Genomic DNA, 72,089 nt, shown 5'->3' with positions numbered 1-72,089 from the left:
GCCCAAAAAGGGAGTAATGGAAATTGGGCGGTAGTTTGCCGGACATGATGGATCAGCAGTGGATTTCTTGAGAAGAGGATGAGCAAGGGGGTGTTTAAGAGGGTGGAAAAAGAGCCAGAGGCAAAGGAGAGGATGCAGGAATCAGCAAGGGGCGGCGCAAGGGTGTCAATGTGGTCCTTAATGGTTTTAGAGGACCAGGGATGGACCTGTTTTGATGAAGTTTTCATAGATCGGACTTGTCTAGATATCTTATAAGGGTAGAAAAGAGGAAAGGAGGAGAAAGGGGTATGAGGGGTAGCTGAGGGAGGGTCAGCAGGCTGAGAAGGAGAGGGAGTAGGAGGGGGAGCGGAGGAGGGGATGGACAGGATGTCCTGGGTTTTAGAGATAAAGTGAGAGGCAAGGCATTGCAAAAATCCTGGGAGGAGAGAGGAGGGGTGGAGACTGCAGCAGGGTTGGCCAGCTCCTTGCAGATTTTGAAAAGTTTGGCCGAGTTGTTAGATGCCGCAGAGATGCAGGCTTGTATGTGGACTCTCTTCTTAGTGTGGACAGCAAGTTGGTATTGCCTTTGGAGCAGGCGGCAGGCCAGTTTGACAGAGGATGAGAAAGAAGCCCTCCAAGTCCTTTCCACCGCCCTACACTTCTGTTTAAGTGTAGCTACGTCACAGTCATACCAATAATTTCACTTGGCTTTGGACTTCAAACGGATCCTCATGATGGGGGCAAGAGTATTAAGAGTGGCAGAAATAGAGCAGTAGAGAAGAGAGAGAGGGCTGTGTCAGGGTGTAAGTCAGCCTGGGGTGGGGGGGGGGGAGAAGGTTGCAGCAAAGGCCTCGACTGACACACGCTTCATGGGCCGGATATCTGAGAAGGTGGGTGGCAATCTAGGAGTGGACTTGTCTTGGGGGGAGAAGATGGAGAGATGAGAGGAGAGGAGGCAGTGATCACTCCAGGAGAGAGGAGTGGTAAGGGGATAAAGAGGAGGCCAGATGAGATCAAGGCATCAAGTGTCTGGCCAGGCAAGTGAGTCGGGCGGAGGGAAGGATGGAGAGGGAGAGTGAATCGCAGAGGTCGTGAAAGAGTGAAGATGAGGGACAGGTAGAATCAAGATGAATATTGAGGTCACCAAGGAGGAGAAGTTGAGTGGTTGAGGCCAAGAGGGAAGAGGAGAGGTCAGCCCACTCAGAGAGAAAAGAGGTGATTTGACCAGGTGGCCGGTAGAGAGTAGCAACAGTAAGAGAGTGACTAGGAGAGAGATAGAGAGCCTGCAGACTAGGCATTCAAATGAGGAGTAAGCCTTTATGGGAATGAGAGAGGCAGGGATCCACTCAGGGAAGATAAGGGCTACACCCCCTCCAGGCCAATTCGATCTGGGAGCTGAGAGTATCTTGTAGCGTCAGGGAGGAGAGTGTCAAAACTTGTGATAGAGCTGGCTGTGAACCATGTCTCTGTGAGACCAAGGACATCAAGGCCGAGTTCTTCTAGGAGGTGACAGATGTTAGACGAGTGTTTAACGGCCGAGCGAGAATTTAGTGTGGCGATATGGAGAAGGTTGCCAGACTTAAAGACCTTCCGGGGAGGATTACAGATCGTAGGTACTCCCTGCGGAGGTGGGCACTGGCTTTGCACTGCAAAAATACACTTTACCAGTTCCATGAATCAGGGTTTGTGTCAGCAGTGCAAAGTCACTTTTTAGCAGTGCAAAGTCACTTTGAACCATGCACATAATTCCATGATTCGGACCCTTATAATTGATGTCTGTCAGTTTTACCTGAAAGATCTTGGGGCTACCAGTTTGACTTACACTATACATTTATAGATAAAAGCAATGGGTTAAGGTCACTGTTGAATATTTCAAAATATTCCCTCAAATACCAACATCTTAGATTGGCAAATACATAGGCCCTGATTCATAGAATTATTTGCGTGTAAAACAGGGATTTGAGTGCCATTTTCTACGCAAATCCCTGTTGACGAATAGGGATTTGCAGGTAGATTGGCATGCAAATCCTGATTTTAAACGCACATTATTCCATGAATCAGAGACGTAGTCTACATAAGTAACTCTATTCTCTATTCCAACAATGGTCTAGCCAGAATGTCTCCATCGATTGCTCCAATGCAGGCACAGAGACTAGCTATATTTTGTTAACAACAACTTTTTTCGGACTGATGCTATCATAATAAAAATTAAATTACATCAAACGTTAAAAACAAACCAGAAAAAGATGATCACAGTTTCAATAGCAATAACAGCAGGGCAATTCTGGGTAAAACTTTAAGATTAATAAGCAGTTACAGATCATGATTGTATAAAATACTAGCTGGGTTACCTGGCATTGACTGTGTCCTGATTGAGTGGTGTCTTCTGTGCCCTGGAGGATGTTGCTCTTGTCCTCTTGTCAGCAAGTCTTGCTTCAGTTTGCTCTGGTGTCTCATGTGCCCTGGAGGATGTTACTCTTGTCCTCATTTCAGCAAGTCCTGCTTCAGTTTGCTTTGGCATCTCATTTGCCCTGCAGAAAATTGCTCTTCTCCTCTGGTCAGCAAGTCATGCTGCTGTTTGTTGTTGTGTTTCCGAAGCTCCTGATCGTGATATTCGCTTTGCATCAGAAGGAGGTTTTCCAAGTGATGTTCGTTTGTTTGTGTGGCATGTTTCAATCACTTAATGTCTTCAGCACATTTGAGAAAATGTCCAAGAAAGATAGATTGATTGTGCTCTCTTCTCGTGAGTGAACTTAATTAAACTGTGACCTTGCCATTTCGCCATATTTGGAGTGGCGTGATTAAACATTTTTTATTTTAATTCCCTTTAAAAATGCTTTAATAAACACTTTTAAACTGTATACTGTAGTACATTTCAAAGGAATAACCAAAACATCAAACATTTTGCTTCAGACACATTTTCAAATGTGGCCTCTTTCTAGTACCTACTGTATTGAATCGGGGTGAGCATCAGTAAATTATGGTGTCGATGAAGTGAATATTTTGCATCCAAACATAGACTACAATCTTGTCCCAGAAAAATTAGGAATCCATGCAAAATTTGGTAGCAGTTGGTTCAACGGTATTGAACGGTATTGATTTGTATAGCCGGACAAACATACACACATACATACATTCAGCTTTATATAGATATAAAGAATTTTTAATTATTAGAACCACCAGTAAAGTAAGGCATCACATATCCATACCACTAAGAAAGTGGCTGTTTGCAAACTTGTCAAAATGTGGGGTGCTGCCAATGGACCTAGGTGCAGGAGATCACAATCACATCTGATTGGGCCCACAGCTCTCCTTAATTTGAGGGGAGTCTGAAGGAAATTCACTAAGACTACAGAAGTTTCTATATTATTAAGATGTTGAGAAAACCCAAAGCTGCGTCCAGATACCTGATCCCATATTTTTTTAATGAATGGCTTAATCCATGTACTCCTTTGAAAGGAATACAAAGAGCAGAAAAAGATTAAGTGAATAACTGTTTCCATTACTATTTCACAAAAAGGGCAAAGGGTAGAGTTGTCTTGAGCTCATTTTGAGGTAAATGCTGTGATGAGTAGAATACCTAAACGGAAACGAATAAGCAACGCTATATGAACTTTGGTTGTCAGTGGGTGATCAAATTGACTTCTAGATCCTATTTTTGATCAATAAATGCTTCAATAATCTGGCCCTGTTATATTTGGCTGATAATCCGATGCAATACCAATCATCTCGAACAATACGTTACATGGATAAATTACTGTTGGTTGTCCCTCTCTAGGGGAGTCAGACCGTTCATGTATACGGCCCAGCCTCTGAAATAGTCTTCCCTGGAATCTCAGGAAGAAATATTCATTTATCCAGTTCTGTAATTCACTGCAAACCTTTCTTTTCATATAAATAATGTAATGATTGGTGTTGGCTGGAATACGTGTTCATGTCCAACATAATGGATCTCATTTACTTGAACCAGCAGCCACTAGATGCAGTTAATTCTGCTCAGTTTGCGTATTATACAAATTTCAACCAATCAATTAACAGTTTTCTCTGTCCAAATAAGATACAATTCAATACCACAAAAATGTTTTATGTTCAGATACGATACAGATTTTGTGCAATTGTTCTCATAATTAATGAGCCGCTAAAGGGCCCAGTCAAAAAATGGCTCTTTATCAAGAGTTCTGGTGCTGTTGTCCATACTGATAGGGTTTCTCCAGCATTGTTCCAGAACTCATTCTATCAGCATTTTTTTTAATACATTTGAGAAATTTTCAGTTGCTTCCCTGGAGGTCGTTCATGGTGGGCCATAGGATCTTTTTGTGACGTGTCAATTCAGAACTTACATGAACGCGCACCCAGAACTGCAGCGGTTTCAGGTGGATTTCATAAAAAGACAGGCGCATAGTCACTGAGGTTGTAAGCACCAATAACATGCGTAAACATTTTCGTTCCAGACAACCCACCTGATCTATAGTATAGTGATCGCATAATTGTGATCCATATGTGATGGCTGAACATGGCACCACTTTATCTACTTCCAAGACAGGTACAATTTAATTTCCCCAACGTTATGCATCAATGTTGTGGGAGCACCCACCCATTGCCTCAAGCTGAAATGAATACAATTCAATTGATCATTCCATTCACAGTTGGTAGGGGTCCTTATGCCTAAATAATTAAATGAGTCCACTGTGGATCCTTTTGTCTGTCAACTCAAAGTGGGGGTTCAGCTTCCGCGCTTGGGTAGGTTGACAATCTCCATAGTGTTAGTATTGTCATTTACGAGCCTGAACTCCTTACTGCATTGCTCTGAAATTACAAGCTGCTTTTTGGTGTCAGATGGTGTTTTGGAGATTAGGGCCACATCATCCGCATAAAGCAGGTATCACAATTTTCTCTGGGTGTGTCAGTCACTCTAGGAATTGTTTATACATTTTGCCAGTTCATTGATAAAGACTAAACATAGAAAAAGTGGCCAACATGCAGCCTTGGGCACAACCTTTTTCACTGGGAAGGAAATGGTACATTCTCTTCTGGCGCCAGCTATATTAAAATGTACGGCAAAGGCCATGGAGCACATTTTCTTTTTCATCTATATGTTGTCTGTAGGAGCTGAATTCCCCACATTGTGTTTTGTATCTGAAAATGAGGCATTCATGGAAAGGGTTGATATCAGGGGAGTCTGCAAACAGTTCAATCACTTTCACAAATTACACTATATTAAGCCATCTCAGGTGACCCCCTAGTCCTTTCTTATGGACCGTTGATTGCAGCTTCACTGAAGGTGGTATATCTGATCTTTTGGGTTGGGGGAAGCAACGAGTTGTCTTGAAAACAATAATTTCTGGAGTAGGATCAAAGTGTTGCCAGTCTTTATTTTGCATATCGCTCTTAAGAACTGCAATGTTCCATGACGATTCACTGTCTTGACTCCACATGTAATTGCTGTGCATTCTCTTTCCCATGCAGTAACTACACCACATTCCTTCACCTCACTGCTTGGTACCCCCCAGCACTCAAGCAGATCCCCCACATTGACCACAGCAGCCCTTGCCCCTCATGCCCAAAATAGTGAGGTTACACACTCACTTCACCCCACTTAGCAGATCCCTTGGTCACCTACTTAAATCTCCTGATGCAACTCTGGTTCCTCTGTTCTCTCGCCGAATTAATACCTCCTTGCCCCTTTAGCACCCCCTACCTTCCCCTTTACACACCCACTCACTGGCCCCCTCCTGTACACACAAACTCCCCTCATCTCCAGCACAGGGTTTTTTGCCGTGATGCAATTGCAGCCTGGTAATGACCAGCGTTGCGCTTGCAGCAAGGCCATGAAATACCACATTCAATTCCATACGTTTCCAAGTCGCCTCTGCAGAATGGTGATCCCCACCACTCCGCGTCACAGCAGAGGACTTAGTAGGGGGGCTCTGCAGATCAGTTGGGTAAACTTACCACCTCAGTCACACCATTTATCGTTAGATGTAACTTCATTTCACAAACAGAAATCAAAGGTAGCGATATGCTGTCTCGATGATCTTGATTAGCCAGAGGTAATCTCATCAATTGAATGTTAGACCCTGATGGATCAACCGTTCTATATTCAATACTTAATATCCCTTCTGCCAGACGTGCGTGTGCCATTCTCAAATGTATCACTTGCACAAAACCACATTTGGAGAATCTGGTCCATAATTTCCAAGGGACATATTTACTATACTACTTGACTGGAGCAAACATCTTATGTAATAGTCAAGTGATATATTCTGTAGGCCCACTCCCCGACTTACACGCCCAAGATACAAAAGAACATAACGCACACCAGCGGGGAATGAGACCAGGAGGACAGGCTGCAAGAGTTAGTCGTTTATATAAAACTTGGCATCCAGAGAACTCTGCTGCCCGAGAGCGCTCTGGCAAGCATTACAGAGGTGGCAGCTTAAGTAAGAATATCGTGTCATACATGACATCATTGCATAGAGGACTACATAGACACAGGATTGGATAAAACAGTTAGATACATATGTAATATGTGATGTTGCTCCCGCTGGATTGGTTGTTCAGTTGGCGGGAGGGCTCATACCATGAGGTCCAGCTGCCTGTGTCCAGTTGGGGTGAGGGTCAGGTCACGATGATGCAGGGCAGGCCCTAGCTAATCTAACATAACATATTGTTTCAAGCATGCACTAAATAATAGTTACTGGGGCTCCTTTGAGCAAATCATTATCCTCTATAAATTCTAAGTTTAAAACAACATCATTATTCACTGAGGTATTAGGGGGTTGATTGCAACTCGGGGGGCTCGATCCAGGTGGGATCATTGATCATGTGGTGGGTTTAGGCGCATCAAAAGGGACTAGGGGGCATGCTGACATTTGTTAGTTCTAAGGTGCAATATACTGTGACAGAGGTTGACTTTTATTAGTCGTGGCACACTGGGGTGGGCTCTGCACTGGGGTTGCATGTCTGGCACATCAAGAGAATACCTATCGGGGCCATGGGGTTGCATTGGCAGTCATTTTCCAGTACCAGGGGTGAGGGAGGCATAGGCAGGTTTTGTGGAGATGGATGTGTTCGCAAGGCATGGTTCAAGCCGGTTCACGCACACAGGACAGTGATCTCAGAGGAAGGGTGAGGCGTTACATTTATATTGTTGCAATTACCTCCGGCTCAGGCGTGAGAATAGAGCTGCAGGGCTTTCAGAGACAGGGAGAATAGGTGGGGCTTCTGTGAGTGCTGTGCGTGGTGCTGGAGAGGGGAGAGAAGCCTTTTCGTAGTATTGCGGTGAGGCCTAATCCAAAGATGGAGTCAGAGGTGTCCAAGATGGATGCCAAGTGTCTCTCCAACAGCCCCACCTGCGTCGTCATCAGCACGGGGCTGGTTATGTACACAGGGGTAAAAATAGGAAGCGTCCTCCACTCTTGGTCGAGCAAGTGATGCATCTTAGACTGAATGGGTGAGGGGGGGGGCCCAAAAGGCCCTGCCACTCCCACACAATTCATAGTCATGATCATGAAAGTATCACTCAATCAATGTTGTCTGAAGTCTGGAATATTCAGAGGCCAGAGTGTCAGAGCAACCTGTGCAAACTCAGACACTTGTCTTCTGTTAGCTTATCTTATCCTAGCCTCCAAATGCAACTGGCAAGCAAATGGGCCAAATTACCCTTTACCTCTATGTCTTCAGTTTACTAAAAGATCACTGCAGAGATTCTAGAATCTCTGTATGCTCTGGTTGAACCCAACCAAGGGGTTGAGGACCTCGGCTCTGGAGCCTGGGTTTGCCAGTGCTTAGGGTTCAAAGAGCTTGTAGACAAAGACAGGGTTCAACAGGAAAAATGCAGTGACTCAGGAAATGCATCGCCTCATTGTCCTTAGATACCTCAGAGTGCAGAACGACTGCCGGCCTCCGCCTCAGGATACTCTCTGACACCCAGCCAGCCAAGCAAGCAATACCATGCAGCCAAGCAGTCACACAGCTCAAGCCACATCCTCTGCCCCTAGGCCTCATCCGAGCTCTAATATTTGTTTAACATCATCTTATAAACATCATCAAACATATGTCATACTCTAAACTGGTCTCTTAATTGGAGGAAGGTCCCATGTCATGAGGAGCATCAACCCCTCCTTACCACAACCTATACAGTTGCAGTCGCCATCCCTGTCAGTCGTCAGAGATGCATGAGGTAACAGAATGGCCTTAGCAGAAGTTTACAGGATAGTAGGCCTGCACAGGTATCTCTGGGCCCAAGGGCTAGTGAGCAACCCATATTGGTCCACACCTCCTGAGGGATCTCTGTCTTAAATACCCATTCCATTCTTTTTGAGGTGACAGAATAGGCAGTCTGCTTTTGTTTGTAGGCATGCCTGGTTCAATTAGAATGGCTAGTCAGAATGGGGGACACATATCTGTGAATTGGATAAAGAGGGGCTGTGTAATTGGGTACATGGGGTTTAGAACACACTAGCCATGCTACTGTCCAGGGTGTACATAGTCATTGGGCCCCATTAGGAGTTTGCCGGTCCAGAAACAATGGTGCCGGTTGGCTGACTGGCACCCTTGTTTCCGAATCAGCAAACTACGAGTCTGCCTGCTGAAGCTGCTTTGCCCGACAAGTCTTACCCTGGTGGCCACAGCAGCCATGGTAGGCAGACCAGTCATGAAAGCACTGGCACTGTTAGCAACAGTGCCGGTGCTTCCGTGTCCCCAATACCATAGAGTCCTGTGGGACTCTATGAGAATGGGGACTTACATTTTACTGGCAGCTGACTTCCCGGGCCGTTGGAGTTGTAATCTCCCGACGGCACCGTGAAATCAGGCGCTGGTAAAATATTCCAAGTCTGGCAGCAACCCGCTGGTAGAACTGGTGGGTTTAACGCAAGACCCATAATGAGGACCATTGTGTATCAATGCTCTATTTATGTTGATATTAAAATGCCTCTTCCTAACAGAAAGTGACAGACCCAAGCAATTAAATTGCTCATGTTCAAGTTGTCATATGTGGTTACTCTGAGAGACATATCAGGTCTCAGATAAACATTTCTTTATGTGCAAGTTCACTTCGCACTGTCACGGGTGGCTGTTTTCTGTCAACATTCATACTAAAACTGAAGGGGTCACTGTGCAGCTCCCCGTAAATAGCACAGTGGGGACAACTGGTTTTAGATCAAACCTATGAGTAAGCAGTTCCCTCCGTGTTGCTTTGATTTATTTCGTCAATGGGAGTAAGTCTAACACGCAAATCCAGGAGGAATCGGGTTTTCATGTTAGATTTACAGCCTTAAAAAAATGAATCGTAAATGATGCCTGTCATGTCTGTGTATGTCGAGAGGCATTCAAACAGATTCCTATGGAAGCCGCCTGCTTTTTGCAGATGCAAATATATGAAGATTCCATATGACCCAAAAACAATTTCCCTCCCATCAAAATCTCATGCAGACTGAGGTGCTGTTGGCTTTGTCTGATGCAGGTATTGGAAGTGGCAAACTCAGAAATTACAATCTCTGACTACTTACCTTCAGACGCATTCACATAAATACCAGTTATTTTATGCATACATTTTATGCTCCTAGACAAACATTACTGCTAGAACCTCGAATCAACATAATGTTAGGAAATTGGATCAGGACAACCTTTGCATTAACGTTTCAAAATGTTTTTCTGAAGTTGGACCACATGGCTTAAAGTGGGACAAGTGGACGGGGCTCCTTTTCAACACTGGGAACCTTTCAGAGTTGCAGGCGGTCATTGCTGGAGGAAGGCCTGTGGCTTTTTGGGAAGGGGTTCTAAATTGGAGTGCAGTTGGAGTAAGGACTCGGGTAGTTAGATTGGCTGTCTTTTTGATCATGCAAAACAGTAGTGGCACATTGGCTGATGAAATGAGTGAACACAGAGTCCCATCTGGTGTGAGTTAAGGTAGAGGGAATCATTGTGCAGGAATGCAGCTTTGGTGACTAGAAGAAACACAATAGAGTGGCTCAATTTAGAACGAGCAGCTTGTAGGAGTATCACGCGTGTACGATGTCTGCGGGTAGCTGAGAAGAGATTCAAAGAGGTTGATGATACACCTGTCAGTCTCTGTTTCTGGAAATATGGATGAGACACTTGCCATCAGAGGACAGCTGCGACGAGGAGGAGCAGAGAATTCCTGAGGGTAACTTATGGGAGTCATACTCTCCCGATTTCAGTGGACGCTGCATCAGAGATACAGGAAGGCGGCTAATCAACATGCTAGTGAATAATCAATGCATTTGAACGATACAGCTGCAGCAGCATAATGTGCCAGAGACAGGGGGAAGCATGCTGCGAGTGCTGTTTTCGAATAACTTGATGCATGCACTGGAAAGACAATTGCGCATGTCATAAAAGAAGGTATTATCTCACTCACATCACACGTTCTCCCATCACAGACAGAAGCGGGCTAGAACATGCTGCATTATAAGTTCACACAGGGTCATACAGAGATATAACACCATGACAATGAACATCAAATGTAACTACAGAGGAGGTTTGCTTTCAGTTGTTCAGCTGCATGAGGGGAGAAGGGGATTAGTACTGAATGTACCTACTGAAGATGAGGGAAAAACACACAGGAGAGTAGCCCATCCACCCCATTCACTGATAGCTATGACAATAAGAATGATGATGTTGATGGTAATGATGGTGATGATGACAGTAATGGAAATCCATAAGAGTGTAGTCAGGTCATGACTTTGCTGCGAGAAAGCAGAAATACCAAGGAGGGTGGGTAGAGTGACACCACAGAATGAGAAGCTGACGCTATAAAATGATATTGTACCCACTCCAGCGTGCAGTCTCTTTGAGAACAGCCTTCCTGTCACCGATTTGAAAGCAAAGAACATCATAACTTGGCGTCAATAAAATAACCACTGTCAGCAGCATCAGATGGGCCCAGCCTGTGTGCCGTTAGCTCACAATGGAAGTCAAACTAATGGCAGTACAGAATAAATAGCAACCAAACATTGTCACATGCACACTCTGCTGGAAAGTGGTGAACCATTGGGGGGGAGGGGGATGGGACCAACTTGGGAACAACATCTATTCAGTCTCAAATTCAGAGGCATAAATAACAGACATAGGAAAAAGTAAAATAAACCTGAAATGTGTCCATCGCCATAAGATCAGACAATTCAGTCCACGCAATTGCCTCCTAAAATACTGCAGCTGTGTTCGAGGATGGACGACCAATTTCTACCCTTGTACCCCAGTAATACATAGCAGCAGAGATTCTCTATTGTATTGAGCCAGTGCTTTGTAAACCTTTGAGCATGGCCAAACATATCACAAGTCACGTTACAGAGAGTAACTCCTTACTGCTAACTTGGTTCAGATGTTAACAATAGACCTACTGCCCTGCTAATAATAAACATGTTGGAAGATTATGCAATACGTCAATCTCTTCTGAGAAGTTACTGGTTGCTGTTTTTCTCTGGCAAGGCAGTACCAAATTGTACCAAGTAGTTATGGTGACAGTCGTGTGGATACCGCAGCAATCAGTGGGACACAGTAATCCACTTCACCATAAACATGGGGATCAGCGGTCAGAGCACTGACTACATTGCCTCCTGAAAACACTGGGTTGCTTTGCATACATCTACCAGCCAATGGGAGACCCAGAGTATTGCAAGAGTGAAGCAGGTCTATGTAGTTCACAATAGGCAACATTATGCATGCAATGGTTCAGGGTAGATTCCGCGGGGGAGTTCACATTTGAGAGAAGGTGAATGAGGTAGAAACGCAGTGGTCATGGCCGGCTAGTTTGCATTTGGGCTTTGATGCAGAAGATATTGGATCAAATGAACTTGCTGCCTTACGAACTGCACTTTTCCTGCCTTGCACCCATCTTTCACCTTGCCGTCAAACACTTTATTAGAAATTGTGAAAGACATTACTGTAGTCCTGTTAATCAGATCTCATGTTAGCAGCCAAAAATGGACTGTGCCAACTAAGTTGCCAGTGCAAAACCGGAAGTCCTTAGCGACACTGTGGGAAGGCTGGGCATTGTTATAAGAGACATTTATTCCACGTTAAGTCCGGGAAGTTCCTGGACACAAATCCCACAAGATCTAGCAGTGGATTTGAAAATGATAAGAAAGTTCATAAGGAAAACAGTGTCAGGGATGGAAAATCACAAAGCAAGATATTCCTCAGTTGTCCAACACCTCAAGTGGCAATTCTCCAAATCATACAGTTTATAATTTATCCTTAAGGGTCCTTTTCTCTCCAGAGACTCTGCATGGAAACACATTAATGTCCAAATGGTAGGCCAAAAGAAAGATCAAAACCTGTTTTATTAACTTTTTAGCCTCCTGGCTACTCAATAAAATAAAGCAGAAAATGTCCAAGGCTGATTTCAAAATCGTATTCTTAAAGTCCAGCCCAACATTAAAATAAGTGTTTCATGGGAAGGCTCTTCCAGGTGTTGGTCAGTCATGGCCCTCATTTAGCACTCTCTGTTGTACTCTAGGTCTCTCCCCAACATCTGGCATTCCATAATACCAGTTAAGTCTCTTTCACACCAAGTGGCTTTTAATAGCCATTAGAGGTCTCTCCTAGACCTAAGGTTTCACAGTATTAAGTATTCAGCTCTTTGGTTTTTTCTCAGCATTCACTTGTTCATGTCTGTCTCTCATAGAATACTGCAGTACTTCGAAGTAACTTATTCAGGTCTCCTGTAGACCACATGGTTTCTCAGCATTCACTTGTTCAGTAGTCTCATAGACCTGTGTGTTTCTCAACTTGTATCCATCAAGGTCTCCTCCAGACCAATTATTTCTAAATATTCAGCATTCAACTATTTCCTAGTCCTCTGGCAGTCTTCATACCCCTGTATCAGGGTCTGGGTAGCAAGTCGCTTCTCTGGCAATATGGCCACCTTTTAACAAGTGGTGGAATCCCTGATTCTGCAGTCAAAGCACGCATCATTCTGTTCCTGGACTGCTGCTGCATCTGTTACAGTCATCAGACTATTTTTCAGTGTCTTAAGCATTTGTGTATTTGACCCAGCCCTGGTGATTGGCTGGGGTCACTAGAGATTTGTATCATGCGTTGGATTGGGCTTTCCATCTGGTTTCTCTAAATGTGCCATTACAATGGTAACATTGAGCATCTCTAAATTAGTTTTCCACAGCATTTACTTCAGGTATCTCTGACCTCTTGGTTTCTCAGCATTCATTCATTCATACAGGTCTCCTCCAGAACTCTGCTTTCTTAGCATTCAGGTCTGTTGGCAGGATTCTCAACCTTGTATCGAAGTCTGAGAAGCAAGCAACTTCTTCAACAAAGTGACCACCTTTGTACCAAGTGGCAGTTTAGTGGCAACGCACACATCGTTCAGCTACCAGCCTGCAACTACCTCTGCTATGCTCACTCAGCTTCTTTTATAGTGCCTTAATGATTTGTGTATTTGTGACGGCCTTTGTGATTAGCTATGTCTGTTAGGGATGTATAGCATATCTTAGGTTTAGTTTCAGATTTTCACCTGGTTTCTCTTAATTGGTCCTTACATTTATAACAAGAAGTCTCTCAGCATTGGTTAATTGTAGCATTCGGCTGACCTGGTGGTTGACTTTATGGGAGCTTCTCACATGTAGCAGCATGACAGTCTGCAGGAAATACATACTCTCAATTGCGAGAAGCAGACTGCTGCAGCATCTCATCTGAACCACGTGGTTCATGGTGAAGTTGTTTCCAAACTCTTTTATGCGGCTCATTTCGGGGACCCTTACAATCAGACTCTGAAGACTCTGCATGTTCACAAATGTGTGCAGAGGCATTCCTCTATTTCATCATCCAGTAGGTTTAAGCAGGGTTTGAAAGGGTCAGCAAATTAAAGTTGCTTTTACTTGAAGGGGTCATGAGCATGCCAGCTAGAGTAGTGCTGCATCTTAATGGTGGTGGCAAGCTTGCGTTATCCTGCTCCAACTACCCTCTTGGATGCGCATCAGGTAGTGGATGGGCCAACCCAGTCCCTTGAAGCTTGTGAACTTACACAACAGCATGTTACGTTCTGTCAACTCAACACACCACCCTTTGGAACTCTATGTTGGACATATTTCACAGGTAATCACATCAGATCTCTCGATGAATCAGTTGGTTAGTGCCAGCTGCTTTCCAATGTCTGCTCTGTGATACAACCCTTTAAAGAAGGCCAAAAAGCATGTTAGCTATCATAATTTATGAGTGAGTGAGTGAGTGAGTGAGTGAGTGAGTGAGTGAGTGAGTGAGTGAGTGAGTGTCTCTGTCTGGTGTTCCTGCTTGGGCAGAATCTGACTAACTTTGCAAAGGCCTGGGCCTTGAAAAGTGATGCCAAAGTGTATAGCACGCTGAAAGAAGGAATCAGAAAAAAAGTGGCATTTTGGCTGCAATCCTTTATTAAATAAGGAAAGACAACCTCTCTCATCTCAGACTGTCTGTCTGCTATCCAGCAATGGTGTGCCGCCAATGATCTCAGCCTTACTGCCAGTAAGACCGAGATTCTCCTCATCGGAACACCCGCCCCCTCCTTTTCTTTCACTCTCTGGCAGACCTCCCGTAGCCCTCTTCCTGCTGCCACCTGTGAGGCTAGAAACCTCGGGTCATCTTAGACTCCACACTCTCATTCTCTCCTCACATCTCTGATGTCTCTAAGAAGTCACACTACCAGCTGCACCTCCTCAGAGATATTCTTCCTTTCCTCTCCTTCCCCCAGAAGCTCACTGTCTCCAGAGCTCTGCTTCTCTCTAGGCTGGACTATTGTAACAGCCTCTTTCTAAATCTGCCTGCTTCTACTCTCCTCCTTCTTCAACTCATCCAGAACAGGAATTCAAGACATGTCCTTGGCCTCAAGCCCAGGGATCATATCTCTCCAGGACTGAAATCTCTGCATTGACTCCCAGTGGCTCCGTGGATTAAGTTCAAACCCCTCTCCATTGTCCACACGGCCTTCTGGGACCTGGGGCCTCAATACCTTCAACTCTCTCTTCCTAAATATCTTCCTTCATGAGCCCTTCGCTCCTCCGCCTCCAACTCCCTCAGGGTCAGTTGCTTTTCAAAGCAATGAGTTGGTGGTAGATCTCTTTCTTCGGCTGGCACCTCCCTCTTGAACAGACTCCCTGCCCCCCTGAAACTTAAGGAGAATCATCTCTGGTTCCTGAAGCACCTCAAAACCTTTATCTTTGCTACTGCTTTTTCTCCTCCTCTCTTCTGCTGACTTCCTGGCTGAAACTGAAACTGCACTGGTTACCTGGCCACCCCCTGATCTCGGGCCCAGGTCCCCTCCCCCTCCAGTTGCCCAGCTGCACGGCCTTACTGGCAACCCCCACACTTGGGGACTGTTTCTGTATCCTTACAGTCCAACTACCTACAGTACATGACACCTGATGTCTGCACTTATTGTTTTTTTTTAATTATTTTATTCCATGTACTGCACTTTCCCCCTCCCCCTTCCCCTGCACATGTGCGATCTGAATGATGCCTGGCCTAGTAGGATCGTTGTCTGTTCTCCCTCTGTTCCCCCTCCCTTGCCTAGTTGCGCCTTGAAACACTTGTGTATAGGCGCGTTATAAATGCCATATTATATCATAGCATATCATAACCTAATTCTTCTTTAAAAAAAAGGGGGTTTCCTACATAACTAAGGACATTTGGGTGCTTGTCGTCAGGACGATTGTCCAACACAAAATAACCATCCTCTGTCCCAAATTCTCCTCCACTCTAGCCCTATCATTTAAAACATAACCAACTAAGGTTATCCAGGAGGATGGCTCCCTCATTCTGATATCAGCAGTCTTCAGCAGTGTTGATTGTTCCAGACAACAGTGGACTTCCCTCAATTTAGTTACAGTCTTGTGATTGAATCGGGAGAATGAATTCTCTTTTTCAGATATCACAACTTTCACCAATATTGAAGATTCCAAATAACAATGATATATATCCAGGCTTTAGCCGTTGGTCTGATGAATTAGAGTCTGATTTACCACCAGGATAATGCTCCCTTCTCCTAGTATCATGAACACTTTTTGACAATTTGTGTGACTTTCTTGCAGCTCCTTCCCAGCTCTTCTCCAAGTGCTTGGATTGCAAACCGTAGAGTCACTAAAGTCAGGGAGAGGGTTTCCAAGGCTTTCCACTCTTTTATTAGTTCTCTCTGGGTCAGTCTGGCAACCACTGCAATCAGGGAGATCACTCCAGATGCACTCTTCGTTATCAGTACTCTGATGTGGGAGATTACTCTTGAAGCACTCTTCAGGATCAATAGACTTAGGATGGCTACTGGTATGATGGAGATTACTCCCAATTCACTCTTCAGGGTCAGTAGTTTTGGGTAGCTACTGTGACAAGGGAGATTACACCCGATGCACTCTTCAGTGTCTGTAGCTTTAAGGTGGCTACTGTGACAAGGGAGATTACTCCTGATGCGTGACTGATGGGAGCTAGCACAATAAGCTATAAGGGCATGAGACATGGAGGGGATATCCCTAAAAGGGAAAGGAGGATTCAGGGTTTCATCCAATTATGCAATGCTATCCTGCCCCTGAGGGTCGCCTAACCCATGTGGTCATCCCTCATATAGCCACCCCCAGAGTGAGGATAAGGTAGCGGCTGTAATCCCCTGGCCACATGGGGTTAGGCTATCCCTGGGAAAGGAATGATGATGCCATCAGATTCACCACAGGCTGCTTAGGCAATGCTGGGACCTGAATTTATAGCACCCATAGAATTGAATACTCAGAGTGCCCTGAAGACGGGTCACTGCACCACACTGCTGCTTCTCCTGATTTACATGATGCAGAGACAGTGCGGGCACTGGCAGGAGGAGTTGGTTGGTTGTTTAGTAAAAATGGAGCACAGAAGGGAGCAGCCTTCCAGTCCAGGAAACAAATTGTGGCTGGAGACAGGCAGGCAGAAGACGCAAGGAAGACTCAAAGAAGACAGATGGATAGCAGAGACAAGAATAGTGCAAGGGGAGGAAGAGAAGAGGCAGGGACCAAATGAAAACAGAAGAGTGCTCAGGAAAAACTGGAGAGAAAAAAGAGTACACTGAACAAGGCAGGTAAAAGCATAGCGTTAACAAGCACCTACCTGGAGAGATCAAGACGTAATTTGGTCCACTGATCAGAATAAGGGAGAGATATTCCGGATTCTTTTTACGGATGTCGGTGTAGGCAATATATGTCATGAAAATTGACACAGGCCATTTTGATGGCAGTAGGCAAGGCATAAAGTGGGACTAAATGAGTCATCATGATAAAACAATACACAAATACCATACCATAAGACTTTGGTTGCAGTTAAAAGGAGGGAAATTAAAAAATAAAGCCGGATGTGATTCTGTTTCATGGATATTGAGGTCTTTCCTCAACAGTCCTATCGAGTCATATTTTATCTTGTGCACAAACAGGACATAAAGCAATACATTATTTGATTTGCTTTGCCCACGCAGACCACCATAATTGTCTAGAATTGAGCTTAAGAGACACTTGTCTTCCCTAATGTACAACAATATGGAAATCAAGAAAGCTTGATAATGCTATAGAACAGAGTGTTTAAATAGTTCCTTTATAGGTAGAATGCACATTCCATCAAGCAACTTGATTTCAGGCGTATACAGGAGAGTTTAAATGGTGAGATCTGCAATGGTATTCAGACATATCTGTTGTAGGCATTGTATTCATTCCCGGGGAAGGGCCATTATCCAATCAGGTGGCTGGAACAGCAGGCAAGAATATACATTCTCTGCCCACTGTTCCAGTCACCCGGATCCCTTCACCGGGTGGCACACTTTTTGGTTTCAAAGCTATTTCCAGTTGCCTCTCCACCATCCAACTATCCAAACCAACTAAACCTCTCCCTCACTCCCTCCCTCCCTCCCTCCCTCAGTCCCAGTGGAGTAACTTTGCTGAAAATGTTGGGGCGGACATGACATCTGAAGAAAAGGTGCCCCAGCCAAATGAATATGGACAAAATGGTGTGCGATGAAAGTTGGGGGGGACAAACATCCCTGTCCCCCCATAAAATTATGCCCATGCTCCCTCCCTCCCTCTACATTTACCTTCAGGACCGGAGCTTCGAGTTGTGGTCCACCGCAACTTCCCCTCCAACCGCTGCAATAGAAATGAATGTGGGACTTAGCCCCTTTTTCTGATGGTGACGGGCATCCTATTTTCATGATTTTTCCCCATCAGGATATTGGCTGTGCAAGCAGCATACATCTCCCAATGAGGGGACAGGAAACCATTTGCACCCAGTATCAACCCTGGGGTTCGATTGGCTTTCATGCCCCAGCAGGGGCGGGGGGAGGACAAACATGGCCTGTAATGGCTCAATTCCCTCACCAATGCTCAGCCTGGTGGCCATTACATATTATGATTATGAATCCCAGGAATTCCATCTGAGTTTAATGGAAAATATATTTTGTTGCATACAAATGATGAATGACCAGGTGAGATATGGCTTCACTTACATGTTGTACGTGTGCTTCTCGGGAAGAGGAGAACATGATGCTGTCCAGATACACCCAGATGGACAGATCCAAAAGATACCGAAAGATAGAATTCATGAATCATTGGAAGACAGAAGGGGCAATACATATGTTGAAGGGCATTACCTGATACTCATAATGCCCCAAGGGTACTTTGAAGGCCTCTTGTCACCTCCTTTCATACTACCAAGGCAGGAGCTACCTCTCAAATCAACTTTGGTATAGATGAAGGAGGCTGCAGTAGTTTTCACCAAGCACTCCTCTTCACGATAACTATTTAGATAGATCTTGTCAAATTTTAGGTAAACAAAAAATGTTTTAAATGAATTTAAGGTGCAGGGGAGATAGCAGTCGACCTTGGCATATGTGTCGGAAAATATATAGAGACAGAATACGTTTCTAATAGAGGAACGCCTGTCTACTGCACACTTTCACAAGCTCCAAAAATTTGAGATAAACAGTCAAAGTTCAATTTAATTGACAGAGTTTGTGTTTGGTATATAGAGTTCTTCAAAATGTTCAATAAGTAAGCAAGTAGTTTTACACTTCAATGATCACAGTAGGTTGTAATTCTTTGATTTCTTCATATGTGGTTTAATTTTTCAAAAAGGCCCAATGCTTTTCGAGATAACATCACTTCTTCAGGGGTGTAATTTTCTATTCTTATCATATCTAAAGAGAAAATTTAAAGAAAAAAAAAACATTTCCAAGCCATATAATATATGATTTCATAAAATGATATAAATATCCATATTTGGACAATTTACATATTCTAAATACAAGAGATAAGGTTTCTATGTCCCCGTATGTAGGATGCTTTCACAAATTCATAAGCAAGGTACTCTTAGTACAAACATAACTGTTCAGAATGAAATTTATACATTTTTTTTACATTATACAAAGATGGTTAAAGGGTTAAAATAGTTTGCAACTGAATAGATAGTACAATTTTTTTTTTGTTTTTTTTGTTATTGTAGCTCTTTGGTTTACACAAGAAAACCTTTAGCTATTGTTACCGAACAAGGAGCAGACTACAACATAAAAGAGAAGAAAATGTCATAAAAGAGAGTGGAAAAAAAGCAAGTTCAACTATACAAAATCAAGACGAGAGTTAATTCAATCGTTAAAGAAAACTTAAAGAACATTTTAAAAATCAAGAATAATTGAATAAAAATAACCCAAAACAACAAGAATAGCATTTTCCCAAACTTCTGTTTTACAGATATGCTAAAATATTTATAAACTTTATAAAAATGCCTGTTTCATATTCCCTTTCTCTTTCTTTTCTTTTATGTTGCTTAGTGTTTGACACCGCAAAAGTCTGCTTGATTTCAGGTCCTTTTCACTGTCCCAAGAGGTTCGTCTAGTCCCTCAATTTTTTCAAAGATGAACTGGATACATTTTATGACCGCAAGATTGTTTGAGATCTTATCTCCTTCCAGTAGGTATGACCACCAAAGTTCAATGTCCTTGAATCTGTATTCCTGCCAGATATGACCTAAGTACGTCTGTCGTTCACCTCTCACAGTGGGGCATTCCAGCAGCAGATGTTTCAATGATTCAACTTTTAATACATTTTTACATAATCTACAGTTCTTTGGTTCATCTCTCTCTCTTTTTCTATAATGATTGCTTCTACTTGGCCAAAGATTCAAATGCAGCTTTAAGAAGCCTTGCCTGAAGAACCAATTAGGGAAAAGGGTTAGATATTTGGGTAGTATATTCAGTTTTCGCGGGAGTGCCCAGAATTCTTCATAGCCTCGATATTTAGTGAGCTTGTCCAATGTATCAATCCAATCTCTAGTGTACATTTTTTTTTTTCACGTGATCTGGATTGTTTAAGAAGGATTCTTCCGTTTCATTTAAATTAAGAAGGATCATCTGGCATATTTTGGCCCATTCAGTCAATATTGGTTCCGACCTCTCTTCCATTGCTTTTTTTATGGCCGCAAAGCCCCCCTTTGTTGCCGGTTCTAGACATCTTCTGTAAAAAGACAATATCTTCCACTCCACGATGACTTTCAGAGAGGATAGTGCCAGCTCTCTTCTAATTAATTGAATTGGGAAAGATTTTGGCAAACCCAAAATAGATCTCCAGAACTTGCCTTCTAGACGTGACCATATTTTGTTGTCCAATAAGAGTGAGGTTTCTGATCCATAGGTTAGGATTGCCACTACTTTTGCACGATAGAAGTCTATCAGTGGTTTCATGGAGAATCTACAAAATCGCACCAGTAGAATCTTAGCTTGGCCTATTAGGTTTCCATGTTTGTTTTTTAAGTCCTGACATCTCGGGGCTTTGTATCTGTTGGTGTTGATACAAACCCCCAGGTACGTAATAGATGTCACTTCCGTCATCTTTTTATTGGATAGATACCATTGGGGTGAGTTTATTTTTTTCTTCTTTTTGTCATTAGAGAGCGTCAAGATCCTAGATTTTTCAGGATTGATGGTCATTTTGTTTTTGGCTACATATGTTTCTAATGCTTTTAGTTGATGTTGAAGTCCTATAGGAGTCTGATCGATTAAAACCATGCCGTCAGCATAGATCAATCGACCAATTGCTATATTAGCAAGTTTTTGCTGGAAAGGATCTTATATCTACAAAGGCTTTTTCCATATCTGAGGAATATAGTTTATATAATTCTGGAGCCAAGGGGCATCCTTGCTTAAGCCCAATGGTCTTAGGAATTGTGTCCGATAACAGGCCGGCTTTATTTAGTTTCACTTTAATTGAGGTGTTCGAGTGTAATTCCTTTATGTTGTAAAGTAGAATTTCTGGGCAATTCCATTTTTTTAATTTCCTCCACAACCTCTTGCGATCAACTGCATCAAAAGCCTTTGATAAGTCAACAAAAGCTATATAGAATTTCGCCTCTTTGTTGGTCAGGGTTCGAGCTTTCAACAGATTTAGAATAAAGATGTTTAATGGAGTGCCTTGTCCTTTTACGAACCCAGATTGCCATTCGTCCTTACGGCCTGTTTGTGTTGCCCAATTTGTCAAAGATTTTAAAAGAATTGAGGCAAAGATTTTTACAGCCACATCCAGAAGGGCAATTGGCCTGTAATTTTCTGGGACTGTTCTTAGGCCCTTTTTAAAGATTGGCACCACAATACTCGTTTTCCACGAAGTCGGTAGTTTCCCCGAAACCAAGATATATTTGAACAGTTGGTGTAGGATTTTAGCCCATTCCGCTGGGTCCTTTTTCAGACCTTCATTAGTCAGGCCGTCTGGCCCCGGTGCTCTAGAGTTCTTTAGCTTTTTAATCATGTCTTCTAATATCTCACTGTCTATGGTCAGCAAACTTTCATCCCATTTTGGTATAATCCAATCATTTATAAGAGGTTTTACAACTGGCTGTTGTTGTTTGTAGTATAATTCCCATTGTTTCTCTGTGACTGGATTTGTTATTATGGCATCTTGCAAAGACTCTTTGTTATTTATTAAGGCCCACGTCTCTGCTGTATTTCTCTCACATATCGTTCTTAACATTGCCTGGGAGTCATGGTTTAGCATTGTTTTTTTGTGCAACTTTCTCCAATTTCTAATGGTTTGTTTTATTTCTCGTACTTAATCAGTTTTATTTACCTCATTCGAGAATTTCAGTGATTTTAGCTGTTTCCTCATAGTCTTTTTTTTATCAGCCACGGCTTGATCGAATATATGTCGACGTGACATTATTGGTTTTGTAGTGCCGGGTTTAATTCTAATATGGAAGATTTTTAGCAGAGGAACATAATCGATGGTTTGCAGAGGTAGCTGCAGATACAAATCATTTAGGGTGGATGTCAAATTATCGTTCAGCGCTGGTAATTTTGCTGGATTCATTTTAACTCGAGTTCTCCCAGTGTTGATTTCTATCTTGAATGGATATATTTCCTTTACGTTCTTAGGAAGAAAACTAGAACAAGTAAGTTTGATAGCATTATGGTCACTAGCCTTGGTCGGTTGCCCCTCAAGTTTTTGAATAAATATTGACATATTAGTTGAAACTGTCACGTAATCTAAGATGGCTTTAGTTTTCAGCCCTCGCCACGTCGGTTTCCCTGGGATGACGCCTAACGTGACTCCATTAAGAATTGTGCAATCTCTAGATTGTAACGTGGATCTCCAATTGACCCCCCTTTGTGTTTGGTTGTGGCCATTTTCGGTACGTCTTCGAGTACTTTATTGTTTTCGTCCAGACAAGTGCAATTAAGGTCGCCCACCAATATTATCCATGGGTCATGCCATTTAGCTTTCAGATCATCAATTGCCTCTGCTACGTCCCTTGGAAGGGATTTGTTTCCTTTAGCTCCTGGCACCCAGTATATATTCATCAGCACAACGTGCTGGTGGTGTTGATCGTCTAGGGGCGAAGATGTTTCCAGGACTAAGATTTGAATATATGGAGTCAAGTTCCAAGAATGAATCACATTCCAGTTTAGTTCTTTTTTTATCGCTATCAGCAAACCCGCCATTGGTCTTCCTTTTTCTCCTTTTTTTGCTGGGTTTATATTTACTGAATAGCCTTCGATCAGGGGAGTTTCTCTCAACCACGTTTCCTGCAGGCATAGTACATTTGGCATTTCTTTTTCAAATTCATTTTTTGTTAGAAGGTGGTTGAATCCCCTTGTATTCCAGGAAATAAGGGACCATGTTTCCTTTTGTGTTACTTTCCGGCTCTATAGTGTCTTCATTTTTCCTGCTGCTAGGTTGGCCAACCATACCCATCTCTCTTGTTCTCCGTCTTGAGGTTGAGTAACCTGCGATTGTTTCATGGCTTTTTTATGCGTATCGTACGCCTCTTGAAAGCGAGCTTTCTTTGAGATAGTTTCTTGATCCAGTACCTCTGGTTCTGTTTCTTTATTGTTTTGTTCAGTTATCTTGAACCCCTTCTTTCTTATGGTCCTCTCTTCGGATAGTAATAGCTGGTGAATCACCTGGGAGCATGTGGAAACCCGAATACTATCCATATACCTTTTGTCAGGAAATTCTATCAGGGTTATATCACTAGAGCTGATTAATCTCAAGGCTGGTATATGGTGGAACAACCTTAGGACATTTGCCCGGTTTAGAATAAGACCGTCGTCTGTATGTACTAGTCTTTCCAAAAGAAGACCTCTGCCCTTTTTTTCCGGGTTTAATCTGCGTTTCGGCAGTCTCAAGGGACTAGTCCAGAAATCATCAGTTCCACTGATCTGCTCACTTTCTTCTGTGGTGTATTCCTTGAATTCCAAAATAGGTATGGGGCTGTTTATATTTTGGTTTTGCAGGTTTCTTGTTGGACTTTTAATTGGTATATTTGAGCTTCCCGTCATTGTTGTCTTTAATTTTTTCTTACTTACAGTTTCGGGCTTGACTGTATTATTTTCCTTTTTTGTTGTTTCAGCTTTGTTTGCGTTTTCCCCAATTATCCTCTTGTCATCCAACATTGGTTTGACTCCCCTTTCTCGTTCCGTCTGTACTTGTTCATCAGTTATTTCAATTTCCTCTTCGTCTGAGTCACTATCTGAGTTGAGACGTTGTCATCCGAGATGGAGTAAGTGGACATATCCATTAACTCCTGATCGGAGTCATCTGTTTCTGCTGCTTCATTGTTATTTAGACTCGTACTTGTTTGCGTATGGCTACCAATGTTTCGATTTACCACAGTAGTTGCTGCTTCCTTTGGTGTGCTCAGACATTTGAAAAATGATTTGCCTTTATTTGATTTACATACCCTCCGCGGCGGTTGATTTTTTGTTTTTTTAAGTATCTGTAATGGTTGAGTAGATTTCGCTTTCTTATCATTCGTAGCGATTTGCTCCCTTCGTTGCGACGCAGTGATACCTTCCATCTGTTTTACGTCCTTTTTTTTAAAGATTTCGCATCATTTTGAATTCTGCTTATCTATTTTTGATACCTCAATATCTTTTTCATGCTGCGAAAGGTCTAAGGTTTTTTGAGGTGTGTGTTGTCCTTTTTTTGTGATCTGTTTTGCTTTCTGATCGCTGGTCGCCGTGGCTCCTCTTTGAGTTTCGTTTTCCGCAGAGATTTTTGAGGTATTTGGCACCAGTTCATTATTTTCTTTATTTTTTTCCTTTCCTTTTATTGTGTTCATTGTATCTGTAGTTGTTTCTCCTTTCCTCTGAGTTGGGATTGGACATTCGACCTGATTACTTAGCTCTTCTAAGGTCCCTTTTTCAATCGTATTTCCAGTACGTTCTTTCAAATGCTCTTCATTTGCATTTTCTTCTATTTGTGGTTGCAATTTTGCTAATTCTTTTGATTGAAAAACGGAGCAGTCAGAACCACCTAGAGAGTCTCTCCTAGGATCTTCCCATCGGTTTTCCTTCTCTTTCATAATTGGTTCTAGGATGGTGTGTAACATATCAGAGATTCTTTGCTCAACATTTAGCATATTTTTTTGGATGGCCGATATGAATCCTTCAATGAAGATTGTCTTAGAATGAACCATTGCTAGCAATGTAGTGTGGTCCTTCAGAGTATCCGTAGCATCTTCGTGTAGTTTCATGTAAGGGGCCAGGATCGCTGCCATTGTTGTAATCATCAGGAAGTCATCCTTTTCACACTTTTCTCCCCCTGTCTTTGGTTTGTTGGTCATCTCCCTCTCTTTCTGAGGTGCTTCTATCGTTGATGATACCGTGTTCAAGTTTGAGTCTTGGTCATTTTCTGTTTGAATTAACTGGTTTTTGGTTTCCCCTTTCATAGTTTGAACGGCCGTCTCTACAATTTGTGGCTCTTTATCTATTAAGATTGAGTTTTCCAGCATAACAGCGTCAGGGATTTCGTTTGCCGCGGTGTTTTTATGAGTTGGTTTCCTTTTGGGTACATTCCCAGAAATGCCTGTCCCCCAATTTAGTAGGGATTGTTTCCCAAAAAAATGATTATTTCTGTCTTGAGCATCCCCTGAGGATAGGGTCCTGGGTTTCCATTTTTTTTTCTAGGTCTGTATATCTTATAAAGTCCATTCTAATTGGTTTGGGGGTTATTGTTTTACCTTTCGTTCCGTTAAAGGTTCCTTTCGCTGTTTTTGCTAAATCTTACACCGTAGTATTGGGTTCTAACCCGGGAATAACCTCAGATAGTTGAATTAAATCCTTTGCCTTAGGAATATTTTTTTCTACTGTTTTTGATCTTATCTCTAGTACTGGTGATGGCTTCTCTGACACAACTTCCTTTGAAAGGTCAGTTTCCCTTGTAGCTTCTAAGTCATACTCATTGTTGTTGGATGTTTCATTTGCCATAAGGGCCAGAGTTTCCTTAGACTGCTTTGCATCAGCTGAAATTTCTGAGGCTGAGGTGATTTGTCCGTTTCAATCATATTGTCAAGTTGATGGAATATGAAATTGTTCATGGGTGGGTTGACCGCATTGCTCTCTGAGTTTAATTGTATGTCTTCCTGTAGTGGCTCCTTCCCTGTTTGATTGTCGATTTTAACCTCTATCATGAACGGACCGAGTACTGCTCCTTGATTATAATCTTTCGTTCCATGATTCGGAGTCATGCTTTCCTTAACTAGCACTGATTCGTTATCCTTGTCTTCGGATAATATTAAATCATCTATATGGTTGTTTGGTAGAGGGTGGTCACCCAATCTAGTTGATAGCACTACTTCTGCCATTAGGTATTTGGAGATCGTATGTGTATTAGTTTGGAACACTGATATCTAACCTTCAAATGGGGCTGTAAGTATCTTGTCCCCTGATGTTGTCTGGTTATGTCAGTTGTTTGCAGTGTTCGGGATCAAAAGGGTCGAACCCCAGCAGTCTCCCTTTCCTTAGGGCTTTAAATATAAATTTTGATCAATTCACAGGGTGGAATCAAAGGGGTCAAGCCCCAACAGTCTCCCTACCCAAAATAAAAATAAAAAAAAAAAAACACAACATAACTGGTGATGTTAGCTTGCTTATCCGGGGTGATCCTAGCGATTTTTTTTTATCCTTTGGTCATATGACTTGTTTAGCTTTGGGATATCCCCCAGATGTACAGATGATTTTTTAAAATAAGTGACCCACCTGCACGTGACTTCCGCGGGGAGTTTCCAGTATCTTTTTCGTGCCCAGCCGGCCGGCCAAACAGCCCAAACAGCAGCGCCCTTGTCCCTGCAGCGGGCTTAACGCCCTCTAGGGCCTCTCCATCCCTCCAAAGACCCACTTGGAGTCAGACTTGGCGCTTGTGGGACCAGACTCACTCATTCCCACAGGATAACTTTGGGGATTGGACTTGTAGTTCATTGATGGGGACAATATGGATTCCCCCACATATTTCGGTTCACAGAACTGCATGTGCAGTCTAGTCTTGTGGGTGTGGTTCAGCCCAGAGACACCTGGGATAACCAGAGACTATTTAAGCCACGTCCAGGCTGAGAAACATGTTTTGTGTTTTCTGCACCTGGAGCGTGACACTCACCGTGTTCGGATCGGTCTCCAGTAGGCCTGCATCTTTCTTCTGCACTCGGCTCCTGCAAGAACGAGAACACCGTTAGGAACAGCCTTACCTTGCGGCGCTTCTGCCCATCATTCATCACTTCTTCTGTTCTGCGGGCATCTTCGGCAGAGTCATTCCCATCCCAGCACGCCGTTTCCTAAGGAAAAGGGAAAAGAACAGAAAAAAGGCATTAGTAAGCATTAAGCACATCTTCGCTTATTTTTAAAGACTGTTCGAGCTTCAAACACTTACCTGAATCCCAGCCGCTCTGGGGGAACTCTGTCTCCAGAACTTCTCACCCATCGGCAAGAGGGAAAAGACACTCCAGGTTAGCGTGGAAACATCTAGAGGCGCTGCATACCGCGTTTACTCACCGCATTTCTTCTTCATAACCGGCATCCACGCTGAAAACGTTGTGGCACCTAAAAGACACAGAAAAAGAACTCAGTTCAATACAAATATGAAAGGGTCGCATCGCGCTTTCACTCACCTTCAGCGCTACTCATCTCAGCAGCACGTCGCCATCCCCGGACGCCACCCATCATCTAAGGAAGGAAAGGAACAAAGTTAGAGAACTGTTCAAAAGACTCATTATACTTACCTGTCGGACTCTTGCCAGTGAAGTAACTAGGCAGCAACGAGCCTGCATCAATCAACACGCCCCTGCGCTGAAAGCAGGACGGAGAGCAAACTTTCCAAGAAAACAAGGTGAGCTGTGGATCAAAGGGAAGGGTTGGGCCACGGGGAAGAAGGGGTTCAAGCACACACAGACGATAGGGAGTTAAACTCTACCAATCCTGTGTTTCAGACCCAGTCTCCAATCGAATAAACTCCAGGGAAGGGTTCGAGGTCGTAAGAGGTCAGAACAGGCTGAGTGAGGTCCCTGTGGATACCAGGTGAGCGTTACAATAATGGACTACTATTACATTGAAATCTTCACATTGGAATCTCGGAAAACCTCCTGGTCAAAGCTCCTGATAATAGCGTGCGGATTTATTACATCCTCCTCATGAATTTACATTAATTATTCCACCTTATATGACGTCATTACACGTTTTTACGTGTTGCCATCTCCAATCTCGTTCATATAAACAACTCCAGGATTGGAGTATTCATTAATTTAGTGAATCATCCATTCACCTAATATTCACTACACTTACTTGGTAACAATTTTTGTTAGACTCCCATACTTGAATATTACATTTCTTTCATTTTAAACATGTTCATATTTAATATGTGCGTTAATTGCCATATGCATTGTTTCTAGCCTAAGATTATTTCATCATACTCTCACAAATACCCTTCTTCAAGGGTTTTCTGTATATCCGAGTAACACCCACCAACGTACATGACTTTGTTTACATTGGTGATGTCATCACACGTGTGTATGTGATGACGTCATTAGAGAGCACCACTACATGAACCGGCCATTTTGTCAGCATTGTACATCGAACGGTTAATAGAAGCAATTCTTATCCGTACTCGCACGTGAATCAGGTAAGAATGTACCCCCTTTTGATTGGGTCCATGAGGAATTACCACTTCTCTTTTCCTTTATATGATAGAATATACTCTATAACAGTTTTCATTTACCTTTTAGAAACACGTAGCTACTTTTCCCTTAGAGGTGAACACAGACAGGTATCTACATTGAGCTACCTCCCATCAGTTATCTACCTAAATCTTTAAGATAAGGTGTAAGAAAGCATTCTCAATTTTTTTAATATAATTTTCTGCACAATATACTTGTTTTTTTTTCAGATTGACCTCTAAAAAATTATTGCTATACCACAAAAATGGTTAGTGTTTCTTTGAACTGTCATTGGGCGCCATTCTCCTTTCAATGGATAGGGCAGGATGACAGATGCCCATATCTTTTCTGAATTATCCACATACAATTCACTGTTCCCTAGTTTTGCCCAGTCAAACATGATGGCTTGTTTAAGACATCATCTCCACTCAAGATTCTTACTAAGCAAACCATAGATAGTTACTATTGACACTAAATAAGAATTATGACATTGCTATTGAACCTAAAAGTATACACATTAGTTACAACAAACTTACAGAAGTTGATTGAATTATGAGCATTTTGGCTCAAAAATTACCATTGTTCTATCTATTCGGTTGCAAACTATTTTAACACTTTAACTATCTTTGTATAATGTACAAAAATGTAAAAAATTCATTCTGAACAGTTATGTTTGTACTAAGAGTACCTTGCATATGAATTTGTGAAAGTATCCTACATAGGGGGACATAGAAACCTTATCTCTTGTATTCAGATGATGTAAATTGTCCAAATATGGATATGTACATCATTTTTCTAAATCATATATTATATGGCTCGGAAAAAATATATTTTTTTCTTTAAATGTTCTCTTTAGATATGCTAAGAATAGAAAATTACGCCCCTGAAGAAGAGATGTTATCTCGAAAAGCGTTGGGCCTTTTTGAAAAATTAAACCACATATGAAGAAATCAAATAATTACGACCTACTATGATCATTGAAGTGTAAAACTACTTGCTTACTAATTGAACATGTTGAAGAACTCTATATGCAAAACACAAAATGTGTCAATTAAATTGAACTTTGACTGTTTAGCTCTAATTTCTGGAGCTTGTGAAAGTGCATAGATGAAGGAGGCCCCAATGTATTCCAGGATGTACTGTATCAATTACAATTAGTACTGTCCTTTGAATGTGATTTTATTCATGGTTCGATAGTCGATTCAGGGTCTGAGCATATGCTCCTTTTTGGGAACAAAAAACTTTTGGCAAAACTGTCCTGAACCTAATCCTGGAGCTCCTTTTCATCTAGTGGAGTTAGGGACTTTATCGTGTCATGAGGAACTGCCTTGTCTGGAAAAAGTGTAATCCCACAATCATAAGAATCATGTGACAGTAACGGAATGCCTTGGCAGGTGGCAAACACTTTCAGGCACTTTCTTTCAGTGCGTTCTGTATAGAAACCTTCATACAATCTGTTGGTTTTAAGGGTATCACAAAAGGCATGATTGCAGAAAGTATTAGTACAAACATTGGAATCAAACGTGAGCGTCTGATGGTCCAATTAATACTGAGGCTCTGATGCATTAACCTGGGCTAGCCTAATACAACAGGATAAGAAGGTGTTATTATAATATGTAATACAATCACCTCTTGGTGGCTATTTTATTCTGAATGAGTATTTACATCTGTTGCCTAATGGCTCCTGAAGCTAGTCGGTACTGCTGATGACCTCCACTTTGTTTTCAATTGCATTGTGTTGTAGCAGAATGGTACATTCTATAAAGGCAAGGTCCATATAATTCCCATACACACCAGAAGCTATAGGAGTGTGAATGAAAGAGCAGCAGGATGTCCAGCACATTCTGCGTTTGAGGGCGGGTAATGTGGCTGGCAACATGGTCTGGGTTTTGGAGGCTTCAAATGTGTGAAGGCTGGAAAGGTGCTTTGGGCTTGTTGTTTACTTCTCCTCTTAGAACAAGCCCATTAGCCCAACCCCAGAGCCCAAGCAAACACAATATAAACACTGCAGATTAATTCTGAAACGTGTCCTGTCAGCCTTTGTCCCCTGAAGTGTGTCTTGGATCTGGCCATAAAAGCCCCCCAGAAAGTGAATACTGGGAGTACCCCAATGCCAACTAACAGCACCCCACAGCTACTCCTGATGTTTGCGATTCAGATACAATGAACGCATTTGCAGGAGAAGCCAGGTGATCGTTTATAAGCAATTGAGCACAAAAAAGAGAGAGCAGTGTTTCAAAAGGGAAAACGGGCCAGAAAAGCACAGCAGATTGAAGGCAGGTAAACAGCTAGCATGTGGATGACAAGAAGGAGGCATCTGGAGAGAGGAGACAGTAACTCAGGGAACACAGCCAAGGGAGGAAGGCTAGAGGCAGGCACAGGAACAAAAAGAGAAGAGTTGCCAGGAACAAGGAAGAGAGCAAACGGAATTGACTGACAAAAGACTGGAAACAGGGGATGCCTGAGACACACTTGCCTTGCTGGAGTGGAGGCCGGAGTTGGTCCTAGGAACAGAAATGAGGCTGAACACTGACTGTACACTGGCATGCATTTTGCAGTGGAAACAGAGCATGCTCACTGCACTGCCCCTGAGAGGAAATGAGAGGATAGACCCCCCACCATTCCTGCCTTATGGGCAATGCCCTCATGCCTCACTTTCTGTTCCCCTCAAGAGTGCAGCTGCCCTGTAAACGCTGTACGTTCGCTTATAGGGTGCAGCTACCTGCTACAGTTCTCTGGGTCTAATTCCTAAACTGGACATGTTCACATGTTCTCTATCTGGGTGCAGCTGCCCGATAAAGTTCTCAGATTCTCTCATAGATTACTGGCGCCCATTATATTGCTCAGGTTGCTTTAAAGGTTAGAGCTAACTATTAACATTCTCCTGCTCTCTGTTAGGGTACAGCTGCCCCCCAAAGCTATTGGGGTCCCTCCCATGGTTCAGAAGCCCACTAAAGTTCTATAGGCCCTCTTCCAGGGCATTGTCTCCTGCTACATTTCTCAGGCAGTATCCTATGGCACAGCACCCCAATTAAGTTCTCAGGCTCCCTCACAGGGGGTAAATATGTAGGGTATTTTGTGGAGATTTGGGGCCTGACGGTATTTTCTTACCGCCGAAATATAACTTAGCAACAATCACTCCTTGTATTCAGATTGGGCCATGTACGACAATAATACAGTGAACATGCATTATTTCAGCACCCAGGCATGCATATTTGGTATGCGTGGGTGGTAGGCGCGGTTGGTGGTATTTTGGTGAGCATAATTCCCTTGTTTTATTTGTGGCCCCAATGTCCAAAATCCCTTATCTTTGCTTAGATTTTTCGTGTGATCACTAGAGAGACCTCAGACCTACATTTTAGGAATACCACATTTTTCAGTGATAGTGTTGGTGTGCCACCATGGGCGAACTCACTGACTTATTTACGACAGAGAGCTATATATGGTAGTCTTGTGGTAATTTCCACTACCTTATATACGGTAGGGAGCTATGTTCAGAGAGTCTCTCTTCCCGTTGGCTCATGTACCTCCAACAAGCTATGCTACAGTCACTCACAATTATTCATACTGATTCTGACATGCACACATCTGTCTTAAAATGACCATTGCACTGTTTAAAAATCTCCCCACATCATCGGCATTGTAATGGTAAATAGTAAATACACCACCCGTCTGTTTTCAAATATTTTTCTGTATTATAAAAGTTGCATTTAAACACGATCTCATTCTTTACAGAAATAAATAAAATGGTACAGTAAAAGCATTGTCTATGACACACTGCAAAGAGCGTGGCGGAGAACAGAACTCAAATTGCAACATTGGTATTTGATTAAGACACGCACAGGAATCCTACACTGACTGCATATTACCGTACACACTCAGCTCCCACACTTCTCATTACCTTATCTTTTTAGTTGTTCTCTTTGGCTGTTCTCTTTGTGAATGTGGCTCCCTTGAAGATTAACTCCAGCAAAAAGGAACGCTTGCCTTCTCAAACCGGGGTCATTGCCTGGAATTCTCAGCTTTTGCAGATAGGAATGCCTCAGCCAGTGGAAAGGTCCTTCTTTCAGCTCTCCCCAATCTCGACTGCAGCAGGACGCAGGAATCTGCATTCAGTCAGGAGTCCCACAGCCAGGTCCTCTCCCCAGTAGTGCAGAAAAATGTCTGCCTGTCTTTTTCCCCGATACTGCCCACTAAAACTTTCATCTCAGCCCTCTGTATGACGTGTCCCAATGAAATCCATCATTTCTCATCCTCCTACTGTCAACAATAGCTTCGCTTATACATTTGCAATTGTTGCAAATCTGACTTCCTTCTTCCTGCAGTTACTGTGCACAAAAACACGGAGAATCAGGCAGAGAATAGAAGAAAAAAATCTGCACACACATTTAAATGGCTTTCAGAGTATGCCTAATTCTGCAGTGGAGAACACATTTTATTAGTGGGTTATGTTAAATAAGGTTTTATTAGTCAGGTTAATGGTTAATAGGTTAGCTGTTAATTTTCAAATGTGTCTCTCGCACCATAGGCATTTCAGGTGAAAAATAGTGTGCATTTTTAAATGAGCACGTGTGCTTTTAACTGTAAAAATAGATTTGCATCTTATATGTTAAAATCGTTTTTGACTGAATAGCCTGTCTTTCCTTGTTAATCTGGTAACCCATATAGCAATGCACCGCACCCTTGTGGTGGTGCTGCGAAAAAAAAAATGCTACCTGTGCAGTAGTGCTGTACTCTGTGCTGTTTGCTACCTGTGTAGTAGTGCTGTACTCTGTACTGTAACACGCCAAATATCTTTACATATACCCTCCTTTTGTTTTTAGAACTTGGCTATAATCCAAGCCAATTCCTAAAAACAACTTGTTCTTTTTTTTTTTTTTTACAATATAGCAATCCAACAAAATGAATATTCATGTGCATCAATGAAAATTTGCAATCAACATTTCATCTGAGTCCATCAGTTCATAAAATGTTCCACATTTGCCTTCTCAGTTGAAGTGGCATTACTTTAAGTTTAGATTGTCCAAGTCAATTAAAAACAAAGAAATAAAACAACTAACTAAAACAAATAATTAATATAACAAATTAAAATAAATAATTAAAATAATAAATACGTGGAACTCCATATATCAGCACTCTTGTCCGCTTCTGATATGTCCCGACCAGCGATGTTATTCGGTTCATTCGAGTACACTTCCATCTTGGCAATCTTAGATCCATAGGAGTCATCCTTTTTAGCATTCTGGTTATCTTGTCTTCACCTCCACCTGGAGGCAGGCATCTTTTGGTCTTCATCCAGGGGACTCCAGGACTCCATCGTCTCTCCCGTGGGCTCTGATCTCGGAACCTCCGACCAAATAATGTTAATTGTCTAAATCAAAATAGAAAATAAACAAATTAAGTACATAGCGTAATACTAACTTCATCCTTTTGCCAAAAATAAAACATGCTTGGTAAAAATATTTCATTTTTTTGTCTTTTCTGAAATTAAACACAAGTTAAAAGAAAACAAGCAGATATTCAATATTTAACACACTCTCTCTCTGCACACCAACCATGAGCTTCCATTATATGTGCATTTATTTATTTATTTATTTATTTATTTATTTATATTATATATTTTTACATATATTACAGTGTTTATGTACCATCATAACAATCAACTTTTTTTTTTAACTTCTTTGTCACTGCCTCCTGATTACACCCATTTATTTTCTCTTTTTTTTTTTAAAGGACTTTATCTGTCTCTACATGCTCAAGCTGCCTGATCTCATGTCTGGGATGGCATGGTTTGATTTGATTTACATGGACAAACTGCTCTATTGCTGTTTCACCTTCATTTTTCAAAATTTTATACAGTACAGGAGAGACCTTATCTATAATTTGAAATGGCCCCTGCCAGGCTGCTAGAAATTTAGAATTTTTCTGTTTACTTTTTCCAAAATGAAACTTGTACACCTGATCCCCTACACTGTATTCCTTTGCTGATGTCTTTTTTATCATAATATGACTTTGCACTGTCAGCAGCTCTTTCCATATTTCTCTGCACAAAAGAAAATGCATGTTGCAAATGCCTCCTCAGTTCATCAATATATTCATGAACTGTGGATGCACTCACTAGAGTTTGCTCATGTGTTCTGTATAGTAGGTGTTGTGGTAACACCATTTTCCTACCTGTCAAGACCTCATGAGGGCTAACACCTGTTGCTTTGGCAGGAGTCGACCTGATTGCCATCAGAACCAACGGTAAACGTAAATCCCAGCTGGAACCTGCTTCTGCCACAAATTTCTTTAAAATATCCACAACAGACCTATTGCTTCTTTCAACTGTACCTGAAGACGCCGCCCGATATGCGATATGTAGTTTCCTTTTCACACCTAGTATTTGCCATACTTTACTCATCAGAGTACTTGTGAAATGACTTCCTCTGTCTGACTCAATTCTTTGTGGCAACCCAAACCTTGAGAACACATGGTTCACCAGCAATGTGGCTGCTGTTTGCGCACTACAATCTGGTGCAGGAATGCATTCAATCCACTTTGACATCAAACATACCACACTCAAAATATAACGGTGTCCCCTGCTCGACCTTTTTAAAGGACCTAAATAGTCTATTTGCAAATCTGACCATGGGAGAGTTAGGCCTCTTTTCATCAATGGTGCTCTATGCATTGGTGAAGCAGGTTTAAATTGGGCACATACTAGACATCCTCTAGTATATAATTCCACATCTTGGGACATATGTGGCCAGTAAGCATAATCTTTTAATATTTCTAATGTTTTTTGTGAACCTCTATGGCCCGCAGTTATGGCATCATGTGCATGGTGTAGCATTAGTCCTCTGAATGAAAGGGGTACTACCCACTGTATTTGCCCTGTTATGGACTCTCTAATCATGAGCCCATCCTGTAATCTAATTCGTGTTTTGTTCTTTAATAACACCCTCAACTCTTCTTTTCCCATACAATCTTTTTCTGTTAAAGGATTTTGTTCAGGATCTATCAAATGATTATAATAGATTCCCAAAATTTGATCATTCTTTTGTGCCTCAATCAAATCTTGGTCTGGGGTGTCATGACTCCACTGCACCACCGGTTGATCTAGCTCCTTTGGTGCTTTAGAACGTGTCACTGCATCAATTTGTATTTCACCCATTAAATAATCAATATGTAGCAATTCTCCCATCACAGCCCCAATCTTAGCCAGATGGTCTGCCTTATCATTTCCCTCCTTATCCTCTCCTGGTGTTTTTAAATGCCCACGAATTTTTCTCCAGTATATTGTTAAATTATTTTCTGACACCAATTTGTCTATGGCTTGTATCATTTTTCCATGTTTAAGTGGCTTTTTGTTGTATGTAACCATGCCTCTTGCTTTCCAACCAGGCAAATACTCCACAAAGCTATTCCGTGCATAGTCAGAATCAGTCACCATGACAATTTCACTGAACTTTTTATCAACTGCAGTAGCAATTGCTTTATAGATGGCTGCCAATTCCGCCACCTGACTGCTCCTATCCCCAATCCTCATCCCTATACTGGGGATGCCTTCACATTTCAACCAGACATTTCCTATTCCTGCCACTAACTGTTTATTACTGTCATTTTCAATGTGAAAAGCACAACCATCCACATATACAGTTGGCAAATCCTTGCATGTTTTTTCATCAAAAGCTTTGTGTGATGATTGTTCAAATTCCTGCAAACTAGTTTCCACTTCCATTTCATTTGGTATTTGTTCAGCTGCACAATCATGTAAGTCAGCTAACCCTTGAGCAATTGGGCTCTTTTTATTTTGTCCATATCTCACTTCTACGGGAAAACCTTGTAATGCCAGCGTCCATGAAGTGATTCTGGATTGTGCTAGATTGCCTGATCTAATTCTTTTACTCTCTAAAAATTGCAAAGGTTGATGATTTGTTTCAATAATCACCTTTTCTCCCTGAACAATGGGGCGGAAATGTTGTAGCGCCCACACAGTGGTTAATAGGGCCTTTTCACATTCATTAAATTTCATTTCAACTTGGGAAAATGCCTTACTTGCATATGCAATGGTTTTGTGATTCAAATCGTGTTTTTGTGATAACACTGCTGACATACAATGTTCAGAAAAACCTATTTCTATAAAGAAATCCCTGTCCTTTATGGGGTATGCTAAACATGGTGCCTTTACAAGACATTCCTTCAATCTAGCCACTGCATCAGACTGCTCTCTTTCCCATCTCCAGGGAGTATTTAGTTTAAGCAGTTTAGTCAATGGTTGAGTGATTTCTGCATAATTCTCAATGAACTTTCTGTTATAGCCTGTCATCCCTAATAAACTTTTTACTCCTTTCACATCTTTAGGATCTTTTAATCTTTGTATGGCCTCTATTTTCTTCCTTTGTGGATTTAGCCCACGTTCAGTCACTTCATGCCCTAGAAAGTTCACTTTTTTCTTGCACCATTGTGCTTTTTGCAAAGATACTTTGGCGCCTGCTTTCTGCAATTGGCCAAGTACATGTCTTATTTCATCAAAATGGCTTTTCAGGCTTTCATTTTTTATCAGGACATCATCCACATAAACTATTGTTCCTCTTTCCGCTGCATCCGGCATGGCCTTTCTCAAAAATATGCCAAATTCACTCCCACTATTGATGTACCCGAACGGAGCTCTAAGCCAGGCATATTGAGTCCTGTCAAATGTAAAGGAAAATAAGTGTTGTATCTCCTCTGCCAATGGCACACACCAATATCCAGATGTGAGATCTAATGTGGTAAATACATTTGAACCATGTATCTGAGCTAGGCCCTGATCAATGAATGGTAGTGGCCATCTAGATACTGGTACTCTTTTATTTAACTCTCTTAAGTCTGCACACAGCCGCCATTGACCATTTGGCTTTAACACACCTAAAATAGGCGTATTGGATGTGCTATGAATGGGCCTGATTATTCCCCGTGATTCCAAATTTTTAATAATCTCTGCCAATGATTCTAAACATGCCAGCGGTAGTCTATACTGGCGTACAAACACTGGATTTCTGCTACAACCTTCTGGTAGTGTGGCCACATGTAAATCAGTTAAACCACAATCATAAGCATCTTTTGCAAATACATCCTTAAACTCCATAAATATTTCCCTCAGGTCGTCTCTATCCTTATCGCTGTCACATGCATCCGCTAAGGAGATCTGCTCTTCTACCATTCTGGAAAATTCTGGAAACTCTTCTGGTAAAGGAATCTCAGCGCTTTCCTCTAACTGTGTGGCTGTGTCTTTTTGTAGAGCTGCCACTTTTAAATATTTTGGCATATCAGCTTCCACTTCAATGGGCTGATTTCCTGTTTCATTTTCATTTAAATTAAATATTGTGCAATCCTCTTGATGGCAGCACACTGTCTCATTTGAATCATAAGGATACACAGAATGAATTTTAAATATTCTTTTGGGCTGAGAGTCCAGGTGTTCTGGCAACTCGCCCTTGGCATCTACATATTTTTCAGGAATATTCCCAATCACCATGTTATTTAAATCTGCCGTATAATGTGACTTTTGTATGGCCATTCCTAATGGGGAGTTTTCCTCTAAATGAATATCCTGACAACCTTTATTATTTACCATGATTTTTACAGATCCCTCACCAATGTCTACCAATGGAATGTATTCATAATCCAGGCCTTGCTGTTTTATGGATTCATTCAGGCATACAAATGCATCAGAGCCTTTCATCTGCTGCCCATTTTTGCATTTCAGTGTTATTGCAAACTGTTTTGTAAATGCATGAATAATAGTATCTTTCCTTATTTGTAATTCGTTGGCATAAGGAACCAGTTGTGCACAATGATAAGCCCTTCTTTTGTCTTCAAATTCAGGTGCCGGACCACCTAGGCATGACCATATTTTTTGATTAAGGAAATCTAACACCATACACATTCTGTGCATGATGTCATTGCCCATGTAAAATTCATTTTGTGCTCCACTCACTATCCATACATTATGGTAAATTGTTTTCTGCCCAATGCTAATTTTAAGCATGCATCTGCCTGCAATTCGGTTTTCAAAGTCTGGACTGTCCAACCCAGAAACATATTGGTTTTTAATCCTAAATTTCGGGATTTCTTCCCTCTCCATAATTTTTTGCAACAATTTCTCATTAATGAAACTCCTTTCATGTTCAAGTGCTAAAGTGGCTTTTATTGTTTTAAGATAATCATTTATACCAACATGAACCCATGGTTGCTCATCTTCCATGTGTATTTCTGCCAGAGTGGTAATGTGTTTTTCTGAATCTGTTTGAGGAGCAATATTCTGTTTGCATGTTTTCTCTTTTAAATAGAAACGTAATGTGTGCTCATCTATGGCAGTCTGCCAGTCTTTCCTTGGGTCCAAGTATATTTGTACAGGTAGTTTTTCATTGTCGCTCTGCATTTTGTCTTGACACATTAATATAACAGTGACACTAGGTATGCAGCTATTCTGGAGATATACCTCCACAGCATCATTTGTTTTGGCAACGGTGTGACATTCATTTATATTGCTGTTTTGTGATTTTAGTTTCTTAGGCCTCAATGGTTTTTTGGTTAAGGACCACAGCACTCCATTCACCCCATCTATGAGAGGAGACAATCTTTTCAGGCAATCTGTCCCCATCAGAAATGGAATTTCACAAATAGATGTGATCAATACCTCTTGTTTCATTCTGTGCTTTCCTATTTTTATGTCAACCTCAGTTACACCTATGATGGGCACCTCCTCCCCATTAAAGTTATGCACTGGGCCTTGATTTGCCTTCACTGTGATCTGACTCTGTGGAGGCCTCCCTTCATTGATACTCTTTACCAGCTCCTTGGACATAATTGTGGCCTGTGCGCCAGTGTCAATCATAGCGAAGGTGTGGCATTTTTCTTCTACAGTGATGGGTGCATAATATCTGTCCTCAACTTCCTCTAATACACATAAGAAATGTGAATTCTTACTGATTTCAGGGCTCACCTTTCTCAGGTCTTTTTGACTTTTAGCTAAGCACATTGGTAAATGAAAAGACATTTTTCCCTCCTTTTTACCCATTTCTGTGCGAGATATTTTATTCATTTCTCCATGTTCAGAGGTTTTTTGGAGTGTGGCCACTGTTCGCCCATCCATCTGGGTAACATCAGAGAAAACATTACAACCTTCCAACTGAACATGTGTAACAACATCATTCAGCAATTTGTCATTTTTTAATTCTGTGCATTTGTGATCATTTAGTATAATACCAGCCCTTTCAGCCTCTTCAAAAATATGTGGCTCAAAGAATTCTTCAGGTGATTGACTTGTACCCTCCTTGTGAGTATTTCCTTTTTCTGTCTGTGTTTGGTCATTGTTTTGCTTGCCCAGGGAAGGAGCTATGGCATCCCCACTTACTCCCTGTTCACTGGTATTCCCCATGCATGAGTCATTTTTCTTAAATCTGTTCCTTTGTTCTTTTGGAATTCCTAATGTTTCTTTTTCATTTGTGCAAATCTTTACTGTTTTATTTAGCTCTAAGTTAAACCGTACCTCTTTTTTAGAAGTATTTGCACTTTCTATCACAATTTCATTTACTGGTACTTTCATTTTTAATCCATTAGGCATCTCAGAGTCGTTATGCAAAATTATATCAGAGCAATCTGTCATTTTGGCACTGCAGTTATCATGAGTACTTAGTCACTTTTCGGAAGCCCCCCGGTCATTGCTATGGCCATCAGCCCCCTCTTTGGAAGGTTGTTTTTGCGCTGTATAGAGCTTTCCTATTTGCTCAGCTAACATTTTCACTTGGGCCTCAAGGCACTGGAACCTTTCCATCTCTCTAGGATCCTCTTTCTGTGGCCTAGGTCGATATTGGTTGTTTCCCCCTGATTGGATCTATTCTGATACCTCTCAGGTGATTGATGTCGGTTGGGATGGTTTCTGAACTCTTGATTCATTTGTGGAGGGGAGCGGGTTGCACTCATCCTTTCATTATAGTCCCCTGGTGGGGAATCATTGTACTGGCGTGGATTGTAGTTCACGTTTTGCCTCATGTCCTGTCTCTCAGATTGTGGGTACTGGCCCCTATGTTGATTTCCATTATCAGTAAATCGATCCACATATCGGGGCCTATCCTGATTACCATATATCATGGTGCTGGGATCAAATCTGCTCTGTGTCCCCAATGACTGGTAGGGACCATCATTTCTTTGATCTTGATTTTGTCTCTGGTCATTGTTCATACCTGCCATATCAGGTCGATATCCTACCCGGGGTCTATCCCCTAAATATCTAGGGCTGATGTAGCTCTCTCTATTACTAGGATCATGTGTTTGGAACATTGGTACAGGAAATGGCGATCTTTGTTGATTACCCCTTTTTTCAGGTGTCACATTATTTTTACCTTGGCTTTGAGCAGACTCAAGGGACATTTTGGCTGACCTGATTTCCATTACTGTGGCTGAGGGTTCTTTAGATTTAGGCCTGGTATCTTTCATTTTATCACTTTCTCTACCCTGTCAATAGAGTACCTCATATAGCTTTGTGCTTTGATGTACAATCCATTCAAGGGACTTGTCACGGTCAAATTCACGGACCAATTGGGATATGATGTCTTTCTGTAGCCCATAGAAGTATGCAGTTTTAAACTCATTGGAATTTGAGTCAAAAGATACATCAAAGCGAGAGAATGCTCTTTTTAAGTCTTGTAAAAATTGTCGAGGGGATGTATTAGGTCCAGCAATAATTGTGTACGCGACTTTCTTTGCCTCCTGCAATGACTGAAAAGGAGAAAAATGACGCCTAATTTCTTTTTCAAACTCCAGCCATGTCATATTCTGCTGTTCATTTAATCCCCTTATGATGCTGGCCGTCGGGGCATCTAAAGTTAAATGAAAATATTGTCTGTACTGTTCCCTAGGTATCTGGAGTGCTTTAAAAATGTCATGTACCGCTTCTAAGTGATCCTCAATGCAGCATTCACCTCCCTTTTTAAATGGTTTGATCAGGGCTTTAATGGATTTCATTATTTGTATGGGGCTACTTGTTGCAATGCATGGAATTGCACTATTTTGTGATTCAATCCTGTTTTCAGGTGTATGAGATTGGTGGCTGCCCCCAATGGGAGTATCAAATCCCCCAAGGGCGCTGCAACCAAGTTCAGTCACCGGCCCAGCCACTGTAGCACTAGCTCTTTGGGCATAGCTAGAATTCACCTCCACTCCATTGAATGTGGTACCCTGCCGCCTCTCCTGGGACCTGGGAATGCACATTTGCTGTTCTAAGTCCTTACACTTTTTAAGGAGTCTGGTTGCTTCATTTTGCAAATAATTATTTTCATCATTCATTTTATTAATCACCTCCTGCATATCGCACATTTGCATTTGGCATTCATTGAACTCTTTATTTCTCTTGTCTCTTTCTTGAATCATTTTAATCATTTCTTGTTCTGCACTCTGGAGATCACCTTCTTTTTCGCAATGTTCTTTTTGTAAAATCTGCATTTCTGAAACAACCTCATCTTTATCCTGCCTAATGTGATCCACTAAGGCTTTTAAGTGTGCCAATTCTTGCTCACTATCTTCAAATTGTTTCTTGCTTTTGGATAACTGAGTATCAAAGTCTCTGCATTTTAATTGCATGTCTTTTTGGCATACATCCAATTCTGCTCTCAACATTTCCTGATTTTTACTTGCCCCCTCTAATTCAGTCTTTAACCTGTTAATTAGCTGAGTATCATTCTCTTGCATTCGCAGGGATTTGTTTAAAATAAACCATATTTTGCCGCATAGCCGTATTAAACAGTCTTTCTCTGCACTTTTATCGGCTGCATTCAATAATCTTGTAAGGCAGACCTGAATTATGCTGCCTTCTGCAAAAATATTGTCTAGTTTTTCTTTCTGCACCTCACCCTGAATGCGGTTACTCCATTCTAACGTGCTATTCGAAGACCAATTCCCATGTGCAAATAACTTTGCCTCTAAATATTGCACTAGATCTGAGAATGTGGTTTCCCTTTGTGACATTCTGAAATTCGTTTTTAGTGGCACACTGCTATTATAAAATGGGTTCCCTTTAATGTGCAAATGGCAGTGTGAGACACGCTTGCCACGCCCAGTAGGTACTCTATGATCACTTTCCCGGCCTGCAACGCACCATAAATATGTAGGGTATTTTGTGGAGATTTGGGGCCTGACGGTATTTTCTTACCGCCGAAATATAACTTAGCAACAATCACTCCTTGTATTCAGATTGGGCCATGTACGACAATAATACAGTGAACATGCATTATTTCAGCACCCAGGCATGCATATTTGGTATGCGTGGGTGGTAGGCGCGGTTGGTGGTATTTTGGTGAGCATAATTCCCTTGTTTTATTTGTGGCCCCAATGTCCAAAATCCCTTATCTTTGCTTAGATTTTTCGTGTGATCACTAGAGAGACCTCAGACCTACATTTTAGGAATACCACATTTTTCAGTGATAGTGTTGGTGTGCCACCATGGGCGAACTCACTGACTTATTTACGACAGAGAGCTATATATGGTAGTCTTGTGGTAATTTCCACTACCTTATATACGGTAGGGAGCTATGTTCAGAGAGTCTCTCTTCCCGTTGGCTCATGTACCTCCAACAAGCTATGCTACAGTCACTCACAATTATTCATACTGATTCTGACATGCACACATCTGTCTTAAAATGACCATTGCACTGTTTAAAAATCTCCCCACATCATCGGCATTGTAATGGTAAATAGTAAATACACCACCCGTCTGTTTTCAAATATTTTTCTGTATTATAAAAGTTGCATTTAAACACGATCTCATTCTTTACAGAAATAAATAAAATGGTACAGTAAAAGCATTGTCTATGACACACTGCAAAGAGCGTGGCGGAGAACAGAACTCAAATTGCAACATTGGTATTTGATTAAGACACGCACAGGAATCCTACACTGACTGCATGTTACCGTACACACTCAGCTCCCACACTTCTCATTACCTTATCTTTTTAGTTGTTCTCTTTGGCTGTTCTCTTTGTGAATGTGGCTCCCTTGAAGATTAACTCCAGCAAAAAGGAACGCTTGCCTTCTCAAACCGGGGTCATTGCCTGGAATTCTCAGCTTTTGCAGATAGGAATGCCTCAGCCAGTGGAAAGGTCCTTCTTTCAGCTCTCCCCAATCTCGACTGCAGCAGGACGCAGGAATCTGCATTCAGTCAGGAGTCCCACAGCCAGGTCCTCTCCCCAGTAGTGCAGAAAAATGTCTGCCTGTCTTTTTCCCCGATACTGCCCACTAAAACTTTCATCTCAGCCCTCTGTATGACGTGTCCCAATGAAATCCATCATTTCTCATCCTCCTACTGTCAACAATAGCTTCGCTTATACATTTGCAATTGTTGCAAATCTGACTTCCTTCTTCCTGCAGTTACTGTGCACAAAAACACGGAGAATCAGGCAGAGAATAGAAGAAAAAAATCTGCACACACATTTAAATGGCTTTCAGAGTATGCCTAATTCTGCAGTGGAGAACACATTTTATTAGTGGGTTATGTTAAATAAGGTTTTATTAGTCAGGTTAATGGTTAATAGGTTAGCTGTTAATTTTCAAATGTGTCTCTCGCACCATAGGCATTTCAGGTGAAAAATAGTGTGCATTTTTAAATGAGCACGTGTGCTTTTAACTGTAAAAATAGATTTGCATCTTATATGTTAAAATCGTTTTTGACTGAATAGCCTGTCTTTCCTTGTTAATCTGGTAACCCATATAGCAATGCACCGCACCCTTGTGGTGGTGCTGCGAAAAAAAAATTGCTACCTGTGCAGTAGTGCTGTACTCTGTGCTGTTTGCTACCTGTGTAGTAGTGCTGTACTCTGTACTGTAACACGCCAAATATCCTTACAGGGCAGTCAGCCACTACATTTCGTAAGCTCTCCAAGATAGTCTTCCTCATACAAACGTCATCCATCTCTCTCACAGACTACTGCCGCACTCATAGGTGGATAGGTTCTCTCACAGAGGCTTACCACACTCTAAAGTTCTCAGGTTCTCTCACAGGATGAAATCATCCTTTACAGGGCTAATATTCCCTTTGAGTGTGCAGCTACCCTGTGCTGGCTCTCTCACAAGGTGCAGCCACGACTTCCCACAGAGACCAACTCCCCTTTAAAATTCTTTAGTGCTTTCATAGGGAGCATCCAAACCTTAAAGTTCTCAGGTTCCCGCAAAGGTCACAGCCATGTCTAAAAGTGATCGGGCTCTCTCACAGCCTGATGCCACCAACAAAAGTTTGTTGGCTCTCTCCCAGGGAACCCCAGCCCATTAAAGTTGCGTGGGCTCAAATCAGGGCACATTGGTCACTAAAGATGTCATGATTTCTGCCAGTTTGTAGCCTCCTACCAACTTCCTCAAGTTGTTCACATAGTGATTCCTCAAGAGTTCAAGCTTTCCCACAGAGTGTTTCCTTCACTAACATTCTCCCAAAGAATGTCTCCACTCTTTATTATTATTATTATTATTATTATTATTATTATTATTATTATTATTATTATTATTATTATTATTATTATTATTATTATAAGGGTATTTATTTAGTGCAGGCTTAGATTCAGGAAGCAACAGAACACTTTACAAATCATAGGGAGAAGGACACAGTTAGGGAAGCAGAGATACAGGAGAGAGGGGAACTAACAGTGGGAGAGGGTCAGTAATTTGGCAGCAAGGGGCTACAAGTAGCCAGTGGAGAAAACAGGGGGAGAGCAGATGACACAGTATCGGTTAGGTGGGGAGTGAATGGTGTGTGGATTTAGCTGTTAGGGAGGTGCCATTCCTCCTCCATGTAATGTAGAAGGCAGTGGGGAATGGGTACAGGTGTCTGGCTCCACTGAGTGAACCAGGAGGCTTGCCGTATGGGATTGCAGGAGGAATTCTGGAGGACATGCCCCCATCTCCTTAAATCTGCCTGATCCAGCCAGCAGGGTGAAGCTAGTGATGAAAGGGTACGGGTGTCTGGCTCTAGTCAGTGGCCGATGCAGCTTATGGTATGGAATTACTTGAGGACTTCAGGAGGACGCAACCCATTTTCCTTAAATCTGCCTGACCCTGCGCACAGGGTGAAATCCACAGGGAAAAGGTTCAGCTGTGTCACTCTGTTCCGTGGCCTAGGGGGCTTGCCGTATGGGATTGCCGGAGGACGGCTGGAGGACACGCCCCATCTCCTTAAATTTGCCTGACCCATCCCGAAGCCTGGTGGGGAACGGCATGGGTGTTTTGCTCCCGCAGGGTGTTCGGTTGCTGCAGGGGGAAGTCGGCCACACAAGTCCATGGAGTGCACATGCAGGAAGAAACAAAATGGAAAGTGCCTGATGAGGTGAGGGGCCGTGAGCGGCAGTGAGGCTACAGGCTAAAGGCTGATCATGGCTGGGCAGGTGCAATGTGTTTGTGACCATTGTGACTGTAGGACTCCAAGCAAAATGTCATACCATGCACACCACCCCTGCACCATCATGCAACACCACGCAATACCAAAATGAAAAATACTGACAGTAAAGTGCCAAATGATAACGGAACCCTCTTTACCTGGCACTGGCATTAACACTGATAAGAAGAAAAAAAAACGTAGCCCTACTAGACTCACATTAGAGGCATAGACCCTGATTAAGGAATTCAGCCAGTTTCTGGCCACTAAGAAGGATGCTTGGGAGGATAAAGACCAAGAGAGCAGTAGCAGAGCAGCCTCCACAGCCCAGAGACTATCCCACAGAAAACACCACAATTGACCCATTAACGACTGATGGTATGTCCTGGGGCTTGTAGGGGGTGATAGTGGAGCCACCTCAAACACCCCAGCCCTCGATGCTTTGACCTCCAACAAGCTCCTGTCAACCAACTCCATCACCGCCACCAGTGACACCCCATCAATTAGACATGAAATAGATAGAGACAAAGTAGCACCTGTGTCTGTGTCGGCGAGCACAGGCCAGAACCTTTTAAACCGTGTACCACCATACTGGCTACAGCGGGAGGGCCGCTGACCAGTAACACTCCATGAGAGTTCAAAAGGACATTGAGACACCAACCTCACAGTGATTCAAACCAGATACTAAAATGTTGGCATAACCCACAAGCACCAACAGTCTTGCGGCACCCATGGAACAAATGAAAATCGAGGGTGCTGAGGAGAAACAATGCACTGCCTCTGACACCAGGCCCCTCACTAAAAGGCATAGCCCCAATTAAGAAGGAGCTGGCCATTTGTGCTGGGAGCTGCCCCCTTTTATGTTCCAGTCCCCCCTGTCCACCCACTCCGCCAGGGCCACTGATGTTGTACACCACTGATCCAGCTGCAAAAGGGGCAACCGTGGATACCGGATGCAAATGCAGCTTTGTTTTGTCCGCTTTAGCAGACCTAAAGAGGCTACTTTTGGCCCTCATAAAGGCCCATCAGAGGGGATAGCTCACTTGAACCCTGATGCCCTACAAACATGATGAGCACCAACCGGTCGGGCCCATCTGCGTAACTGGAGAGAGCACTGATCTTAAAAGTGCTATGGTTGATCAGTTGCCCCATCCCACAAACCACTTTGGCTCCCATGTGCCCAACCCAAGAAGATTATGGAACCAAGCTGTGGAATTATCCGTGCAGTCCACAGCTAGGAGGGCAGACCCTGCATTTAGCACTTACCAAACAACTGACAAGCCAGCTGGGAGGGCTTGTTATGCAGCACAGTGCCCTGCCCCCAATGATGCTCACCCTAGGGTTCGTAGACTACAGCCTGGGCAGGCATGATAAACAACAAGTTGAATGGGGACCATATGAAGGGAATCGTATTCCTACAAACGGTCCCTAACTTGGCCCATAATAACCTTGAAACCAGGTAAGGGCTTATAAACAAATGCAGGCACTGGCTCCGTGTTGTATGTGGCTCCCTGTCTGCAATCCATAAGGAAATCTTAAATTGCACCAGACTGCATTACCAGGGGGAGAGTGACTTTGATATCCGACTGATAGAATTCAGGGACCACAGTGTGGTCAATGGCATTTTGGGTATCAATATGAGATGCTGCCCCACACTGAATATTTTGATTGAAATCAGCCCTTAAACCCATTACAACAAGGACTACTCCTTTGAAATCATGGTCCAGAATCCTGTTCTATCTAGCACTAATATAGTGCTGCTGGGGGAAAGGACCTTGGGCAACACCGGTTGGACAGGGATATTCTGACCTCTAGTCGATCTGAAGAGAATTTAACTGATACAATGGGCTTGATAGCTAACAGAGGGGCTTTGAGAATTTAGCAATTGTCACAATACCTCATGGAAGGATACATTGTTATTGTTATTTCTTTCATTGCTATTTTGTATGTGTTATGATGTACTTTTATGGCCTCAGGGCTGAAATAAAGTTATTGACTGACTGACTGTAATGTAGAAGCGTGCAGGCAAGTCTAATTTTGACAGTGAAGAGGTTGCAGAGCCTGGGAAATAGGCAGAGAAGGCCTGTCTTATGGTTCTTTTCAAGTCTGCACATGTCACTCTAAGAGGTGCGCAGTCTTCATTTGGGGCCAGTTCCTACACTGTTAGTCACTTCGCTCGTGTCTATAACTCGGGCTGCTGGGCTGATACCACCCGCTCCAGCCCTTGGAACAGGGTGCTAACACATTATTATCTGATGTTCCGGTGGAGCAACATTTCAGCATTCAGCAGACCTTGTTTCCATTGTTCAGATCATGCCCTTACCTGTGATGTGAGAAGTGAAGATGTCTATGGGTTTTGGGCAAACTCAGAAGGGTGTGATGCAATGTTTTAAAGAGGCCAGGATCTTTGTACGGTTTCAATAGACATCATGATCAGATCTTGACCTTTGATACTGCTGAAAAGAATCACCCGGTTATATTCCCGCACTTTGATCCCTATGCTAAACACTGTTATATATTACAACGGTTACCAGTCATTTGGTCGAAAACCAAAGGATCGAATGCCATTTGATCGACAGTCAAATGCTCGAAAAAAATTGTCGATTTTTTTTTTTATGGGGGGGTTCCCCCCAACCCCCTGTTTGCATTATTAAAATATTTTTTAACCAACCATAACTAAAAATATATATAAATAAATAAATAAAAAATCCGACCTTTTTTTTTCCGACCATTTGACTGTCGATCAAATGGTCATTCGATCTTTTATTTTCGACCATTTGACTGGACACCTATTACAACATCTAAGTCATTATTTTTTCCTGCAGTTGGGCTACAGAGGAACTATCCCTCCCACAGTTTACCCCGAATTTACTCTAATCCTCATTCAAGTGGTTGTTTTACAGAATAGTTATTCATATATGCTAGGGCTGTAATCATATTCACGGGATTATTGATTCCATGTTCGTTCCAAGTTAGCAACAGTGGATCTCTATTTGTCTGGGTTTGCCCTGCATTAGTGCCATGTGTTTCCCAATATGTTGCACACCTTCTTTGATACTGTTTACGACTTGTGTTGTCACATCAGAAGTAAAGTAAACTGGTAGAAGTTCCTTGGAGAACTTATTCAATTTTTGATCCATTGATTCCATCTTCACATATCTAAATTTGCATCTTTCTCTAATATGCAACATGCTAGGATTTGGAAGAACTTAATTTCTTTGCCATTCCACCAAATGTCTTTCCTTGCACTGGAGAGTGACATTATTTAGTATTCCATGGTGAATCGAAGGATTTGCACTGTGATGGGCCTTGGCAGCTTTGGGGAATCTCGTTGGCATCTGAACATTGTGTTAGATCAGGAGACTGGCATGATTCTTAACCTTCTTTATACTGTTTAACCAAATAGACCTAATCTTCCCCTAACACTGGGACTCTTAGCCCAACTCCAAACAAGAAAGTATATGGAAACGGTGCTCTTCAGGATATCAGAATAAAATAATACCTAGATCTCTGTCCAAAAATCCTACTGTAACCTCGTCACTTTCCCTTTCTTCTAAAAAAAAAAATACAAAACAACTAAGATACATTTGGCAATTCTCCAAGAACTGTGATGGCTGCAGGCTTTTGACTCCAACCACTTGTAATATTTATCATAGGCTTTACCTATGTTCACTGTTTTAGTCCATAAAATTCCCAGAATGTTGGAATGCCTTCCTGGGCTCCAGCCAGGTCTCTGTTTCTTGATTTCCAAACATATAGGTCTCACAGTCTCTATCCCTTCAGGGAAAGTGTAATTATCTGATTTCATCAACCGTTTCCCTTTTAGTCATTTAGTACCTGCCCAGAGAGGCTGCTCTTTCTGGTTCCCACTCGGGGGTTCTTTCATTCTCTTCCCATTCCAAGGCTTGTCTCTGCTCTCCCAACTCTGGGTTCTGACTCTTCATCTCACCCACTCTGGTGTTTCATGGTGATTTCCACATTCTAGTACTTCACATATGTCTCCCCAATCTGGGGGTTATCTCTGCATTCCCCACTCTGGGCTTCTCAGTTCTTTCTGGAGACTTGGGGCAGACCCTTTTTCTCACCCTCTTTTGAGTTTCTTGGTGCTTTACCCACTTGAGTGCTTCTCGTGTTTCTTCCCACTTCAAGGTTTCTCGCTACTCTCCCCACATTGGGGTCGCTCTCTTTCTTCACCGCACTCCGGGTTCTGCTTCATCTTCTTTGTGTCTGCAGCCACCTCATGGTGCTATGGAGCCACAGTGTACCTGCATCCCCTGAGCAGGGCACCTTGGAAGGATGTGGGGTTTGTTGAGCGTGGATCTACTTTCTGGGAATGCCTGTCCAGTAACACATTGCCTACTGTCAGTGCTCCTTTCTATCCCACTTTGTGTGGGAATGCAGCTGAGGCTCCTCTGCCCTGGGCATTCTATGGTTTCTCTTCCTCTGTCCCCTGGACCAAGACTCTTCCAGTGGTTCCTCTGATGGATCAAGGTGACCTCCCACAGTCTGGACCATGGATTGAGCCACCACCTCTGCCGTTCCCCTTCTTCAACTGGCCACACGCCCTCTGAGTCTTCTGGCTACATTAAACTCCCCAGGCTTTTTCAAGCCCCTCCTCAGATTGCCTCTTGTTCTGACCTGCCTCCAGGAGGCTGATCCCTTTAGCTCTCAGCTATTTTCCAAGAGGACTGAGGAGAGTTCGAGCCAAAAGTCAAATCAGTCATTACAAAATGAGTTATAGGGTTATCATTTGACTTAATTCCTAAATATCATATAAAGGTGTTGGTTTTAGACGGCAGGGATAGTGACCTGTGTACATCTCAATGGTTTTTCTGTACCCAAAAGAGGGAGCACCTCCACAGGGCTCCCGCTTACCCCCTCCTCTAGGAGGTGTTAAGATTAGATGGCACAACTCTCTCCAGGGGTTTGTCACAACATTCTGTGAATCAATGTCTGTCTCATCACTGTGTGCCTGGTAGGAACTGTTGCTTAATATGCTGAGTCTTTTCTCCTTCCACTCCTTCATATGTGCAGAAAACCATTGTGTTTTTCCCACTACTGACTTACAGTAATGAAGACAATGGGCCTCATTATGAGGTAGGAGGTAAGGGATTATCGGCACCGGTAAGGGTGCCGGTAATCCCTTACCTCCATATTCCGAGGTCCCGCACCAGGTCCCTTCCTTAATGCCTGGTCTGACCAGGTGTTAAGGATGGGACCCGCTAAGGAACTTCAGAGCTAATAACGGTACCACAAATTGCGGTACCGTCATTAGCTACTTCCCCATTCCCATTGAGCCGTATGGGGGCTCAAATGGGAATGGGGAATGGTTCTCAGAATGGGAATATACCGGGTCCTCCAAGGTTGGAATGTCCCGGTAAGTAACTATTCCGAGAACCCGGACCCCGTATGCGGTAAGGGGGTAGCCATGGTGCTAATAGCACCATGGCTACCTGTCACGCTCACCTGGTCTCCACAGGGGCGTAGCTCGTAGCTGAAGGCTGCTGTCTGCACTGGTGCTGCACTGCGTCTAAGATGGTGATAGCCGCGCCTTCCCTTGGTTCTCACCTCGGAAGGCGTTTGCCTGCAACGTCGAAACAAGATATTAGCCAACTGAATGGAGCCGGATTGGCTTTACCACTTTCCGATTTCCTTCTCTTCTTCTGGCGCACCTTGGGTTTTTAAAAGGTGGGCTCTCCGTCCTGCACTCTCTGGCAGGGGCGCGGTATGTACAGTCTTTCCCCAAGATCAGGTTACTTCACTGATCCAAGGGAGGTTGCTGCTGAGTTTGGAAGAACCTGAGTAAGCAGGTAAGTCTCTATACCAATGCCTTCTTGGAATAGATGCTTAAAGTTTCTGTCGCCCAAGTTTTTAACTAGCGTTTTGTTCTTTTCTTTTAGGCTCTGAATGTTTGAATAGCCTTTCTTGCTGTGTCTTTTCTATTCAGCAGGTGTGGTGCGATTCCACGAAGATGATGGAATGAAGTTCCTGGAAGATGCCGGCCCAGGTGAGGGTGGATGCTCGTGCAGTACCTTCTTTTCTGTTTCTTCTCTGCAGATGCGGCGGTCCGGGAATAAGCGGAAGGCATGGCCGGAATGTTTGATTGCAGGTAAGGCCTTGTCGCTTAACTCCTGTTCTCTTTTCCATTCACAGGTGCCAATGAATAGAAAACTCTGGACAGGCGTGGCTGAAGAAGAGCTGAGCAGACACGGTGAGCGTTACGCTGCAGGAGTGCAGAATAATGCGAAGCGTGTTCCGTTTGCAGGGTGCGGTTTAAATAGCCTTGCAAGTAGTTCCAGGCAAATAGTCCCTTAACCGTATCCTGCCACTTCAGGTCCCACAGCCACACCATGTACCGGAAGGCTCAGCCTCACTAAGCCGAGAATATAGTTCCATGAGTTCAATACCTACTATGAGCCTGGTGCCAGCGGAGCAGGACTGAGTCCAGGAGATTCTAGGGTACTCCTTAAGGGCTTGATAAGCCCTTAAGGATGTCAGTGTCAAGGGTCCCCTCACCAGTTTCAAGGGTTTGTGAGCATGCACCATGACACTATCTCCTACCTCATAATGATAATATAGGAAGATCCTCTTTCTGGGATGAAGGATCATCACCAAGGCAAGAGATCCAAGACTTTGCGTCATCTAGATGCATGGCTATGGAGTCCAGACTAGAACGAGATTCTTGTATGTATAGATTGATAGAGGAGACATTAAATACCAATCTCTGAATTAGTGTGTATATTTGCCTAAGCAATGGTTGTCTATTGCCAAGGACATGCAGACTGTTGACATCTCCTCCCAGTAAATCAATTAAAGGTCCACAAGGACCTAATCAGCCAATCATGACTTGACTATGAAGCCAGCTGACACGTGTGGGTACTTAATTTTTTTTAAAAAATGTAACTGTGATACATTATATTTATTAAACGGTACTCAAAAGTACAAACAAGAAACACACAACATACAATTCGTAAATATCTTCATATGTAGCTGGTAAGATAGCTCAGCTGGTTAAATGCTTGTTGCTGTGATATGTGTCTGATCTGCAGGTTCGATTCCCAGCAAGACCAACTCAGCCTTTCATCCTTCTGAGGTTGATAAATGAGTACCAATTTCGATTGGGTAATAATATTAATGTATGTAACTAAGTCCCATGGAAAACACTCTAGATTAAAGTGCTATATACAAAAGAAACATAAAATTATTATTATTGCTGCATGTTTTTATGCATGTAATTTAAACAAATGCGTAATTAACACTAATTAGTCACTAATTTCCCATCAAAAAGGAATTTCTTTAATAAAACAGAGTGTAGCCAAAGCTACGGAGGTTTACCATACTGATCAAATCTGCAACCAAAATGAATTAAAATCAGTAATGATTGAGGAAGCCATAACAATGTATAAATATTTTTCTCTTTTTAGGTGGAACATATGACATGATACAATGACTAATCACTAACCCTACTAAAACATTATCATTTTCCTACATACTTAGACTCAAATACCAAACTACACACACATACCTTTACCCTAGCAAAAGCTGACTAAAAAGCAAACCCAACACACTGTGACTGTTTGCTTTTTTTCTGAAATGAAGCTATCAACAGCACTACAAAGATTTTTGTCACTCTGCTCCTGCATCCCACTAACTATCCCTCCCAAACCCTCCATCCTTTTCAGATCAGCCAGAGCGCCTTGTGACCATAAAAATGGCATCCGTGTGCAGAATAACTTACAATAACATACCATAAAATAAAAGATGTTCCAGAGTATCAAAGCAATGTACATTATTACAAAATCTACCACTTTGTTCAGACCCTGGGAAAATTAGAGTTGCTCCTTTCACTTCATTAGTAAACACATGGCTAAGCTTTATCCTCATAAGGAGATTCCTCATTTTCCAATAAAACATTTTGTTAAGTACTCGCTAACTCAATTGTATCTTTTTTCTTCCAAGTAATCATTGTAAATGTGTGTATTGAGTCATGGAGTCCTTAGTGGAGCACCAGTGAGTGTTCCATAAAGACTATTTAACTAAATGAGGAGCAAACACCAAAGTATTCTTAGCCAGATCCTCAACAAACTTTGCAAAAAAAGTATATGACCCACTCTGAGTTTTTTTGCAAAGTTTGGTGAGGATTCGTCCAGGGGGGGCAAAGTTATAGGGGAGGTCCCAAAACTTTTTTTTCCCCATAGACTGAATGGGAAAAATGTTTTTCTCGCGCCTACAGCCCAAACCGCTGGACAGATTTTCACCAAATTTGGACCAGGAGCAGCGGCTTTGTCCCGAAAGCATGCTTTTGCAAATTTGGTGAAAATCCGTCCAGTAGTTTTTTTTTAAATGACCAAAAAGTAGGTCAGAAAAAATTAGTGATATCTGTGTTCGCTTTGCGGACACACTTCCCTGGTCGCTCCGCGGACAGGACGGTGATTGGGCAAGCAGCTTGCGTGATGTCCGCGGACATCTGACGTGCTTTTCTATTGGCTGCGGTAAAGCGTGCAGTGCGTCTATTTTCAGAGACGCCCGCCATCTTTGTTTATCGGAGCGGATCTGCTGCCTGCACAGTGTAGATGTGGGCTGCCGTCGACCACAAAAAGGCGTCGAGGCACAGGCCCTCGTGTCTCTCTCATGTTCCCCCCACTCCCACTCATAGCCCGTGTCTCCCATGTTCCCCCGCTCGCTGATTCTCCGTGTGTTCCTCCCACCCCCCCATGCTCCGCTTCTCTTTCCCGTTCCCCCGCTCATGCCCCCTGTCACCCTACTGTTCTCCCAACCCTCTGCTCATGCCCCGTGTGTCTCTCCCCTTCCCCCTCACCCCGATCACGCCCGTGTGTCTCCCTCCTTTCCCCCCACCCCCCGCTCATGCCCCGTGTTCTCCCTCCTTTCCCCCACCCCCCGCTCATGCCCCGTGTGTCTCTCCCCTCCCCTCCACCCCTGCTCATGCCCCGTGTGTCTCTCCCCTACCCCCACCCCTCGCTCATGCCGCGTGTGTCTCTCCCCTTCTCCCCCACCCCCGCTCATACCCCGTGTCTCCCTGCTGTTCTGCCCACCCCCCCATGCCCCGTGTATCTCTCCCCTCCGCCCCCACCCCCTGCTCATGCCCTGTGTGTCTCTCCCCTTCCCCCCACCCCCTGCTCATGCCCCGTGTGTCTCTCCACTTCCCCCCACCCCTGCTCATACCCCGTGTCTCCCTACTGTTCCCCCCACCCCCCGCTCATGCCCCGTGTGTCTCTCCCCTTCCCGCAACCCCACCCCCCACTCATACCCCATGTGTCTCTCCCCTTCCCCCCCACCGCCGCTCATGCCCTGTGTGTCTCACCCCTTCCCCCCCACCCCCCGCTCATGCCCCGTGTGTCCCCCCCACCCCGGCTCATGCCCTGTGTCTCTCTCCCCTCCCCCCACCCCCGCTCATTCCCCATGTGTCTCTCCCCTTCCCCACCCCCCACTCATGCCCCGAGTGTCTCTCCCCTTCCCCCACCCCCCGCTCTTCCTCCTTGTGTGTCTCTCCCCTCCCCTAACCCCCCGCTAATGCCCCGTGTCTCTCCCCTTACCCCCACCCCCCGTTCATGCCCCGTGTGTCTCCCTCCATTCCCCCCACCCCCGCTCATGCCCCGTGTGTCTCTCCCCTCCCCCCACCCTCCACTAATGCCCTGTGTCTCTCCCCTTCCCCCCACCCCCACTCATGACCCGTGTGTTTCTCCCCTTCCCCCCACCCCCCACTCATGCCCCGTGTGTCTCTCCCCTTCCCCCAACCCCTGCTCATGCCCCGATGTCTCCCTACTGTTCCCCCCACCCCCCGCTCATGCCCCGTGTCTCTCTCCCCTTCCCCCCACCCCCTGCTCATGCCCCATGTGTCTCTCCCCATTCCCCCACCCCCGCGTGAATATCCCCTTCCCCCCACCCCCCGCTCATGCCCGTGTCTCTCTCCCCTTATCCCCCACCCCCCCGCTCATGCCCCTTGTCTCTCTCCCCTTCCCCCCCACCCCCCCTCATGCCCCGTGTCTCTCTCCCCTTCCCCCCCACCCCCCCGCTCATGCCCCGTGTGTCTCTCCCCTTCCCCCCACCCCCCTGCTCATGCCCCGTGTCTCTCTCCCCTCCCCCCACCCCCTGCTCATGCCCCGTGTGTCTCTCCCCTTCCCCCCTACCCTCGGTTCATGCCCCGTGTGTCTCTCTCCCCTTCCCCCCACCCCCTGCTATTTCCCCATGTGTCTCTCCCCTTCCCCCCACCCCCCGCTCATGCCCCGTGTGTCTCTCTCCTTCCCCCCCACCCCCTGCCCCTTGTTTCTCTCCCTTCCCCCCACCCCCCACTCATGCCCCGTGTGTCTCTCCCCTTCCCCCCCACTCCCCGCTCATGCCCCGTGTGTCTCCCTCCTTTCCCCCCACCCCCGCTCATGCCCCATGTGCTATCCCCTTCTCCCCACCCCCGCTCATGCCCTGTGTTTCTCTCCCCTTCCCCCCCAGCCCCCGCTCATGCCCTGTGTCTCTTTCCCCTTCCCCCGCTCATGCCCCGTGTCTGTCCGCCTCCCCCACTCATGCCCCGTGTCTCTCTCCCCTTCCCCCCACACCCCGCTCATGCTCCGTGTGTCTCTCCCCTTCCTCCCAACCCCCCGCTCATGCCCCGTGTGTTTCTCCTGTTCCCCCCTACCCCCCGCTCATGCCCCGTGTGTGCGCCCTGTTCCCCCACCCCACTCATGCCCTGTGTGTGCCCTGTTCCCCCACCCCGCTCATGCCCCGTGTGCGCCCTGTTCCCCCACCCCCGCTCATGCCCTGTGCCTCCCTCGTGTTTTCCTCACCCCCCGCTCATGCCCCGTGTGTCTCCTGTTGCCCCCACCCCCCGCTCATGCCCCATGTCTCCCTCGTATTCCCCCCACCCACTGCTCATGCCCAGTGTTTCCCTCGTTTTACCCCCCACACCCCCGCTCATGCCCCGTCGTGTCTCCCTTGTGTTCCCCCCACCCCCTGCTCATGCCCCTTGTCTCTCTCATTTCCCCCCACCCCCGCTCATGCCCCGTGTGTACACTATTCCCCCACCCCCCGCTCACGCCCCGTGTGTGCCCTGTTCCCCCCACCCCCTGCTCATGCCCCGTGTCTGCCCTGTTCCCCTACCCCCTGCTCATGCCCCATGTGTGCCCTGTTTCCCCCACCCCCGCTCATGCCCCGTGTCTCCCTCGTGTTCCTCCCCACCCCCCGCTCATACCCCGTGTCTCCCCTGATCCCCCCACCCGCTGCCCATGCCCCGTGTCTCTCTCGTGTTCCCCCCACCCCCGCTCATGCCCCGTGTTTCCTTCCTTTTCCCCCCACCCCCTGCTCATGCCCCGTTTGTACTCTGTTCCCTCTCACCCCCCGCTCATGCCCATGTGTCTCCCCTGTTCCCCCCAACCCCCACTCATGCCCTGTTGTGTTCTCTTTATACACCCCGCCTTCCCTTTCCATGGTGGCCATCTTGGTAAAAGATTTTCCTTCCTACACCGGGACGCCGCAGGGATTTACCACTCGGGGATCCCACTTTGAGGACCTAAGATGCTAGTGGTCTTCATCTATTGAAAAGGATGTTATGGTGGCGTTGCACTAATAAAAACCTATGAAATTCAGTAAAAAACAAATGTTTTACAGGGACGTTATGGTTAAGTTGCACTAATAAAAACCTATGAAATTCAATGAAAAAACTTTGTTAAAGGGATGCTATGGTGTTTGATGTCCTGGGTGTTAGTCTTAGCAGTGCACGGTGGGGGCACGAGTTATGGTTGCTTAGCTTACCATAACTGGCGAATTTCAAGGGTTTTTTGGTTTTACTTGGAACCATAACGTCCCATTGACAAAGTTTTTCACTGAATTTCATAGGTTTTTAGTAGCGCAACTTAACCATAACGTCCCTTTAACAAAGTTTTTTCACTGAATATATATATATATATATATATATATATATATATATATATATATATATATATATATATATATATATATATATTACTTTATTGTGATACAATCCTAAATTAGGATTTTACACAAACACCAAAAACATAAAACACACAATACAAATAAGAATAAAAGAGTAAAGCAGTAGAATAGTAAAACAGTAAAACAGTAAAGCAATAAAACAGTAAAACAGTATAGCAATAGTAAAACAAACATAAGGCATTCCATTGCTTTCCAGTACAGTCCATAAAAAGATAATCAGCAGCATATTATCATACAGTACCAAGCAGAAAGCAAGCTCCAGATGCAAAACTCATACCCGCCAAGTGAAAAAATGCATTATTAATAGTAATCATTAGCTCAGGAATGAACACGTTTCCACAGGTATATAGGCACCATCTCCATGCTATCAAGTGCCAAAAGCAGGCCAACCTCTCAGGCGTTTCATACATACTTTAGTCCAGAAGCAAGGATTTACCATGTGCCCATACCTGAAAGAGGGCAAGCTGAAATCCCAAGGATTCAGAATTTAAACATGAATCCCAAAAGGGTTCCCCAGTTATTGCCTCATAGTTATGGACCCATTTCCCAAATGAGCACTTATATAGTGAGCCTAGATCAGGGCATAGGATCAGGACATGCATAGTTGATTCCAGCACTCCTGCGGCCTGGCAGATACGACACGATCATCGCTGATTTATCCGTAGCCTTAATATAAACTGCCTCACCTCGAGTGCAGGGCACAGCAACAAGTAAGGCTGGGGCTTCCGGAATCTATAGATGACATAAGACACAGCCTCATATCCACTCAATTTGGACAGATGGATAGAGTTCATGTCCCAGTCCCATCTGTTCAGTTTTTGTTCAAATGATTTTTTCATATGGATAAAAGGCATATGTTTCTTGTTGGTATAAGACCAATCAATCTCTCCAGGCCATAAAGGATGGAAGGGACAAAGCACTGTTGGCATAACCCTAATATGCCTGCAATACTAAAACCTGCCATCCCCCTGGGAAATTTACAGGCCTGCAAGGAGAGGAGTTTCGCTCACCGTTTTTTGTGTCTGATTATGGCATCATAGTTGGCCGGGGCTTCAAAATCCAATCCCAAGTACGGGAAGGTGTCCATAACAGCAATCGTGCCCAGATCAGTATCAATGCCCGAGCGGCTAGGGCCCTTTCTGGCAATAACCACTATCTTTGTCTTGTCAAGATTAATTGTTAGACCTAGCTGAGATGCATAAACTGACAACTGGTTTAGCATGGTCTTAATGCCGGATACAGTACGATTGAATAGAATTAGATCGTCGACATAGAACATGCCAGTGATAGAAGTGTCGCTGAACTTCGGGAGGGCAATTTAACTTTAGCAACATACGTGGTAGAAGGTCAGCGATATAGAGGTTGTAGAGCATGGGCGCGGCTACACAATCCTGTTTTACCCCTATGTTTTAATGAATTGTAGAGGACACTTCTCCATTGTCATTAAGATGAACATTGGTAGAATTGCTGCTGGAGAGCAAATAATATGTGCAGTATCCAGGCCGGGCAGTTCATGGCTCTGAGTCTTGACCACAAGATGTCACACACCACTGGGTCAAAGGCACTATGGAAGTTTAGAAAAGCTATGTACAGAGTGGCCTCCTTACTGCTAACGGTGTTGCTAATTAGCTGATCGAGCACCCGTATGTTATGAGTGGTGCTCACCCCAGGTCTGAAGCCAGTCTGCATAGTTTAGGATCTGTTTTTCCTAGACCCAGACTTCTAATTCCTTAAGTACCAAAGTCGGGAAGATTTTACTGGTAACATCTAGAATTGGTAACAGCCGATAATTGGCAATGCTTCCCCGATCCCCCTTTTTATGTACCGGGATCAGCACAGACTTTCTCCAGGTGACAGGTTCTGCAGACTCGAGAGTATAGAGTGAGTAGTACCTGGGACCAGTTATTCGGGTCATTTTTTAATACAGAGTTGGCCACGCTATTAGGTCCTGGTGCATTAGAAGCCTTTAAATTCAAAATTGTCTGTTTCACAAGTGTATGGCTAAGGGGGAGTGGCCACATTTTTACCCCCACAGGTATACTAAAGGTGATTGCACTTTCCTTTTAGAATTTATCGGAGATTAATTCAACCCATAGTTCCCCAGAGATAGGATTCAAAACTCTCAGCCTCTGCTCTCCCCTTGCTTGTGCAAGGAAGTGCCATATTTTATGGATGTCTGCTACAGAATGTCTCCACGAACTTCTGCCACGGGTCTCTTTGTAAGGACTGATGATAAAAACAGAGGTAGTCGCTGGCACTCTTATGGTTCTAATTGCTGGACGCATGCTTCATTTCTGATCCTGAATGTTAACATCAAAGGCCGAGGCACCCCCTCTTTCCATCTTTTCCCGGGGGCAAGACGGCCCTTAAGAAGTGCTTGAGTTAGCTGCAATATCCATGATTCTATCTCCTTTGGGTTTTTACCCCACAACTGCTTGATCTCTGTGCTCACAGGGAAAGAGAGGCCATTCATATTATTGATGTTGTACTGTGTCCACCGAACCCTGACTCAGAACACACTCAGAAAGAGCCATATAATCAAGCACGGTACACTTAGACCCCACTGCCCATGTCCTGCGACCCGGTAGATGTCCGATAGAGCAGCCATTTTTTGCAGATGTCCAGCCACACGCTCCCCTTGTTGTTACTCTTTATTAGAGGTAGGTTACAGATATCGGTGAGACATGCATATTTCCCACACCCATCAAGGTCAACACATTGGTGTTTAGGTCTCCACATAGTAGCATAGGAGCAGGGTCTTTTCCCATACACAAGTTGTCAACAGTGAGTCCAGCTGATCGCCTAAAACATCCGTGAGCAGCTCAACGAGTGGATCATAAACGTTCACTATCAGGATGTCACTGTGCCCTCCCCCCCATACCCCAGGCGGGGATATCTGAAATACCAGCAGATTTCCCCCTGGGTTATCCCTTTAGATTAATCTGGGGTTGTAGGAGATCTTAACACTGGTCAGTGGGCCACCCGCCGGTCTACCCCGCTCTCCATTAGCAGCCAGGGTCTGAAAGATGACATATCCATCAAATTCGATATCAAATCTGACCCGTGTTTCTTGCAGTATAAACGTCTCGGCTGACAGCAGCAAAACACGGGAGCTCCCCCACATTAAGCCAACATAAGGGTTGAGATTCATCCCGTTTTCCTTTGGGCAAACATTCCTTGCAACCACTCCCACCCTTGTTCATCACTAAGCTTAGGCAGGGAATTTACTGGCATAGCTAAAGGAGAGGCGGCAGATCGCGCACACTTGCATTTCGGGCAGCCATCTGACAGTGAACCCTTCGGGAGGAGGGAATGTAGCACCTAGCCCAAATACCCCAAAGACGCCTGGTTAGCCCATATCATTGCTGCAGTTTCCGGGAGGCAGCAATGGATTTTTGTGAATTTCAATCCAGGCAAGCGTGAGGGTTCCACAACTTCAATATCACTGGAGTTAAGAATTCAAAGGGACGGTATTTTAGAGAATAGTGCAAGAAGTGTGGGCCAATTTAACTGCTGACCAAGTTTACTACTGTCCAATGGTGAGATGGTCACAATTTTCAAGTCAACCTTATTAAAAGGCGCCTGAGAATCCTCCCCCTCCAATACACCCGAAGAGGCTGAACCTGTTTGGCCCACAGGCTACGGGGGTATCGCCAGGGCCGGTCTGAGAGGGATAGATTTTGGGCGCAAGAATGGAAACAGCTGCTCCGTGGGCTGCTCCGTGAGCACAGGATGCCCTTTAGTCTGCAACTCCTCCAGCAGCCAGCTCGTTAAAGTTCCCAGCATCTGGCTGGATCTTCTGTTTCGCTGGCTGCTCGCTTGAGTTGTTTTTTAGAGATGTTGTTACGACATGGTCGCGGAGTAAAATTCAGCAAAGGCGGGTCCACCCGCGGATTAGCCTCCAAAGCAGGAAAGTCCCACTTAGGCTGGATATGAGCCTTCACCAGACGTTTTTTTAGCAAATCTTGCCTCTTTCCTGGAGAGATTGCCTACCGCAGGCACAACGCCTTTTGTCCCATCAGGGAGAATGGCTGAGGCAGATATAGATATAGTTTCCTTAGCCGTAGTGGGTACAATTGTGTCCCTGTTGGGGCTACCAGAAGTATATGTTTGAGGCACTTCACCCCCCAGGTCAATGATAGGTGTAGTTATGTCCTTTCTGGGTGTCACCAATAGTTTATAAAGTGAGGCAATCAGGGCCCCCTTTGATTTCACATCTTCATGTACAGTTCCACACACTTTCAGTAAGATTTTAACAGCGAAGCTGAGTACCGCATGATTCGTTTGTGAAGTGTCATGTGTACTAAACTCATGTGTGACCTCAGGAGATGGATTGGCCAAATCAAAAAACAAATTTGGACTAGCTGAGAGGCGAGGCGCCATAACCGGGGGGGAGTAAGTGTGGTACCTAAGTCGTGGGGGTGGGTGCCAGGGGAAGGGAGGACTCCGGACTCACCTTCTCGCCACCATCGCCCGATATATGCTGCTAATCTGCCCAATTGGTCTCCATTTAATACCGCCCCCCTCCTCCTCTCTCGGTTTGGATGCAGCACGGTCCTGCAAGGCATGACATAGCTGGAGTAGGGAATCGTTATCAAGGTCCAATGGTAGATAGCTGCCTTCCCCTTCTGTGTTAAAAATACTTAGCTCTGTATTGGCTGGAACGGGACCCCCTTCTAGGGTTTTACAGAAAAGAAAGCGTCCAAGAGGCCCTTTTGCTGGACCTGGGACTTAGCACAGGTCTCATTAGCCTATTTTCTGCCAGAGCTTTACCAGGCATTACAACAGTTTTGTATTTATGGGACTTAATACAGTACCCCACCGTGCACTTTCCAATTTATAAGGCAGGCACGGGCCGCACAATATGGACACAGCAATACCACAGAGGGCTATGGCAGTGGGATACTGTCACACTCCCTCCAGCAGATCACCCTCACCACGCCACTTTTTTCGGTAGCAGCAATCAATATAGGTGCTTCCAGGGGAAAAATACAGTAGCAGAGAGAGAAAAGTGGTAAGGCACAGACACCAGGTTGGGTAGTAAATACTCAGGTAAACCCCTTTACTCACTGCACCCCAGGTTCTAGGAAACTTCAGGCACCCGCAGCGTGGTGGCAGACCCTGTGTCCCCAGAGTACTGAGAAGCCTCATGGCAAGTGCAGCGTTCCCCCATTCCTGCACGACCCGAACACTCTGGGTGCCTGGCACCTGTGCCCTGCTCTACCAGCACTGTCTCTGAGGAATTCAGCCTTCCTCGTTCCGTGTTCAATGCTCCTCACCCTCCGCAAACACTAGAGGAAGGGACCCAGCATACAGCAATCAACGAGTGTTAAGCCGCACTGTAGAGTGTCTCGCTAGCTCGGAAACTCACAGTCGATTCCGAAACCAATTACAAATAATTAGCCACATATATAGCACTCAAAATTTGCCTGCAATCCCGTACCCAGTTATTTAACTCTGTGCAATTCTGATTAGACAGCAAGACCCACACGTCCTCTAACAGCAAGATTTTTGAAGGAACTATTATTTTCCTAAGAATTGCACGTTTTTCCAGTTGATCAAGCATCCAAATGAAATTAGAGCTAATTCAAATCTTAAAATGGAGGTAGAAACACATTTGGGAAGAGTTCACAGCTTCGTCCAAATCAACCCCTCTAACATTGACCAAAAACAGGCAAATCAATATTAAGGAAAACCACTCTGTATGTCAAACACAGGACTACTTTAGCCTTATAATAAGTGATAACTGGTAAATATAATAGATTTTGGATGGAGCCTAGCAGTATTCAAGCCTATAGCCAGATATGTAAAACAAGTAAAGCATATGTAAGTTATTTGATTGGTTATATCAATGTTTTTGTTATTTAGATACCACCTAAATTTAACTGGGGTTTTCCTTTCGGAAAATAAAATAACCTTCAATTTATCTGGATTAATCAGTGAGTAATGTTCCTTCATATAGCCTTCCAAGTTATGTTGAATGCTGATGGAAGATTGGTCCAATATTAACAGGTCAACTGCATAACCAATGCCAAAGGATTGTCACATTTCATTGACGAGGATGATACACTCCCATTATATTAAGATACTTACCAGTGTCCAAGATGTAAAGGTTTAAGAGGGTCGGAGCAAGGACACAGCCTTGTTGGAGACCTCTAAAAGTCTCAACCATTTTGGATATATTATGCTGGCCATTCAATCTGATGTCAGGTCTTAGTATAAGTGTGGCAGTGTTTAATGGGATCTTAGTAGATTGGCTGTTAGCCCCAATGTCAAAGTTTTCTCCACAGCCTAGCTCTATTCACATGTTCAAAAGCAGCCAATAAGTCAATCGAGGCTATATTAATACACCTTTTGGAACTCCAGCATCCAACCCTTAAGAAGGTCAATAGAATACCATTTAAATGCATTGCAATTTCTTTTCAAAAGCCTGATTGACATCTCCCAAATCTTGACAATTTTGTTTTCTATAGGAAATAAAGAGATGTTGAAAGGGTTATCTCAGGTGTCTTTTGTCTGTCCCATACAGAGAAAGACAGTGTTCTACACACAATTAAAATACCTCATATATTCAATCATGCAAGAACTAATTTCCAGGTACTGGAAAAAATACCTGTGCTGGAATTTCCGGCATTATTTCCAGACCGGGGAATTTGTAATGAGCCCCTATGTATGAACACATTACACATTATGTTTAAAACATTAGTTGAACAACATGGCCCTGCATTAAATGTAATTTCTCAGCGAGAAGAACTGCTGCACAGTATTTGAGCATGTAATGTCATATGATACAAAGGTACGTAGAGTTTTGTCAGTATAAAACCTCATGGAAAAGGATAGGGCAAATGTTCCTACTACCTGCTAAAACATGTAATTTGGCCAATGATATTTTGTCTAAATTTGCAGACAAATAGCCAAGTCACTGGACACAGATTTTTTTTTCCAAACTGAACCAGAAGGAGACCAGAGCCGAGGAGACCATGTTACCAGGATCCAGAGGACTGCAGAGGAGAACTGGATTGGAGTCAGGTGCCTTGCCATCCAGAATAAAACAGTGCCAGCCGCAGGGTCCTGACAAAATCCATCCAAGAGCTTATCTCATTTGTGCAAGATTTAACACAACGAAAATGTAAGTGAATTCATGGCCCATTGTGCATTTAAATATTAAATCCCTTATTCATAGAATCCTGTGAAGGAAGCAATTTCTCTCTGCAGATAAAATAAAACTGTATTGCCAGTGCTATATCAGAAAATCAGAACCAGAAAATCAGGCTACCCTTGGCCTCCTCTTCTCCTTCCCTCATCTCTGACTGTCTTTCTGCTATCCATGAATGGTGTGCCGCCAACGACCTCTGCCTTAATGCCAGTAAGACGACTGAGATTCTACTCATATGCACACCCACTCCCTCCTTCCCTGCAGCTCTCTGGCCGGCATCCCTTGGTCCTCTTCCTGCTCCTACCTGAAAGGCAAAAAACCTCGGGGTCATCTTCGACTCCATACTCTCTTTCTCTCCTCACATATCTGGCGTCTCGAAGAAATCACACTATCAGCTACACCTCCTCAGAGGTATCCTTCCTTTCCTCTCCTTCCCCCAGAAGCTCACTGTCTCTAGAGCCCTGGTTCTCTCGAAGCTGGACTACTGTAACAGCCTCTATCTAAATCTGCCTGCCTCTACTCTCCGCCCTTTGCAACTCAACCAGAACAGGACTGCGAGACTTGTCTTTGGCCTCAAGCCCAGGGACCGTATCTCTCCAGGACTGAAATCACTACACTGGCTCCCAATGGCTGCGAGGATTAAGTTCAAGTTCGCTCATCCACCTCCAACTCCCTCAGGGTCAGCCGCTTCTCCAAGCAACGAGTTAGGGGTAGATCTCTCTCCGCAGCAGGGGCCTCCCTCTGGAACAGCCTTCCTGCCTCCCTGAAACTTGAGGAGAACCATCTCCGGTTCTGGAAGCACCTCAAAACCTTCCTCTTTGCCACTGCTTTCTCTCCCTCTCTCCCCTGCTAAAATCACTGAACCTGCACTGAATCTGCAACTGGGCCACTCACCGATCTCGGTCCTTGGCCCAGCCACTCTTCCCTGCACTGCCTTCCTGCACTATGGGACTGTCTCTGTATCCTACAGCCCCTCCTCCCGGCACTTACCTTGCACTTGCACCAGCTGGCCCTATTATTTATCTTGTATTCTACTAACCCTGTACTGCACTTTCCCCTCTCCCTTTCCCCTTGCACTTTTCCCTTCCCCTCTATGCTTGCACTTGCGCGATCTGAATGACACCTGGCCTAGTAGGATTGTTGTCTGTCTCCCCTAGTCCCCCCCGCCTCGTCACGCCTTGAAACACTTGTGTATAGGCACGTTACAAATGCCATATCATATCATATCATATCATATCATTTCATATCATATCATATCATATCAAATCAAAACAAAGATGCACTTGCAATGTCTGATTTATTGATGCAGTTCATTCAAAACATTCAGCAAAGGTACTTAAAGGCATGATTCTCAGTAGCAGGCCTACAAAAATTAAGTTCAAGAGTACATTATTTTCTAAAGTATGTAAAGCATTGTCGGGGGGTGGAGCAGTGCTAGGGAACTCCAACTTAAGGAACGTGTCATTCAAAGTGATTCCTTTCTGCTAGCTATCATTCCAAAAAGAAAAAAAAAGAAAATTAAAATGCCCCTTTTTTTACTCACAACTTGAAATCCCAAATCATTGTCAAAATGCTTTGTTCATGTACTCTGAATAGAAGTATTTTCATGAGTCTAATTGCATTATTCTCTGATTTTATTCACTTGCACAGCTTGTTAGATTATGTGACACGTACTATGATGTCAATGATGACAAGTTTTTACTATAAATGTTTGTTTTTTATGAAATATGTTGAGTTCTCAAGTGAGAGATAAGTCTGTGCGGTCTCCGTTGATGTCCGTTGTACTCACTGGTCAAAGTGGGCGGGAGCGGTTGGGAGCGGTGCTCCTCTACTTCTTTTAATTAAGTTTTACCGTTCCTATACTTTTATTTTAAAAAGAAACCATTCTGAACAGTTTCGTTTTAAAATAAAAGTGTAGGAAGAAGTTGAACTTCTACTTTCAGTGTGCTGCACTGGACGTTCTCTTAAACAGCAGGCACTTTTGTTGTGGGGTTTGTATTGTGCACGGGAGGGAACATGGCTATAGGGTTTGTGGGGAGTGGTGCAGATCAGTAGGGAACATAGCTCCACTACTTCTTTTCATACACTTCGACCACTGGTTGTACTCCCTGATTTATGTACTTGTTATTAAAACAGCTCTTTCTTTTGCCAACTTCTTGACTCGGTCTGATTATTGATGTTTGAGTAAGATCTGCACCCCATCAATCTCAGGTACTGTTACCTCATCTTAAAGGACCCGTTGTCCGGGTTCACCACATACTCTGTTTAAAGGCCAGGTCTAGGGAGTGTTGAACAGTTTATGCATTTTGTTTGGGCCAAGGGCACCCCTTTCTTTGAATAGAAGTTTTAAGGAATGGTGACAATTGGGAATTTTGTTGTGTGGTAAAAACATCTTTTGTTGAAAGGCAGCGTTTTGGGAAGTGGTATCAGTTTGGAATTTCATTTTTGGACCAGCACCTTTCTGTTTTAAAAGGCAAGGTTTGGAAATGGTGTCAGTTGGAAATTTCGTTTGGTGGCAAGAACATTAGGGCAATCTAGGGTGGACTGGAAAAATAAAGGCACCCAATTACTTTACGTGACTATAACTTAATTCATGTGAGGAAAGAGAGTAGAAGTTTCAAACTCTTCCAAGCTCGCTCCTGTGTCAATCTATTTGGGAGTTAATTAAATTTATATACATTCAAATGTGCTAAGGGTCTACACAATTTGCTCCCCACCCACTGTGAAGGGAAGGTATTAAGACAAGCAGATCCCCCCACACACTTGGATTCAAATAGATCAGTTCTACTTACATTGGACCTCTTTTTTGGGGCGCTTTTGGAACACAACCAGGCTCCTCTGGTGGAACAGCTCAGGTCTGGTCACAAGCTTCTGTCAGAGATATGACAACACTTTCACTCAAAAAGTCCCTACATGGCAAAATGGAGTACTTTACCAATAAATGCCATGATATATAGATATTAATGTTCCCCTAATGATGACACATTGGTGGAGCTTCCTTTTATTTTGGCACGTTATTGCATGGTGCGCTTTTTGGCCCTTTCTGCAAACACTAACATAGTTAGGAATGTGAAACTTAAAAATCTAATAACTAATTTAACAAGCTATTGGCTTCCCGATGATCCAATTTCTCTCCTTAATGGGGCAGCTAGAAATACATTTTGTGTTGTTACTAAAATTCCCCAAATTGCATTAGAATGAAAGTCACAATAACACGATTGCCTGAAAATGTCATATATTAATAAATGAGACAAGTTATATGCATATCCAATCAATCAATTGGCAGGTTATCCCAAGGACTCACCGTTACCTCTTCCTCCGACAGACCCCCTTTCGGTAGTGGAAGGCTCTTCTTGTTCCAAATGGAGAGAAGATAATGAAAGCCTCCCAAGTACCTCTTCCCCCTCCCGGATAAACCAGGTAGAAGAAGAAGTCCCAGGGAAACCCTCTGGGGAAGAAAACCCTGTTCCGAAGGTAGCGGTGTGTTGTCCTCCGTTGCAGTCGGGGATTTCGGCGAAGTCAGGAGGGCGTTCGTCTTTGAGAAGAAGAAAGAGACTGGTAAGTATCAGAGTGTAACAGAGGGATAGAATGTAAGGTAAGAGGAATGTGGATTACCCTTAAACCGGAACAATAGGGGGAAGATGATGGTAGTCAGAATCTTCCGAAAACCTCTGAGAAGCAATCGAGGCGGAGCTAAGATCTGTTTTGATGGTGCAGAGTCTTGCCAGTGTGTTTGAAATGCCGGTGCGTGATGTGCCTGTTACTAAGCGAAGAAGAGGATAATAGTGAGTTGTGAAGGTTAGAATAAGCGGGATTGGAGGTAATTGGTTATATGGGATTGGGATGAGGCTTACCACGGTCCGGAATGGGACCGGATGGCAAACTTGGTTGATGAAGAGGAGGAGACCGCGAACTCGGAAAACAAAGAGGTAGTTGGAGAGACGCTAGAATTTGAAAACAGGAAGTTTAGAAGCTGAAGACAGTATTTCGCAAGTCAAATTCTAAGACCTAGGAACGAACTTACGTAGCGTTGTTAATGAGGAGTAGCAACGCAATGCCGTGTTGATCTCCGGGACTGATATACCCACCCTCGGGTAGGGAGGCAGTACTTCCGGGAAATCAAGGTGTGCTGAGGCTAGACTCGCAACTCCAGTTACGGCGGCCATCTTGGTAGTAGAAATGGCTGACACCCGCCGTCCTATGGTCCATCGATGCCACAAAGCCCAGCGTCTCCGAAGGGGCGTGACAGAAAATTAGCTTCAAGATGACATCTATGACAACCACGTAAGTATCATGGTCTCAAAATGATTAAATATAATGACATTTGCAATGTAAGTCAATAGCCATCTATTTACACATAGATGTAAGGATTTTAATTTCTCCATTTCCTTGAAACACATGGTCCAGGGCATCTGCACTCTCTGGGCTGACTGTTGATTTAAGGCTGGGATAAAAGCATTATCCTTTTCTTCTTTGAGAGCTGATGGGCTGAAGAGATTCTTATCCTGCAGCCAATGGCCCACCTCCGCTCTGTGACATCATGAGACCATGCCAGCATTGGCCGTTTTTTGTTTCTTTTAATCTTGAGTTGATCACAATTCAGATATAATAGTTTGCTTTTTCATGCACTGTACCCAACCAGGGCTGGCTCTGTGTTAATTTGGTCACCTAGCAACTTCTTCTTCTATAGTCACAAAGAGATGTCACTTCCAGATAAAGAGACACACAGGCCTGCAGTGGTGAAGGTACTTGAGAATTCTGCCCAGCAGCATTTATCTGTCTTGGACTCATAAGCGATTTACATGTGGCATCTGAAAACAAAATAGCCTTCTCAAATATTGCTCTCCAACCTTGATTCTAATCTCCCTTCTGTCCTCATCCTACTCGATCTGTCTTCTGCCTTTGACATGGAGCAACTAACCCAAAAGCGCTCTGCCAGAATAGACACAGCCTGCTCAACCGCCTCTGTGATAACCTGGGTATCACTGATCAGGCCCTGGCCTGGCTGACGTCCTTCCTCTCCAACCAACCCTCCCAGGTCAAACTTGCGTCCTTCATTTCCTCTATCTCACTCTCCAAGTGTGGTTTTCCCCAGTGGTTGAACCTATCTCCCTGGCTTTTCAACCAATACCTGGCACACCTGGCCTACTAGCTGCTTTGTCCATAAGCCCTTCTGGGGCCTGGGCCTGTAATGCCTGCAACTCTCCCTTCGGAAATACCTTCCTACTCGAGCTCTTTTCTCCTCCAACTCCCTCACGGTCTATCGCATCTCCAAGCAACACGTTGGTGGATCTCTTTCTTTGGCTGGGGCCTCCCTCTTGAATAGCCTCCCTGCCGCTCTGAAACTTGAGGAGAATCACCTTTGGTTCCGGAAGCACCTCAAGACCTTCCTCTTTGCTCCTGCCTTCTCTCTTCCCCTCCCCTGCTGATCTGTCTGTTTCTGCACTGGGCACCTTGCTATCCTCTGAGTTTGGGCCCAGATCACTGCGAACCAGCTGCTTACCCGCACTGCCTCCTGGCATCCCTTGCACTTCGGTCTGTCCCTGCAAACCCTTCAACCCCTTACCTGCACTTACTGACACCCATTGTCTGTGCTTAATTCTTGCACTTCTCACCTGCTGGCCGCACTACCTGTTGTTGTTTTTGACCATTTGTTCAGCATTTTTCCACTCCTCCCCTGCCCCTTGCACTTTCCCCCTTCCCTCTCCCCTGCACTTGCGTATTCTCAATGTCACGTGGCCTGTTAAGATCATTGTTCTGTTCTTCCCTTGTACTCCTCCCTTGCCTCTTCGCACCTGAAAAACTTGTGTATGGGCACAATATAAATAAACTATCATATCATATCATATCATTCTTTTCCCAGTGCAACATTTTACTTATTGAAACAACGTGCACATTTCTGTTATTGTTCAAGGAGCTTTTGCAACAGGGTATGTTCTTTCTTGCTTTACACAGCCAGTATGTTTCTTAGTGTGGCAAAACTGTAAGAGAAGAGCTGCTGTTCATTTTGGTCATGCACAATGGGCATTTTTATTTAAAATGATGTCAGTTTCTGTGCTAAAAGTTGAAAAGTAGGCTTCCCTCACGACATGAAGAATTGGAACATGGTTTTCATTTCAACTGCGAGGCCCAGTTGGTGCTCTTAACATTTCATGATGCACAGCATTTAGATGTGTGGTAGATCAATGAAAAATGCTGCTTTTTGTCTCTCAGACAACAATGTGCCTTTGCCATCTTCACATAACCCTTGTGTCATCTTTCAGCAAGACACATATTTTCCATGATGCACTGTTCATTCTGTCATTTTCAGCTAGGCATATTTTCCATGATGCACTGTCCATTCTGTCATTTTCTGCAAGACACACATTTTACACTCACCAGGCCCCTTCGCTGTGTTAAGGTTGTAAACCTGTCATTTTTCTAGTGTGCCTTGCCATAAGAACAATGTATTTCAAATTAGAGGCCTAACCCAGACTTTTATTTTGTGTGCCAGTGCTCCATGATGTCGTCTGTTATTACAGCGCTCTGAGACCTATGGGTGTGTAGCACTATAGAAGAAATACATTATTATTATTATTATTATTATTATTATTATTATTATTATTATTATTATTATTATTATTTACAACTTTCAGTTACCAGATCTGGGTTGTTTTTTTCCGAAGTAGACGTGATTGCGGCAGAATTAACCCTAGTCAATTTTGCTGCAAATTGGTTTTTAATTTGGCAAAACAATACAAATTTGGCCATAGACCAAAACCCCTTCCTCCTACTTACCTTTTTTCACTTCTCCTGTACCCCTACAGTATCAGTTACATCCCTCTAACACGGGTCGGATCTGATGCTGCAATGCCCCTTTTTGTTTTTGTTTTTTAAGTCCTTTCTTTCCATGTCAAGGAAGCGGGGGACACCCCAGCCCGCCTCGAAACTGATAATACCGGACATTGGGAGCAGGGGACACCCCCACAACCACCTCTACTCATGTTCCGTATTTTCAGGCTTTGATATTTTAGTGCAGGTCGAATTCAGCCAAATGGTTGATGCACCATTTTCTTTCGACCAACTTGGGTCTTTCCAAATTACCGACTGAAGTCATAGCTTCCAACATCTTCTTACTTGAGCTGGACACTTCACCTTGTGGTGACTTTGTCTTCTACTAGCTAGGTGATGAAACGTGTTGACTACTGCATT

The sequence above is a fragment of the Ambystoma mexicanum genome, chromosome 13, assembly GCF_040938575.1.
Source record: "Ambystoma mexicanum isolate Mex_15411 chromosome 13, UKY_AmexF1_1, whole genome shotgun sequence".
Lineage (NCBI taxonomy): Eukaryota > Metazoa > Chordata > Amphibia > Caudata > Ambystomatidae > Ambystoma > Ambystoma mexicanum.
The sequence above is the reverse complement of the archived record's forward strand: the minus strand, read 5'-3'. Positions refer to the sequence as shown.